The sequence below is a fragment of the Lolium perenne genome, chromosome 7 (assembly GCF_019359855.2).
Source record: "Lolium perenne isolate Kyuss_39 chromosome 7, Kyuss_2.0, whole genome shotgun sequence".
Lineage (NCBI taxonomy): Eukaryota > Viridiplantae > Streptophyta > Magnoliopsida > Poales > Poaceae > Lolium > Lolium perenne.
The window spans coordinates 73,576,220-73,648,308 of NC_067250.2; the positions used below are offsets into that span (position 1 = coordinate 73,576,220).

The following is a 72,089-nucleotide window of genomic DNA, read 5'->3' on the forward strand; positions in this document are numbered from 1 at the left end:
AACCTCTTCATCCACCCTCTTCTGGTCCACCTCACGATTTTGAGTTTTCACCGCCCTTAATTTTTTCTCTCTCTCCTCGCTTTATCATTAGCAGCAACCTTTTTACGGCGCTCCTCCCCGAAAAAGTTGCTCCATGCACGGTGATGCCTTTTCTCAATGTTACGACGCGCCCAATCCAGCTGCTCCGTGTCAATCTAATGAAACCACTTGCGCATGGGCGGGGGATACCGCAACACAAATAAGACCGTTAATAGAAAATTTATAACATACCAAAATATGCTTATTTATCATGTTGTTAGAACATACCGCGGGTCTAGAGGATGACAAACTTGTTTTGCCTGGGTGGATCATGAGTACAGTTTGCGCACATGAAAAATTTCATTCCGAACCAATCCGTAAAATCCTCCACCTACTTCAGCTACGCAAGATGGTCGCACCATCGCCGCTCCACTCTCACCCCTGGGGCAAGCTTGCATTCTTCATCTTCTTCCGTCAGAAATCCTAGTCCAAACAAAACACACTCATTCACTAAAAATATTTTGCGAAGGGAAGAGGGAAGCGGAGAAGCCAAACTCGACCCTACTGTTTTAATTTATAGGTGGGTAAATATGCCTTATATAGCCTTCAATTAGTACGAACAGTACCAAAAAAGTTACTGCAGAAAAATTAGCAAGGACTGTCGGTGGTCTATTTGTTGCATCAACATAGAAATCCTACACCAATATGCTTCTCTGGGTGGTTTATTTCCTATACAGCTTTCACAAAAATACGAAATTGAGGGAGAATCTCAGACACAACACTCAGGGTTGCGTCCCATCGAGACATGGGAATCAGCGATGTCAGTAGCGTCGTCAGTGGCAGGATGGCAGGCCATGTGTCCTGTGAGAGAGCGTGCCGCCACACCCGGTGGAGGCAGCCGCCACGTCCTCCTGCCGCCTTGGGCTGGGGCGGCATGGCCCGCCATGCTCGACCGACCGAACGTCGAGCGGACGACATCCCACGTGTCGGCTAGGGACGTTGCAGCAACATCGGAGATTGTCTTTTCTGCTAATTCTACTCACATATTGTCCTTTTTGATACCAGGTGGTTTCTTTTTTTTTGCCAAAATTTCCTTTTCCATAGGATGGTGCGCTCCGTCAAAAACAACGCTCACCGCCAGGGTGAGCTCCACATTGCCACGCGTCCATATACGACGGTTACCGTATGTGAGACAGCTGCAGTGACCGTACACTTTGTAGCACCCTACCTTTTAATAAAGGTAAGATGTATAGTGCTATTCCCGGGATCACTGATAGCACATACATTTCAAATGTAGTAATCATAGCAATAGTATCAAATTTACTACAACGTAGATCCTCAGGAGATAAAATAAAGTCTTACAAATTGCATAGTCATAAGGACTAGCTCAAATAAAATTGTTCAAAGCAAACACAACGGAAATAAACTTCAATGAGCCTCCATCATCTTTATGCGCCGCAGGCAGACTTGTTGGAATGTAGACTCGAGATCCTACCTAGTATTCCTCCTCAGATGAACCTGCACGTTTGAATATGCAACCCCACGAATGGAGGTCAGTACAATGATGTACTGGCAAATGACACTTATTTGGTGGCAGTTTTAGACATGACTATCTACATGATATTTGACTAGTGGAGTTTAGGAAAATTTGCATAAAGCCAATTTATTCTGCATTTTATTTAAAACAAAACTTTTGTAAACTTGTAAAGTTGTCATAAACAGTATCATGGTTACATCTCCCAGGTACTATTCGACAGTTGCTACTCAAATTTTAACTTATTCAGAAAAGGTGAGGAGATTCTTCTGTATATTCCCTGCCTAGAAAGCTCAAATTGTCCATAACCGGGGACACGACTAAGATCTTAGGTTGCATTTTTTACCCACAATTCGCAACCAAGACTTTTTGCCTTCATCTTCATTAAGGCCAGGATGAGGTCACTACGAAGCTTTTCCTTAGTAGCCCCTCCACCTACCGGATCCGCCCGTACCCAAAACTCCTCCCACTGGCGGTACGCTAGGCGAGGTTTCCCACTAAGTACTTAGCCAAGACAGAGCTCATATTGTATTGTGGTTGCACTGGAAGCTATCTAAAACATGGACAACATAATAATCTCTTAAATCCTGGGTGGCAACCACTATTCAACAGCGCTCTCAGGCACCCACCCGTCCACTGGTCCATCCCCAGGGATCGGAGCCCTGAGCAGCCGCCCACCACTCAACCAATCCACCCAGGTGATTCATTAAAGTTGTTAATTTTAATTCTCAGTACTCACAATCCAAAACAATCAAAAACAGCAGTGGCATTTTGTTATTGCTAGACATACTAAGAATACTAGTAACGGTTCAAGGGTGGCTACACACTACTAGGATTGATGAGCATAGCATAACTTTTGAAAACAAAACTCTACCATGCATTCTAGTTTCGAAAACACTAATGCATAAATTAAATAAGTAGGATTTGAATGTCACTTGCCTTGATCAAAGCAACCCAATCACAGCAATCACAAGAGTAACCTTGACCACCTTCACAATCTAAATAAATAAATCAAAACAAAATAAACAAACATTCAATATGAACAATCATAGACATGTATGCATGCATGGTATGCACCAATTAATTTCACACAAGAGGTAGTGTGGAAGTGTTGTATTAAGTGTTCCATGGTATGTACCATAGTATTAAAGTTTTCTGAAATTTTATTTTGATTTAAAATAGCATTAATTGAGTATTTACTTAACATATACAATCATATTAATTAGCTACCGCAAGATTTATGTTTATCAAAAATATAAACTTGATTTCCCTGGATATGTTACCGTAATACAAGAGTAGAGCAATTGGAATTATTCAAAAATTATTTTTAGAATTTGAATTATCTTCAAATTACTGATTTGTATAGATTTTATAAAAGCAAGTTTGTGCACGTATCAAAGTTGTACAAATTTTATACCATGGTGAAGTACATATTCTGAGGATTCCAGAAAGTACAAAATCATGAAAATTGGGCCAGTAGATTATTTTATACAATTTTTATAGTGTACAAAAGTCAATTTCTCTATTTGAATTTTGATACGAAATCTAATCACAGTACCTATACTATATTATTTTACAAACGTGTCCTACAGATTGTAAGATTTCTGAAAATATAAAATTTGTAAAATTTGGCCTTGTGGATGATTTTATATCGATTTTACAAGTTCTACAACAAATCTGAGATTTGAATTCAAATTTAAACACGCGTTTAACTACTCTGACCGGGGCGCTGACTAGGACCGCCACGCGGCGCAATCTGGTTGGAGGATACCGATTCGGTATAAGATCTAATATCGGCCACTAGATCTAGATCGGACGGCGCAAGGAAAAAGAAAAGAAAAGAAAAAAGCTCACCGTGGCTCCAGCGAGGGCGTGGTCGGCTGTTGCGGCTCGGTCGTGGTGGTTGGCTGCGCTCCCGCGGTCTCCGAGCTCGGCGAGGGTGACGACGGGGGGCGGCACGACCTCGCGGTGCTTCTGGTGGCAGCGGTGCGGTCAGAGGCGGGCTAGAGCGGCGTCAGCACTTGGCTGGAGGCGGCGGCGGGCGCGGTACTTCGGTGAGCAATCGCCGTCGTCTGGCGGCGCGGCGGCGGGAGCTGCGTGGGCGAAAAGAACGAGGGGGCCTCGGGGATATTTATAGGGGGCTTGGACGTGCGCTCCACGGCACAGACGCCGAGGTGGGGCCGGCTCGGTTAGGGTTCGGGCGGCTGCAGAGACTTGGTCGGACACAAGGTGGAAGAAGATGTGGGCCCCACTGACAGGCGGGCCCCATCCGTCAGCGAGAGGGGAGAAAAAAATAGAAAAGGGGGAAAGGCGGTTCGGGCGCGGGCCGTTTCGTAGGCCGACTGGGCCGGTGCGGTCGGGCTGGCCCAACTCGGCCAGTGATACGTCCAAAACGTATCTACTTTCCCGAACACATTTGCTATTGTTTTGCCTCTAATTTGTGTATTTTGGATACAACTAACACAGACTAACGCTGTTTTCAGCAGAATTGCCCTGGTGTCTCGTTTTTGTGCAGAAATTCAACTTTCAGGAAAATCCCCGGAATTTATGTCGAAGGGCTTATTTTTCTAGAAGATTCACGGAGCCAGACGCCCCCCTCTGGACTATTTAAGGGTTTCGATCTAAAAACGCGAGACGGGAAGTCGAAGTCGCCAGAAACCATCCAGAACGCTGCCACCATCGCGAAACTCCGTCTTGGGACCAGAAACTCCGTTCAGGCACTCCGCCGGGACGGGGAATTGGAGGAGATCATCGACATCATCACCACCGACGCCTCTCCATCGACCAGCAATGTTTCCCCCATCCATGTGTGAGTAATTCCCCCGCTGTAGGCTGAAGGGGATGGTAGGGATTGGATGAGATTGGTCATGTAATAGCATAAGATTGTTAGGCCATAGTGCCTAGTGTCCATAATTGGTACTTTGATGATATTGTTGCAACTTGTTATGCTTAATGCTTGTCACTAGGGCCCGAGTGCCATGATCTCAGATCTGAACATGTTATTGTTTCATGATGATATGCATTGTTTTATGATCTTACCTGCAAGTTGTTGTTATCACCAGAATTTGACCGGATCAGAGGTGGGCCATGATTAAAGATGGGCTTGAAGAATATACACGGAAGATATACATGAATCGGCCTTGTACACGAAGTTTGGGCTAGTTTGCCCGTGTATCTGTAAATATAGTAGGATACGTGTCAGTTAGGTAGAATTTGGCTCGTACACGGTTGGGACTATTCCCACGTTAGAAAGTCTACGGACTATAAATATGTATCTAGGGTTATTGAGAAAGACAACAATCACATTCACAACAAACCAATCTAGGCGCATCGCCAACCCCTTGTTTCGAGGGTTTCTTCCGGGTAAGCATCATGCTGCCTAGATCGCATCTTCCGATCTAGGCAGTACACGTTTATTCGTTGTTCATGCGTTGCTCGTGCTGAAGCCTTGTTGATGGCGAGCAACGTAGCTATCATAGATGTGTTAGGGTTAGCATTGCTTTACCACGATATATGCTTTTATCCATGCTATCCCTAGACGTCTAGCCGCCTTTACACCTATCTTAGGTGTAAGGGCGGCACCTTGCTTGATCCGTGTTTAGTAGATCCGATCTGTTATGATTGCTCCTTGTTCTTCAAGGATTAGTTTAATATCTGCATAGTTAGGCCTTGCAAACGGGTTGAAGGATCCAGTAGCACGTAGGGTGTAGTTTGCTAGCCCTAGATAAGATGTTCTGGGAATCAACTACATGTTGGTTTTTAGGCCTTATCTAGGGCTGGTTTATTATCATCTTGCGTGGCTGCCAGGCTCAATCACGTGTAGGATGTTCTGATTATGCGGTGAAAACCCTAAATCGTCGTAGGTCGTTTTAACTTTATATTGATCAAGCAGGACCACCATGTGATCGTAGACCTCATACGAATCATGGGTGGATCGGCTCCTTGAGCCGATTCACAGGACAACCTGAGAGCCGATCGAGGCTCGTATTTAATGTTTACGTGTATGCCATGCAGGAAACTAAGCGAAGCAATCCATCACCTTCCTGACCAGGTATAGGTCAGGTGGCACGCCCTTGCACCAGCATCGGGACGTGCGTGCCGGAGCTTTGCGGGCCGTCGCTCGAGGGACCAGGGCCAACCGCAGTTCTGGGAGCCTCCCGGCTCTACGTGTTGCCCGTCGCTACTCGCCGGTGGGTTTCGGACGCCAACACATTCTGGCACGCCCGGTGGGACAGTCTTCGACATCAACCACATCGCCATCTGCATCTGAGATAGCGGAAGATCCAGTCACGTACGAGGATCTGACTGAAGAGCTCAAGAAGAAGTATAACGATGTCAAAGCTATCTTCGAAGCCAACCTCATCGGCTCTTTCAAGAGGACCCGCTCACATGGCATCAGGTGGAAAGGGTTCTCACCTGAAGGCGCGCTCGATGGGGTGGATCTGTCTACCCGTTCAGAAGAACGCACCAGGTCTCTGCGTCAGGAGGTTAATCACATGGTAGCTCATTCGCTACACCGCCATTCTGAGAGCCTGGTGAACGCTTTGGAGCGTGTCGCGCTTCGGGTGATCCAGGAAATCACGAGACATCAGTACTCTCCGTCAGGACCTGCTCTAGGGACTCACCAAGGAGAGACACCGCTCCAGACCCGACCACCGCTGCCGTTCGCGCTGGCAGCACCAGAAGTGCCGAGTTCACCGGCATTCATCGTCTACAAGATCGGTGGCGATCCTAGTGATTACCAGTTCTTGTATGAGCCGCCTAAGGAGATCCCGCACGGATACACGTGCACATATGTGCTGCGATCGCAAGAATCGGGCACTCACGAACCCCGATGCTGCAACAGCAGGGATTTCTGGAACAGCAGGAGGGGCTTCTGGATCAGATCTTGAGAAGCAGGCGTGGCTAGCTAAGTATGCCACTCCAACAAATCTTCAAAGCTCAACTCCTGCAGCTAGCTCAGATCTTGAGAAGCAAGCGTGGCTAGTTAAGTATGCCACTCCAGCGAATCTTCAGAGCTCGACTCCTGCAGCTAGCACCGCGGATCAGATCAGTACAATCTTGAGAGACCAGTTCGGCATGGTGCCGAAAAGGAGGGCAATCGGCTATTCCAAGCCGTACCCCAACGAGTACGATTTGATCCCACTACCACCCAAATATCGGCTCCCTGAATTCTCCAAGTTTAGTAGGTCAGATGGCTCCAGTTCAATCGAGCATGTGAGCCGATATTTGGCGCAGTTGGGCACGATCTCAGCATCAGACGCACTACGCGTGAGGTTCTTCGCACAGTCCCTCACAGGATCGGCTTTCGGGTGGTACACCTCGCTGCCCCCAGATTCAATCCGGACTTGGAAGCAGATGGAAGAGCAGTTCCACACGCAGTATCACTCAGAGGCTTCCGAGGCTGGCATTGTCGATCTAGCACAAGTACGACAAAAGCGCGGAGAAACAGTGTCAGAATATATCCAGCGCTTCAGGACCATCAGGAACCAATGCTATTCGGCTCGTTTGACTGAAAAAGAAGCAGTCGAGTTGGCGGTGGTGGGTCCCGCATCGCCGATCAAGGATATGGCTTCCCAAACAGAGTACGCTTCATTAGCGCATATGGTTCAGAAACTGTCATTATATGAACAACGCCACCCAGAGTTGTACCAGGACAAGTTCAAGCGTGCGGTAGTCCTGGTTGAGACAGAGGAAGATGAAGGCTCTGCAGGAGATCAAGAGGTAGCAGTGGCTGAATGGGCTCGGGGGCAAGCCCCGTGTCCTGCAAGTGGGTTAAGCCACAAGGTCCTCCAAGAGGGTTTGACTTCGACGTGACCAAAGTTGAGCAAATTTTCGACCTCTTACTCAAAGAGAAGCAGCTAAAGTTACCCGAAGGCCACAAAATCCCCACGGCACAGGAGCTGAACGGAAAGCCATACTGCAAGTGGCATAACACGTTCACCCATACCACCAACGACTGCAGGGTGTGGCGTCAGCAGATCCAAATGGCGATAGAACAAGGGCGTCTAATTTTCAGCCAGTACGCCATGAAAGTCGACACACACCCCTTCCCCGCCGTTAACATGGTGGAGTTCGCTTACCCCGAGAGGTGCCAGCCAGGTTTCTTGTTCAGCATTAACATGGTCGGGCCTGTGCACCACCCTGGTAAGGACAGAGACGAGGGCAGCCGCTCTCGTGGTAAGGACAAAGAGGAGGCCGTTCCACGCGATCGGTCCCGACACGATGGCAAGCGCTACATCACAGAGGGAGAAGTGAAGAATGTGCGATATCAGCGACCTCTCTCTGATCATCTCCTCAACAAATATGAGCGTCAGTACGACCAACGCCGGAGATACAACGACGACGACGAAAGAAATCGTCGGGCTAGCAGGGACGCCAGGAAAAATCGTCGGCATGATCGGGACGATGAAGGATATGAGCGCCATGCCAAGGAAAAGCCAAGAGAGCAAGATGACGTGGATAGGCACTAGGACTGTCCCTTCTTCAAACACTGTTGGGATTCAGGAATGAGCCGATTGCCCACAATCGGCAACTGCCTAGAATGTAGATAGAAGAAGAAGGGCACAGGAGACGTGTCAGTGTTCAAGCGTCTAGGACCTCTCCCATCTCGGAACAAGCAAGCTGAGTCCTCTCGGGTGGAAGATCTCGAGGAATTAGAAGACGAAGAAGAAGAAGAAGATAAATACCACCGTCCAAGGTGGTGCCCTGATGGACTCAGCCACTCCAAAAAACGTAGGGTTCAGCGACTACGTTGCTTGGAGGAAGCCGAAAGGTTATACCTGCATACGTTGAGGAAAGCGCGGCCTGATCTGGCCGCGAAAATTCAGCGAACTCTGGACGAGGAGGGTCGACCACAGAAGAAAGAGTGGCGCCCCAAACAGAAGAAAGCCGATGATGAGACATCGGCTGGCACAAACATGGTGTTCATCCTTCCAGCGGAGTTTTGTGCTCCTGGAACCGAAGAGGCACCTGTGGCACAACTTGACTGCGGTCCAAGGCCGGTTATCTTTGAGAAGCCACGAGAAAGAAGTTACAGACACCTGAAGGCCCTGTACTTACGAGGTTATATCAATGGGCAGCCGGTCAACAAGATGCTGGTCAACACCGGAGCGGCAGTCAACATCATGCCATACTCCATGCTACGTCGTCTGGGACGCTCTAGCTCGGAACTGATCAAGACCAACGTCACATTGAGCGACTTCAACGGCCAAGCATCAGAGGCACAAGGTGTTCTGAACGTGGATCTGACCGTAGGAAGGAAAACCATCCCTACGACATTCTTCATTGTCGATAGCAAGAGCACCTACGCTGTCCTGCTAGGGAGAGATTGGATCCACGCCAACTGTTGTATTCCATCCACGATGCATCAATGCTTAATACAGTGGGATGGAGATGAAGTAGAAATCGTCCACGTAGATGACTCAGCCGAAATCTCAACGGCTGTCATGAACGTTTGGGAGACGGCAGGCCAAGAGCCACTCTCCGGCATCACTTTGGACGACTGTGAGCGCATCGACGTGACAAAAAACGGGGTGAGGCTGGTCTTATCCACCGGCCTGACCGTGTAACAAGAGCAAAGGCTATGGACGTACGTGGCAAGGCCGATCCCAGCGATCGGCCCCAAAAAATGAAAAGTGATGATCTTGTCTCAAGCATGCCACGTAGTCGTAGTGACGCACGAACAAGATGTAAACCTTCATTGAGCAATGCGATCAAAATGGGGGCCGATTCCAGCAATCGGCCCAAATTACTATCCTCGCCATACGTTTTGCCTGTGTTGAGCATCGATCTAGCAGGAGATGGAAAGCTAGGGTATGGGTTTACATCGGCTGATGAGCTAGAAGAAGTCGATATTGGTCATGATAGAGCCGATGTTCAGGTGTAGTTCTTTGAATGACTGCAGAGCCGATATCTGCAGTAACCTGACAGATTCGGCTCGGGGGGCACCTAATCAGATGAACATGTGTGATACATGGACAGTGAAATATGGGGGGCCGATAGAAAAATTGGCCAGTAAAAAAAATGTGTGCATACAAGTACTGTGTGCATACAAGTACAGCCGATGCAAAGACATCGACTTTAGAATAAAAAGCCGATGCATAGCCATCGACTCTAGAGAGTATTCATCAGTTACAAAGAGGGGCTCTACTGAAGAAACGCGTTGAGGGCATGAAGGGCGTCGGCACGGATACGATCCACCTCGGCGATCTCAGCCTCGTCGTCCTCGTCTTTGCCCGTCACCAGCTGACTGCTCAGGGCACGAATTTCAGCCAGATCGGTCTTCAGATCAGCTGTGAGGCCTTTTGCTTCCTCTTGAGAGCGGGCAATAAGAGCTTCCTTGTCTTGGATAAGCTGCTTGGTCACCCTGACCCTCTCTTCAAGGTTCTCCAGTTCCTTACGCAGGGCTTCGAGTTCGGCACTGTTGGCAGAGGTGTCAGTTTTGGCGTCCAAGGCAGCCTTTTTCTCGTTGAGCCATTGACACTTGTCTGCAATATCGGCTCTCAACGGTAGCTGGGCGTGGCGAAGGTTAATTCTTTGACGAGCCGACTGCACCCTTGACCTGAAGACCGACAGAGTCATAGCTGGCCAAAGTTTCACCTGGAGTGTCACTGGGAGATGGGGCTGGATGTCTTCGAGAATGCCCTTTACTTCCTCGGGGTTTTCAACCAGGGTCTCAACTGAGGAAGAGAGCAAAGCCTTGAGACGCTGGAGTGGACCATGGGCCGTGCTAGGACTTGGCTCTTCACCTGCCTTGGAAGTAGCTGGTTCGATGGATTCAGGGTCGAACGTCAGCAAGCTTGAGAGATCACAACCCTGACAGACGAACAAGAACAACATTAATATACAGCAAAAAGAAAAGGGTAGAGCCAAGGGAATGGAGTGTACCTCTCCCAAGGTGGGAGGGACAACCGATGTTGTGGTGATCGGCTTTTCCGTGGGCTTGGTTAGGTTGGCCACCTTATCAGCCGTGCTCTTTGAAGTTGCTAGGTCTAGCGTGGCGGATGGCATCAGCACCTCTTCGACGTCTCCGCTAGAGGTCTCCTTGGTCTACAAAAGGAAGTGATTAGCCGATCCGAGTGGCAATGGGACAGCATGAAATATAAGCCAGGGGAGTAATTACATTTGAAACCTCCTGGCTTGGTGAAGAAGCTCGTGGATCTTTGCGAGCCCTCTTGACGCATCGACGCTTCGCGTGTGACCCTGTTTTGATCGGAGCTTGAAAGGCAGCAGGTTCGGGAGCTGACCTTTTCTTAGAGGCCGACGCTGGCGAGTCCGTCTGGCTCTGTGTGGTGGTTCTTCCAGAATCACCTGAGCTCGAGTCCCTTCGACCGGACTGTGCCTCCTCGCTGGGGTTCTCCTCGGAGGAGGTCTGTCAAAGAAATACAAGCATGTTGCAAAAGCCTGGAAGGACAGATGAATTTAGTCAAGGCATAGATCAACTTACGTGCAGGCTTTCTGGAGCAGGAGTAGGGGCTTGGCGCTTCAAGGTCTTTCTGGCAGCCACTTTCCTCACGGCTTTCCTCGCCTGGATTGAGGCTCGGGGGGCAGCTGGCCCTGAGGATGCTCTGCTTTTGGAAGCCGATTTTGGAGAAATCGGCTGACCCTGCATCATAACTTTCTTCAGGGGTGGCGAGCTCTGGCAGAAGAGAACCACCGGAGCTGGGGGAAGGAACTTGAAGGGGGAGCCATCGGCTTGCATGGGTTCTGGGCCATCTTGCTGCTGCAAGGAGATAGAGCCAGGTTACATACAATCATTGCGAGCCATTACAGGGAATTTATAAGTAATAGTACCTGGTCTGCAGGGACGTCGTATTCGGCATCAAGTTGCTTCAGCAGCGGTCCTAGAGCTCTTCTGAAGGCGTGGGTCTTCCACATGGACCACCAGGTCTCAAAACCATCGGAGGTGGTGGTGAAACGAAGGTTGTGAGGGATTGGAATGGACAGAGCGTCAAAGAAGGAATAGCACCTCTGGGCAGTAAGGATGTCAGGCAGTTCAGCTCTGCTTTCTGTCAAGTGGTGGAGAAAGAAGTGTGGAGACACTTGCCCAAAACCAAACTGCCGGGCTACTACCACCGGCTGGTAAGATTCGTAACCAGGCTTGATGATCCTGTTTGAGGTACTCATGCCAACCGAAAGAAAGCAAGGGCGGATCATGATAGAGTACAAATGCCGAGTGCTGGGGTCATCGGTAAAGCTGTCCAACCTGAAGGAAACTGGGTTCTCAAAATTTTCAGATTCAGTATAAGGAAAGAACAGAGGATTGTCCAAACCTTGGAAGAAAGTTCTGAACCACTCTGATGCTTCCTTAGGGATCAGCCTGCTGCCTGGGAGGCTATACAGAGCTTGGCCATAGCTAGTGCATCGGATCTGCTTGCCACTAGCATTTGGGAAGGTGCAGGTGGCCAAAGGTGGAAAGTTTGGGATCTGGTGTTGGAAGTACAGCTGAGCCCATAACTGAATAAACCACCAATGACCTCCTGTTTTAACTGTCTTTTGGGAGAACAGTTTGACAGACATAGTTGGAGAGATCGATAGACCTCCCCAAGAAGCAGTTTGCCGACGCCAAGCTGAGTGCCTTTGGCAAGTTCATAGGCCAGGGAGAGGTAATTCTTGGTTGGGGCGAGTGATGGGCCACAGAATATGAAGTGCTCCAACCAGAAGTTCAGGAAGGCCGTGTGTTCTCTCTCTGTCACAGGGCCTTTGGTTTTCATATAACGTCTGAGGTAGGCACCCCAGCTGGTGCACTCTGTTTTGGAGGAAAGGGTGAACGGGACCTTTGGCAGCTTAAAAGCAGAGGGGCTTGAAGATGCAATGTCTAGGCCTGTGATCATGGCCACGTCCAGTAGAGTTGGTGTCATGGGGCCGTGGCCAAACATGAAGCAGTTCAGTGCATCAGACCAGAAGTAGCCGATGGTTTCAGAATATTCTCATTCTTTTCAAGAGGAGACAATGATAATGACAAGGCATCGGCTATCCCTATAGTTTCCCAGGTGGCATAATGGGTTTTAGACACTCTACTCTACCATGCTACCCAACCCTCAGGAGGATTAGGCCAGGCTCGCAGGCAGTCGGCCCAAGAAGTCAGATCTAGATTCTGGTTCACGAAGGGGATTCTGTTGGCCTCGCATGAAATTAAGTGAGCGGGACTCTCTGAAGAACGGGGGCCAAGACACATAGAATTTGGGAGAGAAGGATGCGGCAGCAAGATGTCTGAAACCTAAAATTAATGACGAAATGGGACATTAGTTCAGGTGTTTGCTGTTAATCCTAACATTTACTCGGATGGCGAGGGGCGGTTAAGGATTACCTTCAGACCGGAAACCATGGCGTTGGCGTTGGATGATTCCGCCATTGGATGCGCTGTGGAGTTGGAATGGCGCGGTTGAGATCTGAGATTCGTGTGGCCGTGAGTTGGATCTGCTCAGGCGGCGATTTGGGGATCTGAGTTTACTTTCTCAGACGGAGGTCGCAGGTTACCGTTTGAAGGGGCAACTGGGTTGGCCTTACTCGCGTTTTATGGTAGAGGCCGATGCGATGCCATCGGCTCTTTTGGGGATTGTTTGACTTTGACTATCGGCAAAGTTAACTGGAAGCACTTCTTCATTGATAAGAGGGGTTTTTACAATGAAGAGCCGATGGATCAAGAAAGGAAGAACAAAAGAAGAGCCGATTGCTCGAGTACTACTAATCCTATACTACTAATCCTCGCTGGCCTCGTCGTCGGCATCGTAACTGCCGTCGGTGCTACTTCCGGAGATTTCCTCGTCACTGCTGCCCCAGCCCTCGGCCGGAGCTTCTTCCTCCTCATCATCATCATCGTCGTCGCTGTCCGCCCAAGCGCGGAAGCGCTTTGCCGGCGGATACCCGGCGGAGGAGGAGGAGTCGTCCTCTTCCTCTTCCTCCTCTTCCTCCTCTTCCTCCTCTTCTTCTTCTTCCTCCTCCTCGTCGGAGGAGGTGAAGCTTGCCCAGGAGTGGAGGTCGTCCTCGCTCTCGCTCTCCAGTTCCCCGTCGATAAGGAACCGGAGGTCGTTCTCCCCATCGGTCAGGGGCAAGTCGCCATCTGACCCGACGAGGGCCTCGGGTGGGCCATCTGGCACGAAGTCGAAGTCCCACTCTTGCTCATCCCCTTGGTTGTCCTCTGGCATCGGCTCGCTCGAGGAAGAAGATTGGAAGGAGAGAGCCGATGAAGCAGAGGAGGAGGATGAGTCCATGGTGGAGGAGGGTTTTTTCGATGGCCAGAATAGAGCAAGGGGATGAAGAAGTGAACTGTGCGGCGCGGTTAAATAAAGGGGGTGTAGTGGAAATTTAATGCCATGGCAGTTTTCGAGGAGGCGATGCCAAAACGCTATCAAATCTTGCAGAGAAGTTGAGAAGGCAAGGCATCATGATGAAGGATACTGCGGCGGTTCTGCTCTGCCACGACATGACCCGACGAGGAAAAAAAGCAGAGTGGTTTTGGAATTATCATTTCCAAAACCAGGGGGCATGTGTTATCACCAGAATTTGACCGGATCAGAGGTGGGCCATGATTAAAGATGGGCTTGAAGAATATACACGGAAGATATACATGAATCGTCCTTGTACACGAAGTTTGGGCTAGTTTGCCCGTGTATCTGTAAATATAGTAGGATACGTGTCGGTTAGGTAGAATTTGGCTCGTACACGGTTGGGATTATTCCCACGTTAGAAAGTCTACGGACTATAAATATGTATCTAGGGTTATTGAGAAAGACAACAATAACGTTCACAACAAACCAATCTAGGCGCATCGCCAACCCCTTGTTTCGAGGGTTTCTTCCGGGTAAGCATCATGCTGCCTAGATCGCATCTTGCGATCTATGCAGTACACGTTTATTCGTTGTTCATGCGTTGCTCGTGCTGAAGCCTTGTTGATGGCGAGCAACGTAGTTATCATAGATGTGTTAGGGTTAGCATTGCTTTACCACGATATATGCTTTTATCCATGCTATCCCTAGACGTCTAGCCGCCTTTACACCTATCTTAGGTGTAAGGGCGGCACCTTGCTTGATCCGTGTTTAGTAGACCCGATCTGTTATGATTACTCCTTGTTCTTGAAGGATTAGTTTAATATCTGCATAGTTAGGTCTTGCAAACGGGTTGAAGGATCCAGTAGCACGTAGGGTGTAGTTTGCTAGCCCTAGATAAGATGTTCCGGGAATCAACTACATGTTGGTTTTTAGGCCTTATCTAGGGCTGGTTTATTATCATCTTGCGTGGCTGCCAGGCTCAATCACGTGTAGGATGTTCTGATTATGCGGTGAAAACCCTAAATCGTCGTAGGTCGTTTTAACTTTATATTGATCAAGCAGGACCACCATGTGATCGTAGACCTCATACGAATCATGGGTGGATCGGCTCCTTGAGCCGATTCACAGGACAACCTGAGAGCCGATCGAGGCTCGTATTTAATGTTTACGTGTATGCCATGCAGGCTCGTATTTAATGTTTACGTGGCACGCCCTTGCACCAGCATCGGGACGTGCGTGCCGGAGCTTTGCGGGCCGTCGCTCGAGGGACCAGGGCCAGCCGCAGTTCTGGGAGCCTCCCGGCTCTACGTGTTGCCCGTCGCTACTCGCCGGTGGGTTTCGGACGCCAACAGTTGTATACACATGTCGCTGTTCGGAACCCGAGGCCCCAAAGTGACAGAAATTGGGACAACCGGAGGGGAAGGCGGTGATGTGAGGATCACATGTGTTCACGGAGTGTTAATGCTTTGCTCCGGTACTCTATTAAAAGGAGTACCTTAATTTCCAGTAGATTCCCTAGAGGCCCGGCTGCCACCGGCTGGTAGGACAAAAGATGTTGTGCAAGTTTCTCATTGCGAGCACGTACGACTATATACGGAACACATGCCTATGGATTGTTTAGTACTTGAATACCGTTTTATTACTATCTGCAAATGCCCTGCTTTGATTGTTACATGAGTTTCTCTCATCCATGCAACACCCGTTCATTCATCCCTGTGCCTACAGTATTTTAATCCTGCTGTTTACTATAATCACTATTGCTGTCTTTGTTACACTGCTGCTGATATTTCACTATCAAGTATCGCTTATAAATCGTTAATTACTCGATAAACTCTTGCGAGCAAGTCTGTTTCCAGGTGCAGCTGAATTGACAACTCCGTTGTTAAGGCTTTCAAGTATTCTTTGGCTCCCCTTATGTCGAATCAATAAATTGGGTTTTACTTCCCGCGAAGACTGTTGCGATCCCCTATACTTGTGGGTCATCAGCCAGTCCGATCCGTTTTTCTTCTTTTTTTTGTTCTTTTCCTTTTCCTTTTTTTTACTGTTTTCTTCATAACTTTTGTTTTAGGAATCCAAATAGGGTCAAACCAGTTTCTAAAATTTTGTAAAAATTAGGGCTTTGTTTTAGACAACAGTGAACAATGTTTTGACCCAAAAGGTCATGGTAGGGAAAATAAGAGTTTACATTAGTGTATAAAGCTATAGTTGTTTCATATTGTGCTTATCATTTTATGTGAATAAACAAATGCAAAGATGCCATGAATGCATGCAAGTTTTTGTATTTTGAAAACTTGGGTTGTTACACACTTGGGCGAACCTTGGGCCGGGCCGGGCCGGGCTTTGAGCCAAGCTCGAAAAAGCCCGAACCTAAAATGTCAAGCGAGTCCGGCCCGGCCCGTCCTGACTATTGGGCCTATAAATCGAGCCCAAACCTAGCCCGAACCGACAAAAGCACAGCTTAAACCTTACCTAAAGTGTGAAAACTGCAAACCTGGCCTGACCCGACGTTTGGGCTAAAAATTCATGCCCGAGCCTGGCCTGAAATGCAAGCCAGATCGTCGTTCGGGCCGGGCTGCCCTTGCCCAGCTGTAAGTGACCGTAACTGCAAGTTCGCTGAATACATGGACCAAATCGAAGTGTACCACACCGGACGCCCCCTATCTCATGTCACTCTAGCGACGAGAGGCAATTTGTGAGAGCCACCCGTCAACCCACCTCACTCGCCGGTGATCTGCGATTTTCTCCGCCTCTGGCGGCCGCTCCGGCGGTGTGAGGTTGGGGAAATCGTAGATCCCGGCATGTACACAGCGTAGGGTTTGGTAGGTTCCCGGCCAGCGGCGCCATGGTGGTGGAGGTGGCGTCGGTGCGGGTTTTGCTGTCGGCCGGCTGCCCCTCTCGCGACGGCTCTCCTCGGAGCTTCTTCGTGAGGCGGCCGACCTCCCCGAGCCCGCTGATCTGCGGATTTGGCGCATTCATTGTGCCCCGACCGGATCCGATGTGACGGAGAATCCGAAAGTTGAAGATGAAGACGATGTTGACCTCCAGCGCGACGACGACGACGTTCCTGCGAGTAGGATCTGCGGGTTGGCTCCTATCCAAGTCCTGAGGCGGAGGAGAGGTAGCGGCACACCACCGACGGCTCCAGTTCGTCGCCTTAGTTGGGATCTAGAAGAAGGGTCTCTTCGTAATTTTCTTGTACTTCTAGATCTTTCTGTAAGAACGTGGAAGTAATATTATCTTCTCTTTCCGCAAAAAAAAAATCATGTTAGGACATGATGCGCCTACATCTCTCGCTCTGTGTAGCTGTGATTTGTTTTCCGATGACCAACTTAGCGTAGAGGCGCAAGAGCTGTATTGAACATCGACATCTCCACATGCCAAGTTGCCAACACTGAAATGAACAAAGCCAGCGTATACAGCCCATCGTCTACCTCGCCGGCCCCGTACCATACATACCCCACCACCCCCGCAGAAACAACTCCATCGTTGCTGCCGAGGTCACATCCACACAGCGTGGCATATCCGCGAGAGAAAGGCAAACCCGAAGAGTTCTACATTTCTCTGCTGAGAGCGAGCGGCAGAAAAGCAGGAGGCGATGGCAAATCTCTCTACGCATCGCCTTGCTCGGCCAAAAAGAGGCCGGAGAGGAAAACTGCGCTGGCTTCAGTCGAGCTCGCGTCATGTGCGTTATCCGGTGAAAAGCCCGCCCCTGAGAGCCACTCCATCCTGACTTTGCAAACGAGCTTTTGCATTTGCATCCCATCGCCAAAGCAGAAAAGAAGAGTATACATGAATGGCCTAACTCACCGTATTGCTTTTGGTAAAAGCTGGCGGAAAGAAAATCTGGCAAAAGAGTTGCCGGCCGGCGAAGGTAGAACCCATTTCTCCCCATTCTATTTAGCTGACACGCCAGCCATTGCGGACAGTTGGCCCCATTTTGTCAGGGAGGTGATCACGGCGCCAATATATTATAAAGAGAAGACTAGGCAAGTTCAAGTGTTTTTTGCGAATAGAACCCCGGTGGAGAAACATCAAACATTACAAAGCATTCTAACAAAAATGAAAATTACAAGGAAATCTTTGAGATGTCCTCCGTCTTCAACCTCTAGACCATATCGATGGCGCACCCCCGCTGCCGCTCCTACCGTAGTTGGTTTGACGTTTTTCGTTGCGGATGTGAAGTAGCTGAACTAGTCTAGAAAACCATCCGTCCCGGAGACATAGAAGCCGGAATAACCGCCTAGGGTATGAAGCTCCACGGAGATCCCCCGAACCAGAAGTCCTCGAGAACCACACCACTCCCACAAGCTTCCCGACATCGCCGAGATGGGGCTGAAGCCGGGGAGACTTTATTGGAGAAGACGCCGTCGTCACCACCTGAGGGCCGCCACACCAAACCTTAACCCTAGCTAAGACCGAAAAAAGCTGAGCCCTCCCATCGACGGGGACTGAGATCCACCCCGCCTCCATGGCTCGAAGGCCACATAAGTTGGGGCAAGTCGGCAGCACCGAGAGGAGGTGGCTAGGAACCCTAATCGCCTCTCTAGACACGTGCCGGTTCACATACGGTCCAATCTGGTCATGATTGAGCAATTTCAATAACGTACAGACGGCTTAGCCGAGTTCAAGTCTGGAACCGTTTGTTATGCATTCCCTCTATTTAAAAATTACTAATCTGACTCAAGTATATGTATCGCATTTTAGTGTGTGGATACATTGGTATCTTGAAAAAACTGAGAAGACTATTTAAACGGAGGGTGCACTCTGCGAAGTTTTGTGCTTCGGAATAACTTGGCGGTGAGAAAGAGCTCATTGCAAAGAATCGCATCGATGCAGAGATAGATTATAACTCTTTTTTCAGATCAAGAAATTGTTTATACTAGATGTCGTCCCGGTGGTTCCCGTCAGATTACCGGTAAAGGAAATCCTTCTCCCGCAAAGCAATTGAAAAATACCTCCGTGCCATGCCAATCAAACTACCCGAATTATTATTGTTAAACAAAGCACAGCCACACACGACAAACTAAAGGCAGCAGAATGAAATGAGATTAAAGGCCGACGTGGCCGCCTGCCGCTTAACTGTGCATATATACACAGCGGGATCGCATCGTGGGCTCAGCCAGCCAGTCATCGACCGGCGTCGAAAACCAAGCCAAGTTGCTACCAAGCTAGCATAGCAATGGAGGATCACTTCGGCCGGAAGATATCCAGGGAGGAGGAGGCGGCCGTGAAGCCGACCAAGAGCTTCCGGTACGAGGACTACAGCACCAGGCGGGTGTTCCTGCGCAGCTACCCGCTCCAGTGGGAGTCGCCGGCCCCCGGCGGCGACGGTAAGCCGGGGCAGGTCTACGCCACCGCCGATGAGGTGGGCGAGGACCGGTGCGACAGGAGGTGGGTGGTGGCGGTGGTGGAGTGGGGGGAGGACAAGCTGCTGCTGCTCAGGAGGGCCAAGAAGAGGCTAGCGCTCTACCTGCTCGGCTGCCACTACGGCAGCGGCCGCCCTGCGCTCAAGTACAAGTCCGGCGGCTCCTGCACCACCGCCATGCTCAAATCCATGTGATCGCTCGCCGCCATGGCGGGCAGTTAGCCCCTCTCTCCATGCTGCTTTGTTCCTCTGTTTTGTGAACGGATGATCGCTGATCGAACTGATGAAGTACTCCTTGTATCTATGTGTGTTACTACTACGTACATCTAATAATGATTTGTATAGGTGATCAAAGTTTCATGTATATATCGTCTTGTGGAGTCTTTCTTATATGATACTTGGCCAGATTTTGGACGAATTATTGATCCCATAAATTGTTGGTGAAAAAGACGCCTCCATTATACACCCTAGATTGCATTGAAAGGCTTACCAGATTTTGCGTAAGTTATTGTTGGCCCTAAATGTTATTGGAGAAAAAACAATACTTATATGCAATATAAATAGGACATCTCTAAGGGTCAGTTGACTGCAAAACAAGATAGCACTCGGTCGATCTTCTTCCTTCGTTTTTTTCTTCCCCTCCAGCACCCCCCACAGCCACCACCAGCCTGACCGCTATCTTCCCCGCTCGCGGCCAGCACCAGCATGTTGCCGCGACGCCTCACCCCCTCGACGCCGATACCCCCATCCCTCAAGCTAAGTTATTTGCTCACCTCCACCTGCTCCACCACGTCAGTGTTCCAGCTCGCTCCAGTCCTTGTTCACGATGTGGCCAACCGTACCGTCGACGTCACCGTCGCCGCAACTAGTCTCCTCTCGCTCCCCCTCACACAATTTGTCACAAGAGGGATCGACCGAGTGTTTTTTGGTTACACTCTGTCTATAAAAGGATGTCGAAGGTTTATCTAAGTTTTGATGTATCTGCATAGTAAAGAGCGTCTAGATACATCTAAATTTAAATACATTTTTAATATATTTTTTATAGACAGAGGTGGTATATACCGTTTGGAGTATATTTTTTTGGTAATGAGGAAAATGTTTGTGTTACACACTTACACACGACCGAAAGGTCAAACAAAGTCCAACTAAATCTACTCCCCCGATGCCGATGCCTCTGTCTCTCTGTTGCTGCTCCTAGACCTTCTGCAGGCTCGCCGCCGGCGCCGGGCCATCGTCGCCGCCCCTCCCCCCTCCTCGCCTTTTCTGTGTTGCTGCGCCCAGACCTGCAACCGCCCGCAGACGTGCTCGCCACCGGCCATAGTTGCCCCCCCCCTCCCCTGCGCCAGTCCATCGACCCGGCCTCTGATGTGCGAACCGCCGCGCCGTCCTCTCCTCCTCCGCTGATCCGTGTCGCCTCCCGCGGTCCCGCCGTGCAGGCCGCCACCTCTGCTGAGTGCTAGCTGCGCGCATGCGCCACCATGCTTGTGCCCCGTCTCGGCGCCGGAACCTGAACGCAGCACGCCAGCAGCTGCTCTCCGCAGCTCCCCCATTCCAGTCCTGCTGCTTGCCAACGGCCGACCAAACCCCAAAGTAATTTCGAATCTACATCCATTTCATTTATCCCTTTGTAAATGAAATCTGCAGTTAATCCTTTGTTATCAGTTTCATTGTATATTAGTAGAAGATGAAGGTATTTTATCCATCAGTGTTGCCCAACCAATCAGCAATTCCACAGTCTGAACGATTTTTCATAAACTGAAGCAACTCCACGAACTGAAACAACTGCTGGTAGGATCGCCGGAATAGGAGCTTGAACCTGCAGAGTTTATTTAGGGTGCAGAGTAGGATCGCCTGATACAAAGTGTAAAGTTCACAAATTGCTGATAGGATCGCCAAAATAGTACTACCTGTTGATACCAAGCGGCAATTTAAGATACAAAGTGAAATTTACATTTTTATTTCATTGTCGGATAAGTGTGCCATGACACACAAATGAAGAAAAATACATGCAGTTTTGTTAGCTTTACTGTGGCTCTCCTGGCAAAACCACCATCTAAAAACAGGTCGTGCTTGTTTTCGGGGGATATAATACTTTGGAAGGTAGTGCTATGTCCTTATCAAGCTTTGACTCAACCTTTCTCTCTCCCTCTCTCTATTGGCTGGTCCTACAGATTGAAGAAAGGACATTGGCCTTATTATCGGTACCAATAAGCCGCCATAATAGTTATCTTCTTATGATTGACCTACATAAAAGCTCTGAACTTCTAGCCAGTACAGTATTAGCATTGTCTTGTTATCTGGCTTTTGAAGGTGCAAGATCGGAAGTTTGGCCTGCTTGAGCAAAATCCATGGCCTCCCAGCATGAGCAGTTGGTGCATATGAACCGCGGACAAGGGAACACAAGCTATGCTTGCAACTCTAGCCTGCAGGTATCTTTTCTCTCTCTTAATCGATTTACTATTGTTGTTTTTCTTTTGCCATGTTATTACTTTTTTTTTTGGAAAATATAAACTATAAATAAGGGAAAAAACAAGAATCTGAAACCCGAGAAGGCATATACAATTTCCTGAAGCTAAGATTTAATGAATCTTCTGACGAATGATGAAACTCACTTGCAGAATGTTGAACAGAACAGGATGAGATTCATGATAGAAGAGACCATCTCTGATTTATGCAGCACCAGCAGCTTGTTTCCTAGAAACATGGTGGTTGCAGACCTGGGCTGTTCCTCTGGTCCAAATGCACTCGCTTTAGTGTCCATAGCCATTGATGCGATACACAATCAGTGTCTTCATTTCCAGCAGCCACAAGTAGAAGTTTGTGTTCTTCTTAGTGATCTTCCTGACAATGACTTCAATGTGGTTGTGAAGAGCTTGGTTGCATTCCAGCAAAGCCACAAGTCAGTTGTTACTGGCGTTGTACCAGGATCATTTTATGGGAGGCTCTTCACCAGTGGATCCTTGCATCTTGTTTGTTCATCCAACAGCTTGCATTGGCTTTCGAAGGTATGAACTTTACACAGCTCGATGGCGCCATTGCATCACTTATCCATTTTTTAACAACAGATTATTTGCGGACGGGACTACAGGCTCCTGAAGAACTTAAGAGGAACCAAATCCCAGCGTATGATATCGATGAGAATGTTAGGATAGAAAGACGACCTTTGGTCATTGGAGCTTATGCACGGCAGTTCAGGAAAGATTTTACTCTTTTTCTTGAGATGAGAGCCAAAGAGTTGGCATCAGGAGGCCGGATGGTTGTTTCCCTCGCGGGGAGGCGTTCTGAAGAACTTGCCTCCAAATTCACTCATGCCTGGGAATCTGTGGCTCAGATTTTAAGTGAGATGGTTTCAAAGGTGAGTTTCTTTACTTTAACACTGACATATAGTCCTATATGACTGTGCACTTGACATCCGGAGCTTTTGATTCAATTAACAGGGAGTTATCAACAAAGAACAGTTTGATTCCTTTTACATACCAATATATGGACCTTCCGATGAAGAGTTGAGAGAGATCATTCAATTAGAAGGGTCATTTTCAATCAGAGAGATGCAGGTGCCTGAACCTTCAAGCAGTTCATACAACGTGCTGATCACCCCAAGCAGGATAGCCAATATGCTGAGAGCTGGATTCGAGCCTATAATTGTACAGCATTTTGGGTGGTCTGGAGAGATCATGGATGAATTCGTGAGGACTGCAGAACGGCGCTGGAGCGAAGAGGGCAGCTTGCAACAGGAGATGGCTAGAAACCCGCGAGTAACGTTGGTTGTGTCGCTAAAAAAGGTGGTATGACATGGGTTGTTGCTGCATGCTTTTGGGAATGTTTATATGATGGTTATTTGCATTTAGGTGTTATAATTTGTTGACAGTAGACTTCTTCATATTAGAAGTTCTGAAATATGTGAAACAGCATTTGGTTAGCAAGGGCAAGTCCAGGTAATCCTCCAAAATTCCTCCCCTATATCTCCATATAGGGCTCCCCTATAAAGATTTCTCCCAAAAATTTCTGTTAACTTTAGCAGCACCTTTATTTTAACAATATATCTGGTAAATAATAACATATAAGTGAGATATACTCCCCAACTCATATCATTAAATGTGATATGCTGTTCAAAAGGTTGTAACATGATATGTGAAAGTCAAATCGCACTAACTTTGACTGAGTTTATTGAGAAAAATATTTATATCTACAATACATTACGAATGTATGCCATATGAAAATATACTTCATGATGAATCTACTAGTATTGATTTGATATTCTAAATGTAAATATATTTTTTGTATAAACTTAGTCAAAGTTTACACCGTACTTGTTAGTCTCTCAGAAACGATTCCTCCAGAAGTCCAGATCAAGCTTGGAGGTCTGCTGTAAGAGTCACCACTAATTGTTGTGTTAAGCACGGCGGACATTGGTGGCTGCGTCTACTAACAAGCGTCAATTCTTTGTTCGAAATGGAGGCTATACCCTGCATCCGATCGATGCTCAATAGAGAACTAAGAGAAAGTCATGGATTGGTCGTGTCTACCTGTCAGCGATGAACTGTAGTAAAACCATCCACTATGTATGAGAAAAAAAAGGTTCAAAGAGGCTTAGGGCATCTCCAGCTGCCCGATGTCTGCGTGGACGAAAAATGGATCGAAAGCGTTGACACAGACGCTGCCCGGTCAGCTTGCGCGTCGCTGGTATCCGGGCCCATCTGGTAAACAATTTTTCATTAATATTTGTTAGCCAAAAAAGGACTATCTATTCAGGGTAAAGATGGTTAGACGAGTTAACCTAAACTACAACAGTTGTATCTACTCGCTGTCGCGTGGCATACTATGGTCAGGGTTACTCGTAGTCGCATGGCCAACATTCCTTGACGGCCCGTGCAGGCGGCGAAGGTCTCCCAAGGGCTCATGGAGGTAGACACGTCCTCTAGCCGGCGTGCCTGCCCCTGGGCCAGAGCTTCATCCTAGCGGGCTCTGGCCATGTCCAGGTCGGCCTGGTAGTGTGCCATGTCCCTCGCCACCATGGTCTCTGGTTCGAACACAGCTGAGGCAGCCTCTAGCTCCTAGATCTCCTGGTCCACCCGCGGCTACTCCCACCGCCTCGCCGCCACCGCCTCCTCATTTGTTGTTCGGTGGACCTCCGCCGGGGTCGACATCTCGTATGCTTGCCTCATGGCGAGTGCTTGGGAGAGCGCTTGCTCCTTCGCCGCCAAGGCCTGATGACGATTGGTGTCCCGTGGGAGGTCTCGAACGATGCGACCAACGCCCGCTGCTCCTCTGTCACGCCAACGACCTCCTCTTCGCCGAAGTCGTCGAGGTCATCATCGTCGTGGAGGTAGATGATATCTGTGGGCTAGGGCACACAGGGTATCCTACGACCCCCACCCACCGAGCTACGTTCTCAGCGAACATGGCATTGGACGCCTCGATTTCGGCAGTGGTCGCCGATAGAGGCTGGCTGTGGAGCGACTCGAGGGACGCCCACTCGCCCTCCAAGGTGGCGGCCACGCGCCCCGCCGCCTCCCCCATGCTTCCCCGGTAGGGGCCGTAGAGCTCGTCCTCGCGGACGGACACGTCGGTCTGCTCCGCCTCGAAGCGTGTGGATATGCACTCTTTCTGGAACTTCTGGATTACGGACACGAGCCAAGGCGGTGATGCGCCTCCAGGTGTTTTCATGGTCGTGCATGGCTTGTAGATAGGGATTGCCATAGCCATCGCATCGGTGGCCATTATGTAGGCACAGTCGAGCGGGAATCGGCGTTTGGTTTCCGAGCGTGCCAAACGCTTGGTTCGCGCGGGAATCGACAACCCTCACGCGTGAACCGGTAATCGCCAACGGCGAGACTCGACGGGACGAGCTTGACAGTCATTTACATTGGATCGGTTCAAAGCCTTGATACCAGACACAAGGAAAGAAGCAACCAATGATATGTAGGGCTCCTTTGATTCATAGTATAGAAAAAAAATATAAAAATAGAAAAAATATAGGATTAGGATGTCATGCATACTTGAAACTTATAGAAACTTATAGAGCGATGAAGTTTGTTTGATTGTAATAAAGTAAATTTTCCATGAGATATGATCTAATGTTTTTTTTGTAAGATTTGCACTATAAGATCTTTATAGGAATAATTTCTACAGGACATGTTCCTATGAATCAAACAATTTATATAGAAAATTTTCCTATATAATCCAAATCCTACCCTATTCCTATATAATTTCTATGAATTAAAGGAGCCGGTATACTCTAGAAGAAACATAAAGGGAAATGTGTATTTTCCACTCCTACATTTACTTTACTGTACGTGAGAAGTAGTTCAACGCAACTGTACATCCTCCTCGAAATAGGATTTCGCCCCACTTTACAAATAAAGCAACCACGTCATACAACCATTCGAAAAAGTAAAATACTGGAGCAACAAAACAAACATGCCCAACATGAAGACTAAACCGATACAAGGGAAGATCACAACGGAGAGACGACATGTAGAACCGCAACCGACACACCCTCCGACATTGTCCCACCATGCTACAAGCGCCACAGGTCGTTGAGTATCAAGGCAACACCTTCAAGAAGGGGTGTGACGCCAACACGCCGCTGCTGCTCGGACCAGTGAACCGGTCACCTCGATGCCCTACAAGTAGGAATGACGACACCCGCAGGTGCCACCGCGTCGGTGCCTGACACGCTGGCAAGCATTTCTCCCGAAGCACATGAAACGACAAACCCAACCGATCGCGACACAAGAGCACCCCGAGGTCACACATGCAGATGGTGGCGGTACGGGCCCAGCAGGGCAACAGACCAGATGGGGGCAGTGCGCCCGCGTAGCCTGGGCCCAAATGCTCGTAAAGCAGTCACCTGATTCGGCCCGCCTGGACAAGATCTGGCCCGCAAGCCCGCTGTGGTCGCCACCTCCACCGCGTCGGAGCCCGGCCACCTCGCACTAACAACCACCACGCACGACCTTCCCCTCACCGCTGACCTTTGCCATCCACAAGCTTGCGCATCAACAGGCGTAGGAACCCAGCGCCTCCGCGAGGACGTCGCAGACACGCCACCATCGGCAGATCCGGGCCCACCTAGCCTAGATCCGCCCTGCAGGAGCCACTCCGCCGACCACCAAGCAGCACCAGCCGCTAGCTCCACCCCTCCTTCTCGACCAGGAGCTGACGAACGACGCCGCCAGCGCGCTGCCAGGACAGGAGCATCCGCCACCACCGAGCCGCCACCTCTGCCAACCACACGCGGCCCAAGCCGCCCACGGCCCGTGCTGCCGAGAAGCAAGCGCACACCGCCACCGTGCAACCCGTCACGCGCTGCGGACCGAGCCCGCGCGCAGCCGCCATGGCTCCAGGCGGAAAAGCCATGCCCTGGCCAGGAGGGGAAGACCCACGTCCGCCCCCTGCGCGCGTGAGGACGAGGAATCCCCGCCGCCGCCGGCGCCCTCTGGCAGCGGCGAGGGAGGCAGGGAAGATACACAATTGTACATCCAAGGTGTATGCTTTATATATTGCCGTATGATAGAGCTCAATCGTAAATTTAATTTGGAACAAACAAAGGAAAACTCGTAGGGCTCCTTTGATTTAAAGGATAGGAAAAGCATAGGAATAGGAAATGCATAGGATTGGAATGACATGTCTACTTGAATCCTATAGGAAGATGAAGTTTGTTTGATTGTAGCAAAGGAATTTTTTCATGAGGTATGAGCTAATGGTTTTTTCCTATAGAAATTACACTACAAGCTTCCTATAGGAAAAATTCCTATAGGATATGTTCCTATGAATCAAACAACATGTATAGGAAATTTTCCCATAGGAACCAAATCTTACAAAATTCCTATGCAAATCCTTTGAATCAAAGGAGCCCGTAGACTTTACAGTATGCAAGAGAGCATCGCAAAGGGGTAGGTGTGGCACACGGCCACACTAGGAGAGTTCGTCGCTCGACCGTCTCGCCGTGGCGACTTTAACGAACACATCTTCCATGGTGGTGTCAGCGAGGCCCCATGCTTGGACTTCCGCTTTCTTCTTCAAATTTTCCATGGCCCTGAACACGTCTGCAATCCTCACCTCTTGCTTCGGCAGCTCGTGTTTCTGCGTTCCAGACAAATGGTACACCTTCCTTGCGCGTGGCGAGAGTTCCAGCACCAATTTCTGAACCACTCGTTCGAACTCCGACGATGTCGTGATTGTTAGCACTTAGCACATAGTACCCTCCGTATCTGGCGATGAGCTGCCATAGAAAATTTCCAGTACTTCAACAAACAACGCTGTCACAAATCACAACTTATTTAGTTATTTTGCATTGCCAACCGCTTATATCGTAAGATGAGTGTACCTCTTTCGGGCTTCCTATGCACTGGAGCCTGCCGTCTACCATGATACATAACCGATCGCAAAGGACTTCATGGAATGGGCTGCAAAGATGCCAAAACGAAGCAGTTGATTAATACTACCATGGAAGAGGAAACTAAGACCAAGAACAAGTGACCGAACGGTTGGATATATGTTGAAGATTACTAGTAAGAATGATTGCTCTATCTTGCTTTGCTTGCTTCACAGCACACCAGAGACTCTTCCTTGAAGCAGGATCTAGTCCAGTACTAGGTTCATCCATGTAGACGACCTGGGAAGCATTTACGAGAACGTAAGCAGTGTATAATTTCGTAGAGAAACAGAAAAGTATTGCCGTATGCTATACTTTAGCATCTCCAATCAGCGAGATGGCGACACTAAGACGCCTCTGCATGCCGCCACTGTACGTCCTCACTTGTTTATCAGGAGCACCACCATGCAGTAAATTTACACTCCTCAATGATTCTTCAACAGCCTACAAATCATCACCATTTCAGTATATTAATTTCCATCCTTCTTCAACTCTATAGGACAGTTCAATGAAACGAGAATACTCCAGGTTGAGAATCTCGGCGGTTCCATGAATTCGATGATACTACGAGATGGTATCCAACCCCCATGGTATCGTGTGCGATACTACGAGACAGTATCTAACCTCCATGGTGGAAATTTGTGAAGAAAATTACACACGATCGAAAGGAAACAAGAGATATAACTTTGCAATGAAACTTGATAATAGGTTGGCTTCGAGTCCCAAGGTGAATTAAGTACTTAAATACTAGGCCTTACATTTTTTTGGCGAGGTGGGAATAAGAAATTGAGTTCATAGGGTGAAACAATGTAAAAAAATTAGTCATTCATGTACAATGGCTTTGAAGTATACGGGCCTCAATAAATTTTTATGGTTTCATAATTAGTTATGCACATATCATGCATCTAATGTCAGCATATATTCAACGTAGTATATATGCTTCATTTACATGATCAGCCTTTATGAAGGACGTATAATATACTAGAAATTCAAATTAATAAATGAATTTGAGGTACTTATTCAAAGCTTATATCTTAAAATCACATTATCATGATACGACGATACAATTCTGCGATTGTGATACTAAAAACCAATAATAGGAGTAGCGATCAAATATATCAGACAATAGATCCTAATGGACATGAGGGTGGGGGTATAATAAAGTGTCAACACTAGAGGGGGTGATCAATAAATTCAAAATCATATCCTAGCAAGTGAGTTTGATGATACTAAACATAATTTTAAACCCATGTACTTGATCTAGAACATATGCTGATTTATCCTTCAAATTTTGTTATTGCATCATGAATTAGAGAACCTATATAGTTTTTTTATATGAGAAATGATATAGTTGATGCAACTTACAAGGTCCAAACTAGAACCATTGAGGTTCTTTAGTCGGCCATAAAACTGGAGATGTTCTCTGCCAGTCAGCATTTCCCAGAGCATACTACATTCCAACATAGACAAAGAAAAGAGGAAATCAGGTGGCCCATGAATGATTATTATTCCAAATCAAATACATTGATATAAATATTTTTCGCAAACAGGCCCATCTTACTCATTTTGTGGACAAACACCCATGTTATTATATATGTTCTCCATGTCAGTCTGTATGTTGAAATCTTCGACAAATGCATTTCCCGACGTTGGCTTTGTAAGCCCAATCATCTGTCAAATACCAGTAGGAAGAATGAATATAAAAAGAAGAATACCTTTTTTGGAACATTGAAAATAATTCCATTGGTGATATGTTAACTATCATTGAGCATGGTTGTATTGTCCTGGAATATATATCCATTGGCAACTAACAGATAATGTTATGATAAATAAAGGATCAACAAAATTATCATTAATTTCTTTGAGAAAAAAATAAAAAAGAGTTCGGATATTAAGGATATTACAGTATTATGTATACACATTTAACTTAATTTGGACACAATGTATTATTTAAGTGGACCCAATATCAAACCATGCTAATGAAAGAGCTCTTGCCAGCTCCGTTGGGACCAAGAATGCCCAAACACTCTCCATAAGGCAAAGCAAGTGATACGCCTCGTACTGCAAACTTGTCTGGGTTACCATCCTTTCCATGATATAATTTCTTGAGATCATCACACACAATAGCGTATCCACTACTCCGTTGTTGTAGTATTTGATCAACAACCTCTCTCTGTAATTCAACAATATAATAGTATTGGTCAGCACAAAACAAGTACCGATGACATTGGATATGCATACTTATGTTTTTACAGAAAAAATAATATGGTCACCAAGACATTATTATGATATTTTTTGGATGGACAATAAAGGTAATTATTTATAGTAATTTCGTAGAGAAACCTCATTTTTCTAGGCATGGGGTGAGTATCGATGAACATACAACAATGTTTGGTGGTAAAAAATCAATATGTGCTGGAGTGATGAAATATACTATAAGGAACTTACTTCTTTTATGATGTCTATCATTTCCAATTCAACGTGAATATCCTCATTGACTATTGCGTTAGCATTTATTCTTCTCGAGGTGGCTTTCTTATTTAGGACACACTTGATCATGGAAAGGGGACTAGACTTGTGTCCAGCTGAAGAAGCATGGTCAAAATAATATGCAATAGGAAGCAAAACCAACCACTCTAGGACAATAATAATAAGCACATCTTTCATTCCATTGTTTCTATCATTTAGATCACCCCATCTCATGCCAGGATATCCTGTTGCTGAAGCCCTAATGGCATATTGACCAAGCTCATATAGTCCCCGATATAATGAAAATGCAGGAATTATTTCGAGAACAGTAATCCAATGTCCTGCAGTAAGACAAGAGGGAAATATCATGCAGCAGGTCGTGCAGATTTTCAAAAATAAATCCTAAAACTGTAAGAAATTATTAGAAGCAGGAAGGGAAATATTCCAATATTATGCACTACTTTTGTAATTAAAAATAATGCTACTTCCATTCTCACATTGTTTCATCTATAATTAAATTACAAAAACAAATGATACTAATGTTATTTAAACATTGAAAAAAATAGAAATGGAAGTATTTGTTTAAAATTAATAATCAACTTACTTGGAAATTCTCCTTCAATAAAATTGTGTATAAGAGCTCCTGCCATGAAACCTGACCCAAAGATGTACACGTAGGCAATCGCTGTATAAATAAGACAACAATCAAGAAATACCACATATCTTGCACTACTGAGCGAAGTTAAAAATGACACAATTTGGAATACCTTGAGCAGTGTTAACTTTCGTAAATAATGTTGCAGCTAGGAAGGATAGTACGATCTGAAGATTAATGAAGCTAAAGAAGAAAACAAATTGGATACTATAATCATTCATCTTGAAAAAGTTTAAACCTACAAAGTAATAACTTAACTAAATTAACGACTTGAATTTATATATAATTTGAAGATAAACATTTTTGGATAGCTTGCTACCTATAAGGGATCCAAGAAGGACAAACATAACAAGATACAATGTAGACAAAATAAGGAAGTATGAATAGTTGATAATCCAGTAAGGGCCATCCCCGAGCCCATGCAGTTTCATCATTGTTCGCAACTTGTGTTGCTTTTCGTAGACAAGATATGTCAGCATAACCTGCATTACAATGTAAGAGGTTTAAACATGGTAATCATGCATCCTCCATAGAAATATGGTCATCACTTGATACCAAATAGAACATCAACATTAATGAATCCCCTTTTGTGGTGATGGAGGTTTGTGTTGGGAGGGGGAATCTATAATATCTAAATAGGAGCAACCCACTAAGGGTAATTCTCTCAACATGCAAGCATGCCACATCACTTTTTCAGTTTTTGATGAGTTGTATGCCACATCACTTCTTCCTACCAGTTATAGTGTTGAATTTATGTTTAGCTATGTCTTGATCGACGAGTAGACAACAACCATGCAGCATGCAGCACACCATAATATCTTTTCACGTCTTCCCTAATGCGCATGTCAGTGGTTCATTAAATTGGGGAAAAGATGAAGTAGAAACGGCTCGTGTCAGATCCCTTCGTCTCTTCCATTATGTCCACCAAGTATTGATGGATGCATCAAGAGTCATTAGCAGTCTCATTCGCTCTTCTGCTCCATTGATCTGCGCAACACACTTACTATATAATCTAACTCTGCCACCACTCCTCGCCACATGTACTATATTATCATCGACGGGCGATTTGGTTGATATTTGTTGTAAAAGGAACCCAAAATCTTGCTCGAGTATCCATCACATAGAGCCTTCTCCAAGCTCAATCTGGACACGCTCAGCTGGAGGATCTTCCATAGCGTAAGTTCCTATCTGGATTCTCAGTTTGCAACTTCCCTTAACTTTTTATAATGTAGATTGATACAGAAACAGATGACCAGTTGTATTCTTTCAAGATTTTTTTAACAGTGGAGTATGGTCAGGCGGTGAGTACATCTATGCTTGTGTGCTGGAATGATGCTACGAAATTTTTGGATTAGGTATCTCAAAATTCGTTACCCAGCACATGTTATTTCACAGAGTACTACTGCTAATGATTGTTTATCTCATCATCTCAACGAAAGTTGGTGTTCTCTTATATATAATTGCAGGTTTCTGTACGAGAAACATTCTTCCAATGTGAAGCCGATGCTTCTACTAAGCCTATCTTCTGTAGTTGTGCTTTACGGCAACAAAGAAAATACCGGGATGTAGCATTAGATGATTATTTGAAAATACATGTACATGATGCACATTTTTATCATCAAAGATTGTAAAAGTCACTTCTAAAAAAGTGAGTTGTTTATATATGATATTTCTTCGATTGTGAATTTGTGATGATTCATTCTCCTTTTCTATGTACCAACGTTTAGCAACATATTTTGTAACACAACAAGGCAATTATTCCCAAGAGCTACCCCGTGCACTTAGCCAAATTATTTCCTATTTTAATTGTTTAGATCAATGTCCAAATATTCTAAAAAAATATATCCTGCCGCAACGCGCAGGGCATCATCTAGTGAATATTAATATTTGAAGTACCATTGAACACGTCCCAGGTATTCAATAAATAATTTGATTATTCCTATTACTACACAACCATCAAAATGCCTAGTGATACAGTATTTATTAGCATTTGTATTTTTATATTTAAAACTAACAATTATGAAGTGTTAGCACAAACATGATAACTTACCGGGAACAACAATGCAACAACCCATTCAAAAAAGAGAGGGCCAACAGCAGTAGAAAATTCAAAAGCTTGGCGAGTCGAATGCTTAGGCATTTCTTTTATGAACTTGAGCAACATTTCTGCACCTGGGCCTAGTAGAAATTGCAGATAGGCATTGGAGACCTACACATATGCCAATTGATATGTTATTGGGAAAATGAGTAGTATAACTTCCTAATGTGTTGGAGTTAGAGCAATATTTTTGTAGAAGTAGAAGTACCGTAATAATTTTATGATGAGTTTTTTAAATTAAAAATATATTAAATTTAGAAAATTAGTATACATAAAATAGTACATCAAAACTGATTTGGTCTTGGAAGAGAAAAATTTATTGAATAGAGATATGTGACGGTTTTAACCCAGTTTTTTGCTAACTAACCGGGCAATTACATTCCTTTTTATTAAGGGGGTGAGGTAAAACTTTTGGCCTCCACTTAAAAAATCTATTTCATTGGAATAATAAATAGTGTACATTTGATACGCTTATGTCCAGCTGTTAGAGATAATGTTATTGAAAGGACTAGTGCTGGTTAGCCATCTAGCTTGATAATTTGTCCTAGTTAAAACAAATTGGGTCAACTAATCCAGTATAGTGTTTTACATGACCATCAGTATGCAGCAATCATCTTAGGTTACAATTACGAATTATTGAGAGCATTATGGTTCATATGTCATGGTACGATGTCGATAATGACCATGCGAGCTCACTCGCTATCTGTGATGTTCAGTTGCACTCACTATATTCACCATCATAATAAGTTTCCACTTTTTGCTCTTCCCTCACAACATAATAATCAGCTCTATACTCTGCAGGTCAAAGAACATTAGTACTGTACAATGTGCATAATAGTTTTTAAAATTTATTGCACGACAACTATCTAAAATGATAGATCTTAATATAGTGCATGCATGGATCCTAACGCAGTCTGGAGGGCCCCAGATAGAGGGTGCACCCTTTTGGGAGTTCAGAGACTTCTTTTGCTATGATGTTTGGTGTGAATTTGTTTTTGTAGATCAAAGAGTTTACAATCTTAAAATATTTGTAGAACTCAATCTTTTTAGCAGGTTCATAGATAAGAGGATCAATAATAGAACTTAATTTCATATGAACGAAGTTAGTGGCACCCACCACGTTCAATGAGCGTGAAACTCGCCGAAGTCCAAACGGCAATGTTGGAATGAAGGAGTTATTCTGGTAGGAAGAATTATATAGAGCTAGCACATTCAGAAACTTCTCGTTTGATTCCTGAAAATCATAGCCTACAATAACAGAGGTCGTAAGAGTTTGTCATGTATACAATACCATCATGTAATGTAAAGAAAATACTGTAGGCATAGAGAAGGAAAGGTGGCATACCCATTGTAATTTCATATATCCCTTCTCCTTTTTTTCCATTTCGGTAACCCTGAAAGGTTTCTTAATTTATTGTTGTTGAACTATTCCGCCACAATGGCAAACCTTGAACACATTTTATCTCTGTAACAATTAAATAAGCATCATAACTAACCTAGCAGTTCAACAAGAGATGGTGTATAAATGGTAAGGCACGGAGTATTGTTAGACTGATGGTTCATGTTAGTAAAATTAATAAAATAGCTTGGCTGCCAGGATATATCTCATCTGCGTAGCTATATATGATACTCCTTATGTCCCGAATTAGATGTCAAATATTTGTCTAGATTGGCATGTATCCATATACTAAAACGCGTCTAGATACATGCACATCTAGATAAATATGCGACAAATAATTCGGGACAGAGGGAGTACGAATTGTACCTTTCTGATCATCGGTAGCATCAACAGTAATGAGGATATCTGAATCACTGGATTTACACTGAGGTTTAATAACATATAGGGGTTGATCAGAGACAAAAGCAGGTTCAATAAAGCCAGTAGAAGCACCCCGCACATCTGTTCCCTGGATTTTGCATGATCACAAAACAAGCTTCTTCTGAGTTCTATCATGTAAGAAGCATGCGTAGGAATAGTGGTTAGTCTCACTTACAAGGAGAAGATTAGATAGGCTCGCAAGATGAGAAAGATTTGAAAGTGTTGAGCTTGTGAACAAGTTCTTCATGATAGCTGCCAAAGAAACATGCAAAGTATATGGATTAAAGAATATACATGTGGTGAATGCAGAGTTTTCTATATCAGTATATCACCCTTAACTAGAAACAATGAATATTTGGTATAAGTAGCACACATATTTTCTTATTATACAAAACACCTTACGTGAATTTATAGGGGACTAAAAGAATGTATGATTCCGATAGCTTACCATTAGATACGGTTTCGTTTGCTCCCGTGAAGGGTACAATAGCTGGGCAGGACTCTGATTTTCTGCATGATGCATCTGGTAAGCCTGTGAACACACTGGAGGGATCGTGAACAGCACGATACTCGGGGCGCGGTAATTGCAATAGAGCAGGCCATTCAGTAGGATTTTGTATGGGGCAACTTCTAGCCTGATCCACTGTGGAGTACTGGATTCCGCATACATTTTGGCAAGCACCAGTGCCGTTGGCATCAACACACTTACAACCACACCTGAACCTTGGCTGATCTAGCAAATTGTTGATGACACGTTGAAGTACACTAAGTAGCAGGCATAGAAATATTGGGATTAGGATTAGCCGAATGGTCGCCTTCCCGTTACGTTTCTGCAAGATGACATGGGTTTGACACCTTCTTAGCTTCACACAGACAAGTAGGCAACATTATACAACTACAGAAACTGATGTAAATCAACAAATTTAAATCCTTGGGTGCCGTAAGGGAACATAAAAACAGTAACACCAGATACATAAGCCCCTTCTCGAAAAAAGGGGGCTGCGCAGCAGGGACGCCACCTGGGTAACCCAATGCAGAACAGGGTACCCCTCGCCCTACTCCCTCCACCTTCGGACATGCAGCGCCGCCATAGAGCTCCAGATGAATTTTTGGTTCAAGAGCCATGGAAACATGCCGCAGAAATTGTTGGAATTTTGGCCCATATTGGATCAACACAATAAATATTTCAGAAATTCCTAATAAATCCTAGAGGCCCACATGGCCCATTCATGCATGGCAGGAGTGGGACAAAAGTTTAGTTCCACATTGCTAGTTGGAGAAGAGTTGGAGCAGCTTATAAGGGGAGCTCTTCATACCTTTTGTAAGAGAGAAATAATAGGAGGAAATAGGAGCTGACCACACGCGCGCTCCTCCTCCGACGACGCCGCTCGCTCGCCTCGTCACGCCGCGCCGCGCCGCGCCGCGGTTTGCGGGAATGCCTCGAGCCGAGAGCCTCTCTCTCTTTCTTTTTGCCACTCATGAACTGGTATATGAACATACACTAGAAATTGAAACGTTTTTCAGTGGGTTTTGAATACGTAGGCTGTTCAGCTTCGGCGATAAGGTTTTTGGGAAGCGTTCTACCGCGACTGCTGGCTTTAACATCGACACGGAGGCCGACGACTACTTCCCCAACGACGACTCGGCGATAAGGTTTTTGGGGAGCGTTCTACCGCGACTGCTGGCTTTAACATCGACACGGAGGCCGACGACTACTTCCCCAACGACGACTTCTTCCCTGACATCAGCAACCTCTTCAGCGACATGGCTCTCAACAGCGACAACGGCAACGCTGGTTCCTCTTCTGGACCGTATGTGTTATTGCTTTCCTTTTACGAGATCATTATCCTCTTTCTTCTCCTAGCAACAAGTTCAGGTTCATTGTCAGCAAACATATTGCCCTTCTCAATCAGTTTAGACATGTTTCTCCTTTACTCTATGGTGATTTGCATGACTAGTTTAATATCAAACTTTTTAGTCATGTTTTATCCAATGTTTTATTTGATTAAATCATGGGGAAAATTGCTAATATATTCAACAGAAATTACAGGAAGGAAACCACGTAGTGTATCTTGAACTTTTTTTTTTGAAATGGGGGAAATATCGTCCCAGCTTCTGCATCCAAGGGATGCACACGGCTTTTTATTAGATTATTCACAACACCTTACAAGAGCAATACAAAAGATCAAACTCGAAGCCACCTCACTAAACCTACAGAGGGATGAAGGGGGTGACAATTCACCAACACACATCAACCAAAAACCAAATGCCTTCCCAGACCGCCCAATAGCAGATGAGAAGCACATCCAGTCAAGCAGACTCCCAGCATACGTCAACGCCTACGCCATAGAAGTTGCTACCGCCGTCTTCCTCGACTCCATCTTCAAGAGAGATCATCGCATCGACCATGCCAGGCCTGCCATCGATGCCGCCACGGCGCCACCATGGTGCCAGACGACTCCACCATCCTGCGCGAGTCCATCACACTGCATCCGTCCCGAGACACCACTGCACCATGCCGCGGCGACTCGACGACGCCGACACAGCGAAAGCACACCGTTCCACCTCAGCACCACCGCCATCCATTGTCTGCTCCAAAACGATGCCCCCAACAGGGAGAACGGCGTTGCGCGCCGCCATCGTCCGATCCGGGAGACCCGGGTCTAGGATTTCCCCCGGAGCAGCCCAGACGAAGAAACGCAGGCTGCAGAGACAATGCCTTCAACAAGGTAACGACGAAACACGCCGCCATCATCCGCCATGACAGAAGTCCAGCCGGCTTTCACCGGCAGCTGCGCCTCGCCATCGGGGGCTAGGCGACGGATCGCGAGATCCGCCACGGCTAGTCCCACAACTAGTCGATCTCCTCCGGCGAGAGAGAAGACCACCACCGCGGTGCCACGATCAGTGGCCCCAGACGCCCGCCACCTGCCACCAGGTCGACGGCATCACCGCCATCCAGGGCCACCGCCCATGGTGCCGTGGTCCCTGATACGTCTCCGACGTATCGATAATTTCTTATGTTCCATGCCACATTATTGATGATATCTACATGTTTTATGCACACTTTATGTCATATTCGTGCATTTTCTGGAACTAACCTATTAACAAGATGCCAAAGTGCCAGTTGCTGTTTTCTGCTGTTTTTGGTTTCAGAAATCCTAGTAACGAAATATTCTCGGAATTGGACGAAATCAACGTCCAGGGTCCTATTTTGCCACGAAGCTTCCAGAAGACCGAAGAGGAGACGAAGTGGGGCCACGAGGCGGCCAAACCCTAGGGCGGCGCGGCCTGGCCCCTGGCCGCGTGGCCCTATGGTGTGGGCCCCTCGTGCCGCCTCCTGACCTGCCCTTCCGCCTACTTAAAGCCTCCGTCGCGAAACCCCCAGTACCGAGAGCCACGATACGGAAAACCTTACTGAGACGCCGCCGCCGCCAATCCCATCTCGGGGGATTCAGGAGATCGCCTCCGGCACCCTACCGGAGAGGGGATTCATCTCCCGGAGGACTCTACGCCGCCATGGTCGCCTCCGGAGTGATGTGTGAGTAGTCTACCCCTGGACTATGGGTCCATAGCAGTAGCTAGATGGTTGTCTTCTCCCCATTGTGCTTAATTGTCGGGTCTTGTGAGCTGCCTAACATGATCAAGATCATCTATCTGTAATTCTATATGTTGCGTTTGTTGGGATCCGATGAATAGAGAATACTTGTTATGTTGATTATCAAAGTTATGTCTATGTGTTGTTTATGATCTTGCATGCTCTCCGTTATTAGTAGATACTCTGGCCAAGTTGATGCTAGTAACTCCAAGAGGGAGTATTTATGCTCGATAGTGGGTTCATGTCTCCGTGAATCTGGAGGGGTGACAAGAACCTCTAAGATTATGGATGTGCTGTTGCCACTAGGGATAAAACATTGGTGCTATGTTCAAGGATGTAGTCACTGATTACATTACGCGCAATACTTAATGCAATTGTCTGTTGTTAGCAACTTAATACTGGAGGGGGTTCGGATGATAACCTGAAGGTGGACTTTTTAGGCATAGATGCATGCTGGATAGCGGTCTATGCACTTTGTCGTAATGCCCAATTAAATCTCACTATACTCATCATAATATGTATGTGCATGGTCATGCCCTCTTTATTTGTCAATTGCCCAACTGTAATTTGTTCACCCAACATGCTGTTTATCTTATGGGAGAGACACCTCTAGTGAACTGTGGACCCCGGTCCAATTCTCTATACTGAAATACAATCTACTGCAATACTGTTTTACTGTTTTCTGCAAACAATCATCTTCCACACAATACGGTTAATCCTTTATTACAGCAAGCCGGTGAGATTGACAACCTCACTGTTTCGTTGGGGCAAAGTACTTTGGTTGTGTTGTGCAGGTTCCACGTTGGCGCCGGAATCTCTGGTGTTGCGCCGCACTACATCCCGCCGCCATCAACCTTCAACGTGCTTCTTGACTCCTACTGGTTCGATTAAACCTTGGTTTCTTACTGAGGGAAACTTGCCGCTGTGCGCATCACACCTTCCTCTTGGGGTTCCCAACGGACGTGTCAACCACACGCATCAAGCAAATTTCTGGCGCCGTTGCCGGGGAGATCAAGACACGCTGCAAGGGGAGTCTCCACTTCCCAATCTCTTTACTTTGTTTTTGTCTTGCTTAGTTTTATTTACTACTTTGTTTGCTGCATTAAATCAAAATACAAAAAAATTAGTTGCTAGTTTTACTTTAATTGCTATCTTGTTTGCTATATCAAAAACACAAAAAAAAAATTAGTTACTTGTATTTGCTTTACTTATTTCATCATGTTTCCTCCTAAGTTTGTTCTTAAAGATGTACCGGTAGGCCGAGGGTCTATCCTTGGGAAAGATAATATAGAAGATTTTTTCACTCATATTAGTACGGTTGAAGATTTTGAAGATAGACACTTGGTAGAACTTGCTCCTACTTATGAAATTGCTGTTGCTTCTTTAGTACACGCGTTAGAAGCTAGATTTATTAATCTTAATCCTGTGATTCAACATATGTTTCTTACACTCAGTGATATGGAAGAAGGAGAAAAGAAAGATTTTGTATTAGAAACCCTTCTTAAAGAATTTGGGGGAATAGCGAGAGAAGCTAGAAAAGTCTTCACTAAATATAATATGCTAGGCTCTTATACCAACTTTGCCAGTACCCTTGAGAAGATGGAAAAGGATAGACAAAAGTACACTAATGAAGTTAATTATGAGGGGGATATTAAAACATCAATACCTTGCAAGCTCTTGGGAATGTGTGAGGCACTAGAAAAGAATTTTGATTGGATTGTTCCTGAAGATTTGTTTGATGAGAGTAGCAAGCCCAAGACTAATGAAAAGGGAGCCTCTGAAACTCACATAGAAAAGATAAAATGCATAGTTGAGAAAACTCCACACCCCGCTGAAGATGCTCCACCCATTGATAATACTTGATACACACTTTCTGCGCCTAGCTGAAAGGCGTTAAAGAAAAGCGCTTATGGGAGACAACCCATGGTTTTTACTACAGTACTTTGTTTTTATTTTGTGTCTTGGAAGTTGTTTACTACTGTAGCAACCTCTCCTTATCTTAGTTTAGTGTTTTGTTGTGCCAAGTAAAGTCGTTGATAGAAAAGTTCATACTAGATTTGGATTACTGCGCAGAAACAGATTTCTTTGCTCTCATGAATCTGGGCTTGTTTTCTCTGTAGATAACTCAGAAAATTATGCCAATTTACGTGAGTGATCCTCCGATATGTACGCAACTTTCATTCAATTTGAGCATTTTCATTTGAGCAAGTCTGGTGTCTCGATAAAATTCGTCAATACGAACTGTTCTGTTTTGACAGATTCTGCCTTTTATTTCGCATTGCCTCTTTTGCTATGTTGGATGAATTTCTTTGATCCATTAATGTCCAGTAGCTTTATGCAATGTCCAGAAGTATTAAGAATGATTATGTCACTGATACGTCTCCGACGTATCGATAATTTCTTGTGTTCCATGCCACATTATTGATGTTATCTACATGTTTTATGCACACTTTATGTCATATTCGTGCATTTTCTGGAACTAACCTATTAACAAGATGCCAAAGTGCCAGTTCCTGTTTTCTGCTGTTTTTGCTTTCAGAAATCCTAGTAACGAAATATTCTCGGAATCGGACGAAATCAACGCCCAAGTTCCTATTTTCACCGGAAGCATCCAGAACACCCGGGAAGGACCAGAGGGGGGGCACTGGGCCCCCAGACCATAGGCTGGCGCGGCCCAGGCCCTGGCCGCGCCACCCTATGGTGTGGGCACCCCTTCGACCCCCCTGCGCCGCCTCTTCGCCTATAAAATCCCTTTCGACCTAAAAACGTAGGACCAATTGACGAAACTCCAGAAAGACTCCAGGGGCGCCGCCGCCATCGCGAAACTCCAATTCGGGGGATAGAACTCTGTTTCGGCACCCTGCCGGGACGGGGAATTGCCCCCGGAGCCATCTCCACCGCCGTCTTCACCGCCATCTTCACCGCCATCGCTGCCTCCATGATGAGGAGGGAGTAATCCACCCCCGAGGCTGAGGGCTCCGCTGTAGCTATGTGGTTCATCTCTCTCCCATGTACCTCAATACAATAATCTCATGAGCTGCTTTACATGATTGAGATTCATATGAGTTTTGTATCACTACTATTCTATGTGCTACTCTAGCAATGTTATTAAAGTAGTTCTATTCCTCCTGCACGATGTAATGGTGACAGTGTGTGCATCCGTGTTAGTACTTGGTTTATGCTATGATCATGATCTCCCGTAGATTATGGAGTTAACTATTGCTATGATAGTATTGATGTGATCTATTCCTCCTACATATGCATGAAGGTGACAGTGTGCATGCTATGTTAGTACTTGGTTTAGTCTTTTGATCTATCTTACACTATAAGGTTACTAAAATATGAACATTAATTGTGGAGCTTGTTATCTCCGGCATTGAGGGTTCGTGTAATCCTACGCAATGTGTTCATCATCCAACAAAAGTGTAGAGTATGCATTTATCTATTCTGTTATGTGATCAATGTTGAGAGTGTCCACTAGTGAAGGTGTAATCCCTAGGCCTTGTTCCTAAATACTGCTGCGTTACTACTGCTTGTTTACTGTTTCACTGTGTTACTACTGCTGCAATACTACCACCATCAACTACACGCCAGCAAGCTATTTTCTGGCACCGTTGCTACTGCTCATATATATTCATACCACCTGTATTTCACTATCTCTTCGCCGAACTAGTGCACCTATTAGGTGTGTTGGGGACACAAGAGACTTCTTGCTTTGTGGTTGCAGGGTTGCATGAGAGGGATATCTTTGACCTCTTCCTCCCTGAGTTCGATAAACCTTGGGTGATCCACTTAAGGGAAAACTTGCTGCTGTTCTACAAACCTCTCGCTCTTGGAGGCCCAACACTGCTCTACAGGAAAGGAGGGGGAAGTAGACATCAAGCTATTTTCTGGCGCCGTTGCCGGGGAGGAAAGGTAAAAGGTACTCACACTCCGGACCTCGGCTACCAAGCTATTTTCCGCCGTTGTAAGTACTCGAAGCTATTTCCTTTAGATCCTGCAATTGCATCTTTTTGTTTCTTGTTTACACTAGTTAGGCATAATGGAAAACAACAAAAAAATTGGTGAGCTTTTTAATCTTTTTCCTGATTTAGAATTGTTTGATGCGAAAATTAAAAAACCTATGGAACCTTATTTGCATGCTAGTAGCGATGTTATTAGTATGAATGCAATTACTGCTAATACTATGGAAAAGTCTAAGCTTGGGGAAGCTAGTTTATATAAAAATAATCTTTTTTGCTCCTCAGCTTTGGAAGAAATATTTTGCTCTGATAATGCTTTATCTCCCATATGCGATAACTCTAATGATGCTTCTGATATTTTAAATCCACCTGCTGAAAGTATTCCGTATAAAATACCTATGAAAATTATTGAACGTGTTATGGACAACCATTATAAAGGGGATGGAACTGTCCATCCTAGAGATCATTTACTGTTTTTGCATGAATTATGCGGGTTATTCAAGTGCGCAGGTATCTCTATGGATGAAGTGAGGAAGAAGCTATTCTCTGTTTCGCTGTCTGGTAAAGCGGCGCATTGGTATAAATTGTTGGAGAATAGACATTCTCTTGGTTGGGAGGAAATTGCATCTCTCTTTTATTCTAAATTTTATCCTCCTCATGAAGTGCATATTGATAGGAATTATATTTATAACTTTTATCCTCGTGATGGAGAGAGTATTTCTCAAGCGTGGGGGAGACTGAAGTCACTAATGCTCAAATGTCCCATTCATGAGCTCCCCCGTAATGTTATTGTTAATAATTTTTATGCGAGGCTTTCAGGACAACACAAGGACTATCTGGACGCGTGTTCGGAGGGATCTTTCACAAGCAAGGAGGTTGAAGCTAGGTGGGACCTTCTTGATTGGATTGAGGACAACGCTGAAGGATGGGAGAACGACAAAGGTAAAGAGTCAGGTATAAATTATGATTATGAATGCATTGAAGCTTTTATGGATACCGATAAATTTCGAAATATGAGTGCTACTTATGGCCTTGACTCTCAAGTTGCTGCAAATCTTTATAAATCCTTTGCTTCTCATTTTGAATTGCCTAAGAAGAATTTTGATAAGTATCATGAACCTTTTAAAGAGGCTTTCATGAAGAATCAAATTGTTGTTAATTATTGCAATAAGCATGCTCAAACTCCTAAGAATGCTATATCTTATAAGCATGTTAATTTTTGTGGAATGCATAGACCTTGTGGAATTAATCAAGTCAAAGATGAATATTGCATCCATCATTTTAATGAAAAAACTAGAAAGTGGTTTAGGGCTCTAGATGATCTTGGTAAAAAAGTTTGTGCCCTCTATCCTTTTATTTGTGAAGTTTGCCATGAAGTGGGTCATTTTAATTTTCAATGCTCCTCCAATGATAATTTGAACCCAATGAGTGCTGCAAATTTGTATTGTGATGATGAAATTACTCCTAATCAGCATGATGAACTTACTTTATTTTTGGGGTGTGAAGAACTATCGAGAAAAATCTCTTTGTTACATATGAGTGATCTTGATATTGATGATGTCCTGCATGGGTGTTTTTCTTATTGCATTGATAATAGCCATACAAATACTTGCATACAAAATATTTTAGAAGATGACACCTTGCCAAAATATGATAGGACCGCTGTGTGTTTTCAACTAATTAATGAAAAGGAGGGATCCTCCCAAGTTTCTTCTATTGTTTCGGAAAGTAAATCAGGTTATGCGGACGAGCCACCCTTCAAGCCTCTTCCTCCTAAAGAAGGGAACGAGGAGAAGGAAGAGAAGAAGAAGAAGAAGAAGGGAACGAAGAAGAAGAAGAAGGAGAATAAAAAGAAAGAGGTAACGGCGTATCCCCGCGTGAATGAGATAACGCTAGGTAATCGTAAGTATGTTGCTCCTAATGATTATTGTGATAATGAATCTGAATACGATGATCTTCCTATACCCTTTACATACATTAGCAATCATGATTTGAATGAGCAAACTACTTTTGATATTGCAAATCTCTGGGAAACTAATTCTGAAAATGATGATGATAATAATTGCCATAGTGTCAGTGCTATCCATGCTTCCTCCCATAATGATATAGAAAGCTCTAAGCTTGGGGAAGAGGTGTTTGAAAATCCTTTTGCTACTGATCATTATGTGTTTGATACATCTCCTTCTAATAACAATGATGGTATGGACACAGATAAACCAACTGTGAAAGATAACTATTCTATTTCTTATGATGACACTGTGCCTCCGACCTTTGATGATTATTATAAAGAATGCTATGATATAGGTTATAACTATCCTTATGAAACTTGTCATAGTCATGATTAGATTACCAAGAACAATTCCCTTAGTATGCAACTTGTTTACCATGTTCAAATTCTTGATAATAATCTTGCTCCAATTACTATTAATGAGAATAACTCTTCTTATGCCAAATTTAATGATACTTCTATGCATATGAACCATGATAAGAATGTTTTAAGTGATGAGTATATTGTGGATTTCATCAATGATGCTACTGAAAGTTATTATGAGAGAGGGAAATATGGTTGTATGCATCTTAATAATATTAAGTTTCCCCTATTTATGTCGAGAATCTTGAAGTTACTCGTGTTTTATCCTCTTATGCTTGTCACTTTGTTCTTCATGAATTCATTTGTGTACAAGATTCCTCTGCATAGGAAGCATGTTAGGCTTAAATGTGTTTTGAATTTGCCTCTTGAAGCTCTCTTTTGCTTCGAATACTATTTCCTGCGAGTGGATCATTAAAACTGCTGAGCCCATCTTAATGGCTATAAAGAAAGAACTTCTTGGGAGATAACTCATGTGTTATTTTGCTACAGTATTTTGTTTTATATTTGTGTCTTGGAAGTTGTTTACTACTGTAGCAACCTATCCTTATCTTAGTTTTGTGTTTTGTTGTGCCAAGTGAAGCCTCTAATCGAAGGTTGATACTAGATTTGGATTTCTGCGCAGAAACAGATTTCTATCTGTCACGAATCTGGGCTGTTTTCTCTGTAGAAAAATCAGAAAAATATGCCAATTTACGTGCGTGTTCCTCAGATATGTACGCAACTTTCATTAGTTTTGAGTTTTCTGATATGAGCAACGGAAGTATTTATTAGAAATTCGTCTTTACGGACTGTTCTGTTTTGACAGATTCTGCCTTTTATTTCGCATTGCTTCTTTCGCTGTGTTGGGTGGATTTCTTTGTTCCATTACCTTCCAGTAGCTTTGAGCAATGTCCAGAAGTGTTAAGAATGATTGTGTCACCTCTGAATATGTTAATTTTTATTGTGCACTAACCCTCTAATGAGTTATTTCGAGTTTGGTGTGGAGGAAGTTTTCAAGGATCAAGAGAGGAGTATGATGCAACATGATCAAGGAAAGTGAAAGCTCTAAGCTTGGGGATGCCCCGGTGGTTCACCCCTGCATATATCAAGAAGACTCAAGCGTCTGAGCTTGGGGATGCCCAAGGCATCCCCTTCTTCATCTACAAATTATCAGGTTCCTTCTCTTGAAACTATATTTTTATTCGGTCACATCTTATGTGCTTTACTTGGAGCGTCTGTATGCTTTTATTTTTGTTTGTGTTTGAATAAATTGGATTACATCATGCTTGTGTGGGAGAGAGACACGCTCCGCTGTTGCATATGAACACATGTGTTCTTAGCTTTTAGTATTCATGACGAAGTTTCTTCTTCGTTAAATTGTTATATGGTTGGAATTGGAAAATGATACATGTAGTATTTGCTATAATGTCTTGGGTAATGTGATACTTGGCAATTGTTGTGCTCATGTTTAAGCTCTTGCATCATATGCTTTGCACCCATTAATGAAGAAATACATAGAGCTTGTTAAAATTTGGTTTGCATGAGTGGTTTCTCTAGAGTCTAGATATTTTCTAGTGAGGTGTTTGAACAACAAGGAAGACGATGTATAGTCTTATAATGCTTGTAATATGTCTTTTATGTGAGTTTTGCTGCACCGGTTCATCCTTGTGTTTGTTTCAAATAAGCCTTGCTAGCCTAAACCTTGTATCGAGAGGGAATACTTCTCATGCATCCAAAATACTTGAGCCAACCACTATGCCATTTGTGTCCACCATACCTACCTACTACATGGTATTTTCCGCCATTCCAAAGTAAATTGCTTGAGTGCTACCTTTAAAATTCCATCATTCACCTTTGCAATATATAGCTCATGGGACAAATAGCTTAAAAACTATTGTGGTATTGAATATGTAATTATGCACTTTAGCTCTTATTAAGTTGCTTGTTGTGCGATAACCATGTTCACTGGGGACGCCATCAACTACTCTTTGTTGAATTTCATGTGAGTTGCTATGCATGTCCATGTTGTCTGAAGTAAGAGAGATCTACCACCTTATGGTTAAGCATGCATATTGTTAGAGAAGAACATTGGGCTGCTAACTAAAGCCATGATCCATGGTGGAAGTTTCAGTTTTGGACATATATCCTCTATCTCAAATGAGAAAATTATTAATTGTTGTTACATGCTTATGCATAAAAGAGGAGTCCATTATCTGTTGTCTATGTTGTCCCGGTATGGATGTCTAAGTTGAGAATAATCAATAGCGAGAAATCCAATGCGAGCTTTCTCCTTAGACCTTTGTACAGGCGGCATAGAGGTACCCCTTTGTGACACTTGGTAAAAACATGTGCATTGTGATGATCCGGTAGTCCAAGCTAATTAGGACAAGGTGCGGGCACTATTAGTACACTATGCATGAGGCTTGCAACTTATAAGATATAATTTACATGATACATATGCTTTATTACTAACGTTGACAAAATTGTTTCATGTTTTCAAAATAAAAGCTCTAGCACAAATATAGCAATCGATGCTTTCCTCTTTGAAGGACCATTCTTTTACTTTCATTGTTGAGTCAGTTCACCTATTTCTCTCCATCTCAAGAAGCAAACACTTGTGTGAACTGTGCATTGATTCTTACATACTTGCATATTGCACTTATTATATTACTCTATGTTGACAATATCCATGAGATATACATGTTATAAGTTGAAAGCAACCGCTGAAACTTAATCTTCCATTGTGTTGCTTCAATACCTCTACTTTGAATTATTGCTTTATGAGTTAACTCTTATGCAAGACTTATTGATGCTTGTCTTGAAGTACTATTCATGAAAAGTCTTTGCTTTATGATTCAGTTGTTTACTCATGTCATTACCATTGTTTTGATCGCTGCATTCATTACATATGTTTACAATATGATCAAGTTTATGATGGCATGTCACTCCAGAAATTATCTGTATTATCGTTTTACCTGCTCGGGACGAGCAGAACTAAGCTTGGGGATGCTGATACGTCTCCGACGTATCGATAATTTCTTGTGTTCCATGCCACATTATTGATGTTATCTACATGTTTTATGCACACTTTATGTCATATTCGTGCATTTTCTGGAACTAACCTATTAACAAGATGCCGAAGTGCCGAGTTCGTTTTCTGCTGTTTTTGGTTTCAGAAATCCTAGTAACGAAATATTCTCGGAATCGGACGAAATCAACGCCCAAGTTCCTATTTTCACCGGAAGCATCCAGAACACCCGGGAAGGACCAGAGGGGGGGGGCACTGGGCCCCCAGACCATAGGCCGGCGCGGCCCAGGCCCTGGCCGCGCCACCCTATGGTGTGGGCACCCCTTCGACCCCCCCTGCGCCGCCTCTTCGCCTATAAAATCCCTTTCGACCTAAAAATGCAGGACCAATTGACGAAACTCCAGAAAGACTCCAGGGGCGCCGCCATCGCGATCTCCAATTCGGGGGACAGAACTCTGTTTCGGCACCCTGCCGGGACGGGGAATTGCCCCCGGAGCCATCTCCACCGCCGTCTTCACCGCCATCTTCACCGCCATCGCTGCCTCCATGATGAGGAGGGAGTAATCCACCCCCGAGGCTGAGGGCTCCGCTGTAGCTATGTGGTTCATCTCTCTCCCATGTACCTCAATACAATAATCTCATGAGCTGCTTTACATGATTGAGATTCATATGAGTTTTGTATCACTACTATTCTATGTGCTACTCTAGCAATATTATTAAAGTAGTTCTATTCCTCCTGCACGATGTAATGGTGACAGTGTGTGCATCCGTGTTAGTACTTGGTTTATGCTATGATCATGATCTCCCGTAGATTATGGAGTTAACTATTGCTATGATAGTATTGATGTGATCTATTCCTCCTACATATGCATGAAGGTGACAGTGTGCATGCTATGTTAGTACTTGGTTTAGTCTTTTGATCTATCTTACACTATAAGGTTACTAAAATATGAACATTAATTGTGGAGCTTGTTAACTCCGGCATTGAGGGTTCGTGTAATCCTACGCAATGTGTTCATCATCCAACAAAAGTGTAGAGTATGCATTTATCTATTCTGTTATGTGATCAATGTTGAGAGTGTCCACTAGTGAAGGTGTAATCCCTAGGCCTTGTTCCTAAATACTGCTGCGTTACTACTGCTTGTTTACTGTTTCACTGTGTTACTACTGCTGCAATACTACCACCATCAACTACACGCCAGCAAGCTATTTTCTGGCACCGTTGCTACTGCTCATATATATTCATACCACCTGTATTTCACTATCTCTTCGCCGAACTAGTGCACCTATTAGGTGTGTTGGGGACACAAGAGACTTCTTGCTTTGTGGTTGCAGGGTTGCATGAGAGGGATATCTTTGACCTCTTCCTCACTGAGTTCGATAAACATTGGGTGATCCACTTAAGGGAAAACTTGCTGCTGTTCTACAAACCTCTGCTCTTGGAGGCCCAACACTGTCTACAGGAAAAGGAGGGGGAAGTAGACATCAGTCACCTCTGAACATGTTAATTTTTATTGTCCACTAACCCTCTAATGAGTTGTTCTAAGTTTGGTGTGGAGGAAGTTTTCAAGGATCAAGAGAGGGAGATGATACAACATGATCAAGGAGAGTGAAAGCTCTAAGCTTGGGGATGCCCCGGTGGTTCACCCCTGCATATTCTAAGAAGACTCAAGCGTCTAAGCTTGGGGATGCCCAAGGCATCCCCTTCTTCATCGACAACATTATCAGGTTCCTCCCCTGAAACTATATTTTTATTCCATCACATCTTATGTGCTTTTCTTGGAGCGTCGGTTTGTTTTTGTTTTTTGTTTTGTTTGAATAAAATGGATCCTAGCATTCACTTTATGGGAGAGAGACACGCTCCGCTGTAGCATATGGACAAGTATGTCCTTAGGCTCTACTCATAGTATTCATGGCGAAGTTTCTTCTTCGTTAAATTGTTATATGGTTGGAATTGGAAAATGATACATGTAGTAATTGCTATAAATGTCTTGGATAATGTGATACTTGGCAATTGTTGTGCTCATGTTTAAGCTCTTGCATCATATACTTTGCACCCATTAATGAAGAAATACATAGAGCATGCTAAAATTTGGTTTGCATATTTGGTCTCTCTAAGGTCTAGATAATTTCTAGTATTGAGTTTGAACAACAAGGAAGACGGTGTAGAGTCTTATAATGTTTACAATATGTCTTTTATGTGAGTTTTGCTGCACCGGTTCATCCTTGTGTTTGTTTCAAATAACCTTGCTAGCCTAAACCTTGTATCGAGAGGGATTACTTCTCATGCATCCAAAATCCTTGAGCCAACCACTATGCCATTTGTGTCCACCATACCTACCTACTACATGGTATTTCTCCGCCATTCCAAAGTAAATTGCTTGAGTGCTACCTTTAAAATTCCATCATTCACCTTTACAATATATAGCTCATGGGACAAATAGCTTAAAAACTATTGTGGTATTGAATATGTACTTATGCACTTTATCTCTTATTAAGTTGCTCGTTGTGCGATAACCATGTTCACTGGGGACGCCATCAACTACTCTTTGTTGAATTTCATGTGAGTTGCTATGCATGTTCGTCTTGTCTGAAGTAAGAGCGATCTACCACCTTATGGTTAAGCATGCATATTGTTAGAGAAGAACATTGGGCCGCTAACTAAAGCCATGATCCATGGTGGAAGTTTCAGTTTTGGACAATATCCTCAATCTCATATGAGAAAATTATTAATTGTTGTCACATGCTTATGCATAAAAGAGGAGTCCATTATCTGTTGTCTATGTTGTCCCGGTATGGATGTCTAAGTTGAGAATAATCAATAGCGAGAAATCCAATGCGAGCTTTCTCCTTAGACCTTTGTACAGGCGGCATAGAGGTACCCCTTTGTGACACTTGGTTAAAACATGTGCATTGCGATGATCCGGTAGTCCAAGCTAATTAGGACAAGGTGCGGGCACTATTAGTATACTATGCATGGGGCTTGCAACTTGTAAGATATAATTTACATGATACATATGCTTTATTACTACCGTTGACAAAATTGTTTCATGTTTTCAAAATAAAAGCTCTAGCACAAATATAGCAATCGATGCTTTTCCTCTATGGAGGACTATTCTTTTACTTTCATTGTTGAGTCAGTTCACCTATTTCTCTCCACCTCAAGAAGCAAACACTTGTGTGAACTGTGCATTGATTCCTACATACTTGCATATTGCACTTATTATATTACTCTATGTTGACAATATCCATGAGATATACATGTTACAAGTTGAAAGCAACCGCTGAAACTTAATCTTCCTTTGTGTTGCTTCAATGCTTTTACTTTGAATTATTGCTTTATGAGTTAACTCTTATGCAAGACTTATTGATGCTTGTCTTGAAGTACTATTCATGAAAAGTCTTTGCTATATGATTCACTTGTTTACTCATGTCATATACATTGTTTTGATCGCTGCATTCACTACATATGCTTTACAAATAGTATGATCAAGGTTATGATGGCATGTCACTCCAGAAATTATCTTTGTTATCGTTTTACCTGCTCGGGACGAGCAGAACTAAGCTTGGGGATGCTGATACGTCTCCGACGTATCGATAATTTCTTATGTTCCATGCCACATTATTGATGATATCTACATATTTTATGCACACTTTATGTCATATTCGTGCATTTTCTGGAACTAACCTATTAACAAGATGCCGAAGTGCCGATTCTTTGTTTTCTGCTGTTTTTGGTTTCAGAAATCCTAGTAACGAAATATTCTCGGAATTGGACGAAATCAACGCCCAGGGTCCTATTTTGCCACGAAGCTTCGAGAAGACCGAAGAGGAGACGAAGTGGGGCCACGAGACGGCCAAACCCTAGGGCGGCGCGGCCTGGCCCCTGGCCGCGCGGCCCTATGGTGTGGGCCCCTCGTGCCGCCTCCTGACCTGCCCTTCCGCCTACTTAAAGCCTCCGTCGCGAAACCCCCAGTACCGAGAGCCACGATACGGAAAACCTTACTGAGACGCCGCCGCCGCCAATCCCATCTCGGGGGATTCAGGAGATCGCCTCCGGCACCCTGCCGGAGAGGGGATTCATCTCCCGGAGGACTCTACGCCGCCATGGTCGCCTCCGGAGTGATGTGTGAGTAGTCTACCCCTGGACTATGGGTCCATAGCAGTAGCTAGATGGTTGTCTTCTCCCCATTGTGCTTAATTGTCGGGTCTTGTGAGCTGCCTAACATGATCAAGATCATCTATCTGTAATTCTATATGTTGCGTTTGTTGGGATCCGATGAATAGAGAATACTTGTTATGTTGATTATCAAAGTTATGTCTATGTGTTGTTTATGATCTTGCATGCTCTCCGTTATTAGTAGATGCTCTGGCCAAGTTGATGCTAGTAACTCCAAGAGGGAGTATTTATGCTCGATAGTGGGTTCATGTCTCCGTGAATCTGGAGGGGTGACAAGAACCTCTAAGGTTATGGATGTGCTGTTGCCACTAGGGATAAAACATTGGTGCTATGTTCAAGGATGTAGTCACTGATTACATTACGCGCAATACTTAATGCAATTGTCTATTGTTAGCAACTTAATACTGGAGGGGGTTCGGATGATAACCTGAAGGTGGACTTTTTAGGCATAGATGCATGCTGGATAGCGGTCTATGTACTTTGTCGTAATGCCCAATTAAATCTCACTATACTCATCATAATATGTATGTGCATGGTCATGCCCTCTTTATTTGTCAATTGCCCAACTGTAATTTGTTCACCCAACATGCTGTTTATCTTATGGGAGAGACACCTCTAGTGAACTGTGGACTCCGGTCCAATTCTCTATACTGAAATACAATCTACTGCAATACTGTTTTACTGTTTTCTGCAAACAATCATCTTCCACACAATACGGTTAATCCTTTGTTACAGCAAGCCGGTGAGATTGACAACCTCACTGTTTCGTTGGGGCAAAGTACTTTGGTTGTGTTGTGCAGGTTCCACGTTGGCGCCGGAATCTCTGGTGTTGCGCCGCACTACATCCCGCCGCCATCAACCTTCAACGTGCTTTTTGACTCCTACTGGTTCGATTAAACCTTGGTTTCTTACTGAGGGAAACTTGCCGCTGTGCGCATCACACCTTCCTCTTGGGGTTCCCAACGGACGTGTCAACCACACGCATCAGTCCCAAACCTCGAGGAGGAGCAGTGCAAGATCCGTCTCCATCACCGCTGGCCCGGCGATGCCGAGGCTAGGACAGAAGGAGAGGATCGCGCCGCCAGATTCCGGGTTTGCTCCGCCGCCCCCATCACCGTCCGCCCGAAGACCGCGGCGAGGAAGAGGAGAGCCGCACCCCCAGGTCATGGCCATGCCGCCGCCACCATCACCGGCCGACCGGCGAGGGGCCGCGCCACCACCGCCCTCCATGGCCCGGGGCCATCCCCCCGTGCGGAGGCTAGCCTCCATCCGCCGCACGGAGGGATCACGCGAGGAGCCTCGCCGCCCCCTTCACCGGCCACGCCCGGCTTCGCCGGCGACGACCTCCGGGGACGACGAGGAGGGCGGGAGAGGGAGGGTAGGACGGCGGCGGCGGCTAGGGTTTTTCGCATGGTTACTGCAACTGCTGAAACTTGACAACGATCTAGCGCAATTCTTTCGCATGATTCCGGGCTGAACCTAAGTTCTTTCGCATGATTACTGCAACTGCTGAAACTTGACAACGATCTAGCGCAAAGGAATGCAGAAGATACTGCGGCCTGTTGTTGATTGCGTGAGTTCGGGCTAGCCGGCTAGGTACAAGCTAGAGAAGTCAATGAAGGAAAAACACGCCCGGTGTTGATGATCAACCTTGTCAGAACATAAATAGAATGAGGTGGTTTGGCGTTTCGTGGTTCCGACTTGTATTGAGCGCTTGATTGCTCGCGGTTCTAACAGATTTTTTGGGTGATCAATAAAGTTTCTCTTCGGCACAGAAGAAAAATCAAATACAGCTGAAATTCTAAATTGTTACTACCAGACCAGCAAATAAAACCAAATTTATGTAGTATCCACCTTGCCGCAGTATAGCAAATGATCTCTCCCACCGTTAGGTCCATCTTTATCTTACGAAATCAGATAATGAGATAACCAGACACGCCGACAAAATCCCAGTTAATTTCTACCCCCAAACGGAAGAATGGGAGTGGATCATACCTGGAAGATGAGATTTTTTCGCAGGAGAGCATTGATCTGCGTCGCGAAGCTCGGTGGCCTTGACGCCGCAGCTGCCGCCGAGGCCTCCATTACGCAAGGCGTATCTTCTCCGTCTCTATCTCTGACCCACGTTTCGAATTGGTGGAGTTGGAGTCTTGCAACTGCAAGGAAAAACCTTATTAATTAGCCGTTGAGATCTCGAGATCGGAACTTATGAAGGCAACCGCAGAAGAGATGCTTCCCGCCACATGTCTCGGTGACTGTCAACTCAGTCTGCCTTTTTTTTTTCTTCTTCGAAAGACACTACATATTTAGGCACATCTACATCCTACCCTATGAGCACCTTCTAGGCACTGAGTCTAAAATAATAATCTGATGGGTTTTAAGAATAACAAAGTCACCACATGCGTATTACGAGACACCAAAGTGTTAAACCTGGGATTTGATTTGGTGTACATTTTTTAAATCGACCGAACTGCTAATGTTCGTGTCGTTTACATCCTCGCCTATAAAATGTCCCGCTCAATCTTCCCGTCTACTGCATCCCACATCGGCACCAGGCCTCCCTATAAATCTATTCTCGGTTAGATCGTCCTCGTGGCATCTGATTTGGAGGACGGGCACACTCCAGTGACTCCTGACACTCAATTGTCGACGTCGGAGAAGTTGTTGGTTGTTAGCTCGGACGATGAGCCGAACGTCATGGAGGAGGAGGATGTGCAGGAGCATATATGGTGGTGGAGGCGTCCATCACGTCGGCGCGGCATGAAGTAAATGTGGTGCATCACATGGTGGAGGAGTCCTTCGAGTCTCTCCTGCGAGGACTGGGTGCGTGCATGGCTACACGCCAAAAGTAAAGGTAAGAAGGATGGATGCATGGAAAAGCTGCAAGGCCGCCCAAGAAGGCTATTGAATTTGCTTGTTGTTGTGCTTCGGGAACATTTTCGGCGACAATATGCCAAGGCATCAGGCTCATGAGGACGTAGCCGCCTACGAGGCAGATGAATCATTGCCCGACAATGGAATCTACGGAGATGATGAGTTCATTATCATCTCCTTTGACGACGAGGAGATCGTCTAGTTATTAGTGATTTCTTAATTAATAAGGTCCTACATATATGAATGTAATGTGTAGTCCTTATCGATCTTTGTAACATGAAGTGCTACCATATTTTGCTTGGAGCCCTTCTGGCCTACTACCAAAATATTGTTAACTTATCATGATGTAGTATATGATATGATGTTGCAAAAATTGTCTGCGATGTAATAAAGGTCTTCATTATGAAGGAAGTACAATGACACACACAATATCCAAACAAATTAGACCGTAATTTAAGGGTTATATAATTTTCTACGATGTTTAAGTAATTTTTGGTAATAAATAAATAATTATTAAGTAATTATTCACACGTACGTTTGTAGGGTAGTCGTGGGTGAATTGTACAAGCGCACACCGTATCACATTGAAGTCATTTGTGAGTGCGCGACTTCCCTACAAAGCGCAGAATGGATCTAAGAAATCCCACTCACCTGTATCTCCTATTTTCACTCTTCTCGTCCTCACTTCTCTTGTTGACGGGCGACTAAGTGAAGAAGCTGGATCCCCACCTGCACATCAGATCGCCTACGCAACCGCATATCTCGGAAGCGCACAAGTTTAATTACTATTGCTCCCTTTTCTGCAAGTAGTAGATCGCTTTTCACACAAAATAGCCTTTAATGTATTTATGGGGGAATTGAGAAAAATTGTCTCCAAGTGTAGATGAAGCTATATTTTTTACAAGTCTGCGATACATGTACCTATATTTGATGGATATTGATCTCCTCCTACCAAAGCCTAGCCAGTTAATTATTAGATTATTCTTGTTTTCAGTCGCCCGCTCTCTTAGTAGTTAGGGTTTTCCTTGTTCAGATGTAGTAGGATTTTCATTGTGCGCTTAATTTGATAATGTAGGTAGTAAATGGTGGCTAAGGTTGTTCACATCGGTATTACCAGTGGTAGCAATGTCGATGACGAGCATCATGTTCGTGCAGAGTGCGACAACCAAAACGAATCAAACTTTATCTCCGAGGTTACATCAATCATCCTTTAAACTTATTTATAGTTATGTTGCAGTAAGCATAAAGTTTTCATCCTTGTGTATATATAGGCCTCTACCAGAGAGGGAAAAAAGTTTCAGCATCACTGCTTTTATGGCAATGATTTAGAGGTGGTTATGTCACATTTCAAGCAGCTTAGGAAGCGCATGTGTGAGGATGTTCCTTACATTCCTTTGTATGTATGCCGATGACAAAGTCAAATGTCATCGTTAGCAAAACAAAGATGGTAAGTAATAAGCTAGTCATGGTTAATGATACTTGAAATTTCCCATTGATATTGCAAATAGAAACTAGATAGTAATTAACATATATATTGATGATTTTGTTTTGTTTAAGTACTTTTCAGTCAGCGAGGTACTATTTAATTACTTTTTCAGTCAGCTACAGAAGGAGGTACCTCACGGACTGTGACATTGAAGAAGGATTGCCAAGAACATATGATGCCATCACTTCATCAGGACCAACCGTTTGTCTGCAGGTGGACAAGACTAGGGATATGGGCATCTTAACTGCCAGCTAGGCTGATGTTGTGAAGGTCTTTGAACTGTGAGAGAAAACAATCTACGTCTTCGAATTCATCGTTGAAAGTAATAATGTCTGCCTAGTTATAGTTGCATGAGTTAATGTGTTAAGATGATACTCTTGTTTGTGTTGAACTTAAGTTGTGAACTATGATGTGATATATATAGAAGTTGTAAACGTGCTTATATTTTCAAACTATCGTCAAATATATGGCTAACAAAAATAAATTTCTGATGATTGGTTATATATGTGTGAATGTAGATATATATGATGGCGTTTTCTTGGCTGTTTATTTCACATGGTTGGTACACTTATATGTTGATGCATGGTATCATATCACACACGGTTAGTTCTGGCAGAATTGTGTGCTACCATATCAGCACATGCTTCCTTTCGGGGTAACCGTATGTAAATATTCCACACAAAACTTTTCATGCATAACCGTGTGTTTTGTACAAGGCCGATCAGGGCCCATTAGGTGGAAACCTACCTTATAAAAGGGGACCAAGCTCAAAACGAAACTACACAAAATAGTCCATCACAGTAGACAACACAATCATCGTGTCATTGACACAGTGTCCATAGAAAAAAAGATACAACACAAGAAAATAAACAAGTTTATAAATAGTGAAATAAGATAAGGTATTATTTTATAAACCGAAAATAAACATTTGAAAAGAAAATAAGCAAGCTCAAAAATCGTGTCACTAACGCAGTGTCCATCATGTGCTCATCTGTTTTTCAGCCGAAGCTAGATGGAGAAGTGCACCAACTATCACGGGCTTGATCTATCATCGGGTCTTTTCTAACACAGGTCATTTCTTATTAGGAATGTCCTATTCTAACACTCCTCGTCGTGTCAAGGGCCAACAACACCTTTTTCTACCGAACACTAAATTATGCAATGCACTATGTTTTAACTGGCGAACCAAAGAAATGAAACAAAACAGAGAATATTTGGCCGAATTCGTGTTGCCTTTTATTCAGGGCTAAGCCAGACAGCAACTCATCCATGTCATTAGGGCTACAAATCTTGGCGAAGCAAATTAAAACACTGCTACAATGTCTAACGACTAATGAGCATCGGACACATAAACCCGAGAGAAATTACACAAACATAAAATAATGCAGCCATCACATTTGCATGCTCAGGTCAGTAATTTTCCTTAAGTTCTTGTTCAACTTCTTCAATTCTCCCTCCGCTTCCCACCCCCAACGAAGCAACAATGTCAGGCCCCAATTTATCCACCGTCGATGGTAAGTTGAGCTCCCCGGATGCACCCCCCCTTCAAATAAATTGAGCATTCCATTTGAATCCTCTCCATTTAATCGTTCATCCACTCAAAATTCCAACATTGCGGCAGAGTCTTGAATTGGAAAGATGAACCCTAAATCCCAAATTTGAAGAAAAAAACAAGAAATTGGCATAAATCAGAGAAAAATGATGATGGAGAAAGTAGATATAACTCCCCTCCTCTGGCTTGCTCTTGCATTTCTCATTGTTGCCATTCTTCTCCATCATAGTGACCAACCGCTTCAGAGGTGCGATACGTGGGAAGTCAGGACATCTGGTCATCGACATTGTGTCGTACCTCGGCCATGAGGAGCGGGAGGCTGAACTGGAGCACAACATCTCTGTCCAGCCAGCTTTGCGGCACTTCGTCGCCGGAGAAGAAATAGAATAAGGGGAGGCAATGGGGGTGGCGGGTGGGAACGGGTGCGGGGACGGCTCATGCTCCCCTATTGTACTCATCTGGATAAGTGGTGGGTCTCCCTATCAGTGGACTAGTTGTGGGTGTTGCGCTGAGGTGTAAGTTTTGGGTCTCAATCGACTCACATAATACAAATGTCACTTGTGTTTAAGGCCCATGCGGTGATTCGGCTATTTGGGCCATTACATACGACGCACGAGAGCCATTGTTGAGAGCGACGTAGTATTTCGTCTAGTACCGCTGAATTACGTTGCATAGGAACTATTCGTCCAATCCGTAGACGGAGGCACTTTTAATGTAGGTCACTAAGTGCATTAACTAGTTTGCTTTAGTTTTCCGTTATCCAAATACAAGAAAATTTCTAGACGAAATAATTGGATTGGATAATGTGGTTTTTCAATGTCATAACACACTGTTTAATGCAAGTTAGTACGTAGTAACAAGAGATCATGTCGGTGGAGTTGCAAACTTTATGGAGTTGCACTCTCAGGGTCTGTTTGTTTGGGCTGCAGCTTTTGAGAAGCAGCTGTAGCTGTTGAGCTGTGAAAAAGCAGCTGTGAGAATCAGCTGTTGGAAGCAGAGATTTGATGTTTGGCACTAGAGCTTTTCAAGACTGCTGTTGCTTGTTTCATGAGTGAAATGTCTAAAACGCCCATGAGTGCTTAAGATGTTACATAAATGTTGTTTTGAAATGAATTAGCTATTTCTAACTGTTTTACTACATTATTACCATTTTTTTAAATGTTGTTTTGAAATGAATTAGCTATAATTTTGAACACAATTTATATAGGAATAACTTTGGAGTGCTTTGTAATATAATACGAGATCGTTGGGACAATTATATTACAACATATGAACCCAAAATAACAATTCAATTTTATTTACATAATATACATACAGATTTCAACAACTGCCTATGCACTAAGATCAGGTCGCCGACTCGCCGGCGAAGCATAGCTGGCTGGGTTGGAGGATGACGTTGGCGAACTGTTGGAGATGGCCCTAGGGACGCCGACGGACGAGAAAGTGCGAGGCGGCGGCTCCAATTGCTCCCGTATCCGGCGGTGGCTCCAAGTGCTCCCTTCTCCGGCGGCCGACGGGATCGAGTGCGTGGCGATGCGCCCGGTCGAATCGGGGACGGCGAGAGATGGAGGAGGTCAGGAACGAGGCAGGCGGGCCGGGAGCCGACGGCGGGGCAGGCGCTGGCGGCGGGCCGGGAGCCGGTGACGGGGGCGTTGGCGGCGAGGCAGGCGCCGCGGCGGGCCGGGAGCGGGCGACGGGGGCTTTGGCGGCGGGGCAGGCGTTGGCGGCGGGGCCGGGAGCCGGCGGCGGGGGCGGGGAAGCAGGGCGAGGCGGTGCCTTCAGGCGCTCCCGTATCCGGCGGCCGCCGGGATCGACCGCGCCCCGTGCTGCTCCCCGTCGAATCCGGGACGGCGGAAGATCTTGGCGCGGTAGGGGCGGGGAAAGTCAGCGGCGGCGGGGCTCCCTTGCACGCGGCGGCCGGAAACGGCGCGGTCGGCGGCGGCGAAAGTCAGCGGCGGCGGCCAGCCCTAACCCTAACTGGAACGGAGGAGAGGAAAATGAGGTTGGGGCAGGTCGGGGCCGGTCCGGGTGTGGCCATTTCACAGGCACCCTTTGCTTTATATATGGAGTGGCAGATTTTCCGTTAATATGGGGAAGTATAGAGGGCACTTTAGTCATTCACAATGCGGGAAGCAGGGAAAAGCTCGGGAAGCACCTCCCGAGCTGCTTTTGCCCGCGGCGGGTTGGCTAGTTCATTTTCCGGCAGCGCTTCTTGGCAGCGCTTCTCAAATTTTGGGTGTTTGTTTGAGCTTCTGCTTTTGGACCTCTAAAAGCAGCAAAAGCAGAAGCAGAAGCCCAAACAAACAGGGCCTCGTAAGGTAGTACCTGCACTGTCATAGCCTGGAGTTGCAGCTGAAGAGCTTACAAGGAGAAGGTGGATTTTGAACCACACCACGGTGGCAAGTTGCTGGAGATACTAGAAAATCTTTACAGTTAGAGGCTGAGACATGCCGACATGTCCGCGGGGAGTTACGGTCGCACCATAATTGGCGTCCACAAACAATTAATGATTTGCCATAATCTCACCACTTAGTTCTTTCGGTATATTTATATGTAGACTAGCATACATGAGATCAATCTACAGAATACAATCCAATCATAATCCGATTCTGTACACAATGAATGGCCCTATGGTCGTTTTCATATATACTCGCCAGCCGTATACTTAGATTAGAAGTTTACAACGTATAGTTGGCAAGCAGAAAAAAAAACAAGTTGCAGATTAAAAAATAAATAGCAGTACATAAAATAAGCAAGGATCTTCAACCATTTATTTGATCACTAGTAAATGTGCACGTGCACGTGTAATCTTTTGAATTGATTCGCACATCCTAATTAACATGTCATCTCTTACAACTTACAGCTGATACAATATTATAAAATACATAAGAATTGGGCCAATCTAGATCAGATATTGAATGGCATCTTCTATATCTTCATATAAGGTGGGACCACCTTGCCTCAAACCGATCTATACCACTTAAAAAGAGAGGAAACACGTACAGGTGAACAAATTGCATACAGAAAGCGTAGCAACCACTAGTAGAAAACCTCTCATCCATCTAAGCCATTGGTACCGGTTCCCTTACGAACCGGTACCAATGGGGTCATCTGCACCGGTTCAAGGGTTCTGGTTCGTGAGGAGCTTTCGTACCGGTTCGTGTTAGGAACCGGTACGAAAGGTCTTCGGCCAAAATTCAGACGCGTGGTGGGGCCCAGGCTGGACCTTTGGTACCGGTTCGTAACACGAACCGGTACCAAAGGGTACCCAGCTATATCAAATCGCCCAGATCCCTTCCCGAGCCCCCTGGCTCTCATTTTTCTCTTCTTCCTCACACTCTAAATTTTTCTCCACCTCTCACACTCCAATAATCTTTATTTTTCTCCACCATTTTAACAAGATTAACGGCATACATCTATCCAAGGGTTAGCAATATCATCCTTCCTTCCGGCGTTCCTAATTTAGCTCAGTTCTTTGGTAGTTTTAACTCGTACTATTTTTGTAGTGCAAGCAAGGTGTTCGATGAAATGCCTAAGTTAGTGATTTTATTTTTTTATATGCAATTTGAGCTGAAATTATGGTATGTTTTGTAGGTTTTAATTAGTATCATCCCCGTCCTTACCGCTGTCGATCGCCAGCGTCGTCCCCTAGCCGGCACGGTACCACCTCGGTGAGCCCCTCTTCTTTTATAAAAAACAATTAGTTTTATGTGATGAACTTGAATATTAATTAAGTTGGTCACTCATATATCCATGATGTTGTGATTTTAATGATTTTTGATATACATATAAAATGCAGATGAGTCGACAATGGATGTACGGTGACCGGTGCCATCCCGAGTTCATTACTGGCATGCATTATTTTCTCAACGTGGCTGAGGCAAACAGCGGTCGAATGGTTTCATGTATTGTCCATGTAGTTCCTGTAAGAATATGAAGGATTACTCTACCTCGAAGACCCTTCACGTCCACTGTGGAGAATGGTTTCATGTCCAGCTATAATTGTTGGACCAAGCACGGAGAAAGAGGGATTATATTGGAAGACAATGAAGAAGAAGAGGATAGTGACAACTATCCCTTATTCACTGAAGACGGTGGTAGTAGAATGGGGGAAGACGAAGCTGAAGAAGAGCCCATTTTCGATGAGCCGATTTTTGATGACCCGGATGACGATTTGGGTCGGGCCATTCTTGATGCGAAGATGAACTGCGGAAATGAAAAGGAGAGGTTGAAGTTGGAGAAAATGTTAGAGGATCACAACAAACTGTTGTACCCAAATTGCGAAAATGGTCAGAAAAAGCTGGGTACCACGCTGGAATTGCTGCAATGGAAGGCAGAGAATGGTACTTCTGACAAGGGATTTGAAAAGTTGCTGAAAATAATAAAGAAGATGCTTCCAGGGGAGAACGTGTTGCCCTCTAGCACGTACGAAGCAAAGAAGGTTGTCTGCCCTCTAGGATTAGAGGTGCAGAAGATACATGCATGCATCAATGACTGCATCCTCTACCGCGGGGAGTACGAGAATTTGAATGCATGCCCGGTATGTAGTGCATTGAGGTATAAGATCAGGCGAGATGACCCTGGCGATGTTGAGGGTGAGTCCACCCCCCGTGAAGAGGGTTCTGCGAAGGTGATGTGGTATGCTCCTATAATACCACGGTTGAAATGTTTGTTCCAGAACAAAGAGCATGCCAAGTTGTTGCGATGGCACAAAGAGGACCGTAAGAAAGATGTGATGTTGAGACACCCCGCTGATGGGTCGCAGTGGAGAAAAATCGACAGAGAGTTCAAGTCATTTTCAGATGACGCAAGGAACTTAAGATTTGGTCTAAGTACAGATGGCTTTAATCCTTTCGGGAGCAGAGCTCAGTCATAGCACCTGGCCGGTGACTCTATGTATCTATAACCTTCCTCCTTGGTTGTGCATGAAGCGGAAGTTCATTATGATGCCAAAGTGCTCATCCAGGGGCAGAAGCAACCCGGCAACGACATTGATGTGTACACGAGGCCATTGGTTGAAGAACTTTTAGAGTTGTGGCGTGACGAAGGTGTACTGTGTAGGATGAGCACGAACAAAAGGAATTTAACCTACGAGCGTTGTTATTTGTAACCATCAATGATTGGCCTGCTCTTGGTAACATTTCAGGGCAGTCAAACAAGGGATACAATGCATGCACACACTGTTTAGGTGAGACTGATAGTAATTATTTGGGAAACAAGAATGTGTACCTGGGGCATCGTCGATTTCTTCCAAAACAACATCACGTAAGAAAGAGAGGAAAGCATTTCGGAGGTGAGGCAGATAACCGAACGAAGCCTACCCGCCCTAATGGGGAAGTTATATATGATATGGTCAAGGATTTAAAAGTGATCTTTGGAAAGGGTCCCGGCGGACAATCTGTTCCGCATGATGTTGACGGACACGTACCCATGTGGAAGAAGAAGTCGATATTTTGGGAGCTACCCTACTGGAAATTCTTAGAGGTTCACTCTGCAATCGACGTGATGCACGTGACGAAAAATCTTTGCGTGAACCTGCTAAACTTCTTGGGCGTGTATGGGAAGACAAAAGATACACCGGATGCACGGCAGGACCAGCAAAGTATCCACGAAGGAAACAACCTGAATCCAGAGAAGTATCAAGGTCCTGCCAGCTATGCTCTTACCAAAGAGGAGAAGGAGATCTTTTTGAAGTCCCGAGTAGCATCAAGGTCCCGTCTGGCTTCTCGTCGAATATAAAGGGAATAATAAACATGTCGGAGAAAAAGTTTCAAAACCTAAAGTCTCATGACTGCCACGTGATTATGACACAATTACTTCCGGTTGCATTGAGGGGGCTTCTGCCGGAAAATGTTTGAGTACCCATTGTGAAGCTATGTGCGTTCCTCAATGCAATTTCTCAGAAGGTGATCAATCCACTTACTCTACAAAATTTACAGAAGGATGTGGTCCAATGTATAGTCAGCTTCGAGTTGGTGTTCCCACCATCCTTCTTCAATATTATGACACATCTCCTAGTTCACCTGGTCGAAGAGATTGGCGTTCTCGGTCCTGTATTTCTACACAACATGTTCCCCTTTGAGAGATTCATGGGAGTCTTAAAGAAGTACGTTCATAACCGTGCTAGGCCAGAGGGAAGCATCTCCAAGGGCTATGGAACAGAGGAGGTCATTGAGTTTTGTGTTGACTTTATTCCTGACCTTAAGCCGATCGGTGTTCCTGAATCGCGCTATGAGGGGAGACTGCATGGAAAAGGCACGCTAGGAAAGAAATCAGCAACGTGTATGGACGGACATTCTTTCACTCAAGCACACTACACAGTTCTACATAATTCCATCTTGGTGGCTCCGTACAAAGAGGAACACAAGGAGATCTTACGCTCTAAATACCCGGAGCAACGTGAAGATTGGATTGATGGAGAACACATGAAGACTTTCGGCGGTTGGTTGCAAACACGTCTCATGAATGTCACCGATGACGAGCAGCTGTACTTGTTGGCCAAGCAACCATCTTCTACTGTATCGACTTTTCAAGGGTACGAGATTAATGGGAACACATTTTACACTTTCGCCCAAGACAAAAAGAGCACCAACCAAAACAGTGGTGTCCGCTTTGATGCAGAAGATGGCAATGGGAACAAGGTCACATATTATGGGTACATAGAGGAGATATGGGAACTTGACTATGGACCTAATTTCAAGGTCCCTTTGTTCCGGTGTAAATGGTTCAACCTGAAAGACGGGTGCAAGGTAGACCCGCAGTACGGAATGACTACAGTGGATTTCAAGAATCTAGGGTACGACACCGAACCATTCGTCCTAGCCAGTGAAGTGGCTCAGGTTTTTTATGTGAAGGATATGTCTAGCAAACCGAAAAAAAGAAAAGAAAGGCAAGAGGACACATCATACGATGAGCCAAAGCGGCACATAGTTCTTTCAGGAAAAAGAAACATCGTGGGAGTAGAGGACAAGACAGACATGTCAGAAGATTATAATAAGTTTGACGATATTCCACCCTTCAAGGTAAAAATTGACCCAAGCATCATCTTAAACAATGAAGATTGTCCATGGTTGCGTCGCAAAGAAGAAGAAAGGGAAACGGGCGAAGAAAACTCAGAAGACTAGCTAGCTACATATAGGGATCATAACTTGTATATCTCAATATGGAAATCACTTTTGTGTAATGATGTTACTGTATGTAAGATATTAACAATGGAGATGGTTGGCTTGTTTTACTAGTTAAGTCACGGGCTTGCAGGGAATTTTTTCCGAGGCGGAACTTCCGAATATGCCATATATAGGGCATGTGCACCAAGGGCATATTCGAGAAGTTCCGCCACGGGAGATTTCCCAACCCTTTCCGCAACATTGTTAGAGGAGATGGAGTCTTCCACGGGCTTGCAGGAAAAAAATTCCGAGGCGGAACTTCCGAAGATGCCATATGGCGTGTGCACCAAGGGCATCTTCGACAAGTTCCGCCACGGGAGATTTCCCAACCCTTTCCCCAACATTGTTAGAGGAGATGGAGTCTTCCACGGGCTTGCAGGGAAATTTTTCCGAGGCGGAACTTCCGAAGATGCCATAGGGCGTGTGCACCAAGGGCATCTTCGACAAGTTCCGCCACGGGAGATTTCCCAACCCTTTCCTCCATCCATGGTGATGAAACTCTCCATCCATGTTGGCTTGTTGAGCTGCTTCCCATGGTGTATCGATGCTCCTTTTATAGGCAGAGCGTCCTTATCCTGCCGACAGCTTTAGTACCGGTTGCACCCACCAACCGGTACTAAAGGTTACCCACGCGTCCTTATCCCACCGACAGGGCGTCGTGCGCTACATACTTTATCTCATCGAGCAGGGCGTCCTTATCCTGCCGACAGCTTTAGTACCGGTTGCAGACACGAACCGGTACTAAAGGTTACCCACGCGTCCTTATCCCACCGACAGGGCGTCGTGCGCTACATACTTTATCTCATCGAGCAGGGCGTCCTTATCCTGCCGACAGCTTTAGTACCGGTTGCACCCACCAACCGGTACTAAAGGTTTGCCTCTGTCTTCCCGCCTATTTTCTTCCCACGCTTTCCACCGGTTCCCGCCTTTGTCTTCCCGCCATTTTTTCACTATATATATGTAGGCTTGGCCACCATTTACATATCACATCTAGACTCATATCTGCAAACCTCATCATTCTCTCCCATGGCTTCCATCGCATCTCTAACCCCCCGGGAGGCGGAGGCGCTTTGCGCCTCGAACTACCCCTGCCCGCCGGGCTACCGCGTCCCGACCGGCTGGTTGCTAAGCGTCGGAGGCGTACCGGTCCCTCCAGTCCCTCTAGGTGTGGCGCGCGAGATGGCCATCACGAACCACTACTACTTCGAGCTCACGCCAGAGCAGCGGAGGAATCCCCAGTGGCATCCCGACTACAGCCCGACTTGGGAAAGCTTCTTCATCAATCGGCGTGAGAGGGCGCTTTCCAGGCATGAGGAGGGCGGTCCGCCTCCTTCGAACTTCAACGAGGCCGGCCGTCGGCTGTGGTGGCGCGGCCGGACTCTCCAGGGCGTCATGGCCTACCGTGGCCCCCGCCTGCGCTACCCTCAGTCCCAGCCCACGCGTGCTCACCCGCCGACGTTCGAGTACCGCGACCCCGATGCCAGCGACGATGATGACGGCGACTACGACGACTACAGTGGCGACTACTACAGGGCTAGGCACGAGTATGACTGAATGACTCCAACAGTAGAATTTGGCCATGTATCTTTAATTTTCAGTTAAGCTATGTACTTTTAATTCGAGTTCAATCGTAATAAAATTTTATTCCCGCCCTTTCTTTCCCGCCTTTTTCCGTCGTACGTGGCGGGAAAGTTTCCCGCGCGGACGGCGTCGTGGCGGGAGTAAAGAATAGAAATAGATAATATATAGAAAAGAAATAGAAAAAAGGATATAGAAAAGAAATAGAAAAGAAATATAAAAAAGGATCCCGCGCGCAGCGTCGTGGCGGGAAAGTTTCTCGCGCGGCGTCGTGGCAGGAAATTTTCCCGCGCGGACGATGTCGTGGCGGGAGTAAAGAAATAGAAAATAAAAGAAAAAGAAACAGAAAAGTAAAAAGAAACAGAAAAGTAAAAAAGAAATAGAAAAGAAAAAAGAAATAGAAAAGAAAAGGAAAGAAAAGAAAAGAAATAGAAAAGAAAAAGAAAAGCAATAGAAAATAATAAAAAGAAAAAAATAGAAAATAAAAGAAAAAGAAACAGAAAAGTAAAAAGAAACAGAAAAGTAAAAAAGAAACAGAAAAGAAAAAAAGAAATAGAAAAGAAAAGGAAAGAAAAGAAATAGAAAAAAAATATAAAAGCAATAGAAAATAATAAAAAGAAAAGAAATAGAAAATAAAAGAAACAGAAACAGAAAAGTAAAAAGAAACAGAAAAGTAAAAAAGAAACAGAAAAGAAAAAAAATAAATAGAAAAGAAACAGCAAAAGAAAAGATAACATAAAAAGAAAAACAAAACAAAAAAAAAACATTTGGTACCGGTTGGTGCCACCAACCGGTACGAAAGGTCTTTCGTACCGGTTGGTGGCACCAACCGGTACCAAAGGTCCCTCCCTCGTTTTCCCTTAGGCGCGTGACGAAAACTTCGCCAATTTCACGTAATCCCCGCTCGACGCTGCCGTGCCGCCGTCCGCACCCACGCCGCACCGCCGTCCGCACCCACGCCGCGCCGCCATCCGAGCCACACCGCGCCGCCATCCGAGCCACGACGCGCCGCCGTCCGCAGCCACGCCGTCGCCGCGCTCCGCAGGTAAGTCCGCGCGCGCGCCGCTCCCTCCCCAGCCTTCTTCCCTCCCCCGCTCGCACGCGCGCTCGCGCGCAGTGTCCGGCGCCGGCGCAGCCGAAGTCGCCTCACCACGCCCCGCCGTGCCCCGACGTCGCCTCACCACGCCACGCCGTACCCCGACGCTCGCAGACGCCCACGCCGACGATGCCAAGCCGCACTCTGCGGCTTCGTCGACACCACCCTTAGGGTGTTCGACGAAATGCCGCAGATGCCCACGCCCATGCCGCAGGTGCCCTGCCCCTGCCGCTGCCGTGCCCTGCCGTGCCGCTGCCCTGCCGCTGCCGCTGCCCCTGCCGCTGCCCCGCTGCCCTGCCGCTGCCCTGCCCCTGCCGCTGCCCTGCCCCTGCCGCTGCCCTGCCCCTGCCCCTGCCGCTGCCCTGCCCTGCCCTTGCCCTGCCCCTGCCGCTGTCGGGCCATGCCCAGCCGTGCCGCTGCCCTGCCCCTGCCGCTTCCCTGCCCCTGCCGCTGTCGTGCCGCTGCCCTGCCCCTGCCTGTGCACCGTGCCGCTGCCCTGCCGTGCCCTGTCGTGCCGCTGCCCTGTCGCTGCCGTGCCGCTGCCGTGCCGCTGCCATGCTAGCTCTATACCATTTCAACACAAGACAACACCATTTGGGTATATGTGAGTGTATGGACAATTTGCAAATTTGAGCAAAGGCCATACTTTCTTGGTTTGAATTCTTAAAACACAACCCTATACCATTTCAACACAAGACAACACCATTTGGGTCAAAGAAAATCAAAGAAAAAGGGAAGAAAGTGAAAAAACCTAAGTGACATATGCTAATGGTCAAATCTGCCAAAAATAATATGATGCCTACTTTGAGCCCCTTTGGTTAACTATTTCTAAACTAAACTTGCTAATCTTTTTGCCCAGATCAATAGTACTCATAAAAGTGAACAACTTGGTCAAAGTCAACCTTGCTGATTCAAAGTCAAACTCTTAATATAAGCATGCAAAGTGGCAACTTTGAAACAAATTTTAGATTGCCCCAAATTTTGGAATATTCACAAACCAACTCCAAATTGCAAACCAAGACCACCAATTGATGCTACAGTGCCGCTGCCGCTGCCCTGTCGAGCTTGCACGGCGGTGCCGAGTCCGTGGCGGTGCCGCCGCGACATAGACAGAAGAGCGAGAGGACGAGCGCCGAGTGTTAGGGTTAGGGTCTGTAGCGGTGCCGAGTCCGTGGCGGTGCCGCCGCGACATAGAGAGAAGAGCGAGAGGAGGAGCACCGAGTGTTAGGGTTAAGGTCGAGAAAAAGAGAGAAGAGCGAGAGGAGGAGGGGGAACACCGTGTCCGTGGCCGTGGCGGTCCGTTAGGGTTTTTTTTGCTTTCTTCATTTCAATTGTTATCCATCTAGCAATCTGTTATATGATCATTACATGATGAATGAAATATAATTGCTTTCTTCATTTTGCAGTGACATTGAGGTATGGAGGACGGCACCTTCGTCCGAGATGAGGAGGGGGAAGAAGCGGTGCAGAGATTGATCTATGAGAGTGCCCGTGGTCCGGAACCCGACGATGGAGATGACAACGAGTACCAAGACTTTCTGAATGATTTTGGCGAGGGACTTGAGTCTGAACAAGTTAGAAAAGACAATTAAGTGTCCATCACAAACTCCGGCGAGGTGTATATCTATGTATCAATTAGTCTGTGTTCATCCCTAGATGCATTCATTTATTTGTATTGCACTTATTAACGAATAATTTTTTCTTTTAGCCTTCTGGATCATCGAGCAAGTCTGTTAGAACAAAATGAGGCCCGACGCGGGTGCTAAAGGGCGAGGGCAGGTTAGCCCTCACGGCATTCAAGGATAATGGTGAACCAGTGCAGCCCAAGGAGTTTTGCCGCAAATTTACAAGTCAATCCGGAGTTATTGTTAGGGACCATGTACCGATCAGCATTCAAGAGTGGCATAAGCCGAAGAACCCGGAGAGTGGTGCTAGTTATGTCAACGACACGATGAAAAAATTTCTTTGGGACACGCTACTGCCAAAGTTCAGCCTACCGGAAGACATGACGGAAGGCCAGAAGAATAAAGTCAAGGAATGGACATTGAAGAAGATGGCCATACAATTCCAGAGCTTCAAGAAAAATTTATGGGACAAATATAAGAATGAAGATCCAGTATTCGATGATAATCTAGTGAAGATAAAAGATCACTGGGCCGCATTTAAGGATTATAAGAAATCGTCTACTTTTGTGTCCCGATCGAAGAAAAATACCGAAAATGCTGCAAAGAAGAAACTTCCGCATCATTTCGGGTCAGGTGGCTACAAGAGTGCCATTCCGAAGTGGACAGCGTTTGAGAATAAACTGATTGATCATGGAATCACTCCACAGACATGGGACTGGCCCGAACGGTCCAAGTTCTGGTTGTTCGCTCAAGGGGCAGGGTTGGACCCAAAGACAGGGCTGATCGTTACGAAGGGGAAATGGAAGGAAAAAATTGAGGCAATTGTACCGAAGCTTGTAGATGCAATTGAAAAGGTCAGAAAGGGAGAGTACATTCCCGATCGAGAGAATGACGAGCTGACACTCGCTCTGGGGAACCCTGAACATGTTGGACGGGTACGAGCTCGCCCAGGTCTCACCATGAAGGAAGCGTGGCCGGACAGCGCTGACACTTATAGAAGCCGTTCGCGAAAGAAGAAGAAGGACGCTGACATTGTAACGGAATTGTTAACTAGGGTGGAGGCTCTTGAGAGAAATCAGAGGGCACCTGATCAGCCGCTGTTTCTACAGGATCCACAAGCCGATGCTGCCCCATCTCAGCGAAGAAGCAGTGTCGGTTCCTCGCATCTTGACGGATGTGGAGGAAGCTACCCCGTGGATTATGTCACGGAGAAGACAGATTGCGAGCTACATATGTTAATCAGGACCGCGTCTGTTAAGGTGGCGGTCGGCTATGTGTACCCAAGTGAAGATGGAGCAATGCACCATCATATGCCCATTCCACCTGGTTGTGTTCGTGTCGAGGTGGATGAAGTTGTTTCGGGTTTTGAAAAAGTGGAGCTTGATATTCCTAGAGGTGAAGATGAGAGGACACTGGCCGATGTCAAGCACGGTTTCGCCCTATGGCTGAAGAAGTACGTCGTCCTTTTGCAAAGGCCACCGACTCCTACACATGAGCAGCAAATGCCATCGACTCCTCCTGGTGGCAGTCCTGGTGAGCAGCCAAGTCCACACCTACCTGAGAGGGACCCCAGCGTGAGTCCACCATCTCGAGATCCTCCGCGACGTAAGACAGCGTCCGTTAAGCGGAATGGTACGCCGCCTAGGAAGAAAGCTAGAAAGGAGAAACAACTGCCGCCTACTGAGAAGTTACCTTGGGAAAAAACTCCAGAGGAAAACACGGAGGCCGTTCAGGCCGAGTTGAAGAAATGGTTTGCACCGAAAGTGCCAGAGATACCTTTCGAGAAGACACTAGATCCGGTGAAAGTTGTGCGTACCGTTGACAATCTATATGACCCTGTACCATCGCCGCCATCTGGCTATGCGCGTTCTATTGAAAGGTCGTATGACAAGATGATCGAGGCGACAAAACCCGTTCAATCGGGTATCAGGGAGATAAAAGGATACAGTGTCTACCAGCTCGGACAACAACCCGTTCAATCGGTCGCCCCTCTCAAGGTGTTTGACGGGAAGACCGTTCAAAGTTCTCGACAAGACGCAACTGATTACGCCTTCGCTGAACGAGCATATCAGTTTGTTCAAGGGAAAGTTTTGGTCGAGAATCTCAGGAAGGTACCAACATGTATGCGTAACTTGCATTCGTGGTACCTTAAGGCCTCAAAGGAAGGGATCGAGACTATCATGGTGCGAGTTAGGGAAGAGCACTACTTCCAGGAGTACTGTGTGAACGTTGACTTCGCCGAACTCTTTCAGTTATACAATCTCCGGGCCCTCGACAAATCAATCATCAGTTGCTATTGTCTGTAAGTGATTTATTTATTTAATTTGAGAAGTCGTTCATTGTCTGCAGATTATAATCTTTTGTGCGCTATATTATGCAGATCGAAGATGCTCGAATGCAAAAGGGACGATATCACAGACATTGGGTTCATTGACCCGCACACAATGCATGTTAAAACCATAGAGAATCCCCTCTATAACAAGGATACACCGCAGACTTTGCTAAGGTTTTTGAAGCGACAACGTGACAAAAAGCTAATAATTTGGCCTTACAACTTCGAGTGAGTCTTACTGTCTTATAACACATTATATTTTGCTCACCGTATGTCAAAATTTTAACTAATGACTTATATATATGACACTACATATTGAAACGTGCGTAGGTTTCACTTTATTCTTCTCGTCATCAATTTGGAAATTGGAGAAGTTGAAGTCTTGGACTCACTAAGCAAAAAATCGGAACTATACGTGTCTTGTTTTTTAATGCTCAGAAGGTAATTTTAATTCTTATCGGTTTGTTTCGTTAATTTCCTGCTTTGAACTAATTGATGACTCTTTTATGCATTTTCTTTTGTCGAGCAGCGTATGGCAAACTTTCATCAAGGAAGATACGTCCCGTGAATGGACACCGAAACTGCGATGGTGTGCGAAAGTAAGTAGTACTACCTAGGTCCACACACCTTTTAATTATCATACTTGACTATT

At 45.4% G+C, this 72,089-nt stretch overlaps 2 protein-coding genes and 1 pseudogene across 2 annotated transcripts; 2 read left to right on the forward strand and 1 right to left on the reverse strand.

Annotated features, from left to right (window-relative positions):
• Positions 1-18,903: 18,903 nt before the first annotated feature.
• Positions 18,904-19,579, forward strand: LOC127317066 (uncharacterized). Its single transcript, XM_051347588.2, has one exon. It carries the CDS (start codon positions 19,004-19,006, stop codon positions 19,382-19,384), a length of 381 nt encoding a protein of 126 aa, XP_051203548.1. The 5' UTR covers positions 18,904-19,003; the 3' UTR covers positions 19,385-19,579.
• A 734-nt stretch (positions 19,580-20,313) lies between these two features.
• On the forward strand, positions 20,314-23,112 carry LOC127317064 (probable jasmonic acid carboxyl methyltransferase 2). Its single transcript, XM_051347587.2, has 5 exons — positions 20,314-20,779; positions 21,500-21,618; positions 21,808-22,194; positions 22,278-22,544; positions 22,627-23,112. Exons 2-5 carry the CDS (start codon positions 21,538-21,540, stop codon positions 22,978-22,980), a joined length of 1,089 nt encoding a protein of 362 aa, XP_051203547.1. The 5' UTR covers positions 20,314-20,779; positions 21,500-21,537; the 3' UTR covers positions 22,981-23,112.
• A 3,997-nt stretch (positions 23,113-27,109) lies between these two features.
• Positions 27,110-53,813, reverse strand: LOC127315920 (ABC transporter A family member 8-like; annotated as a pseudogene).
• Positions 53,814-72,089: the final 18,276 nt, after the last annotated feature.

Coding starts and splice junctions, on each gene's coding strand:
- LOC127317064 (XM_051347587.2), top strand. CDS start 21,538: ATGGCCTCCCAGCATGAGCAGTTGGTGCATATGAACCGCGGACAAGGG. Junction 21,619..21,807: donor CTTGCAACTCTAGCCTGCAG/GTATCTTTTCTC, acceptor ACTCACTTGCAG/AATGTTGAACAGAACAGGAT. Junction 22,545..22,626: donor TAAGTGAGATGGTTTCAAAG/GTGAGTTTCTTT, acceptor TTCAATTAACAG/GGAGTTATCAACAAAGAACA.
- LOC127317066 (XM_051347588.2), top strand. CDS start 19,004: ATGGAGGATCACTTCGGCCGGAAGATATCCAGGGAGGAGGAGGCGGCC.